Raw genomic sequence first — 72089 nt, forward strand, 5'->3', positions numbered from 1 at the left:
CATGATCATTAGTATCATTACTATCATCATTGGCATGAGTATTATCATCATCATCATCATTATCATCATCATCGTTTTCATTATCATCATCATCATCATTATCATTATCATCGTTTTCATTATCATCATCATAATAATTATGATCATTATTATAAACAACATTATCATGATCATTATTAACATTGTCATTGTTGTCATTATTATCATCAATTCTATTATCGTTATCACCATCATCAACATCATTATCATTATCATCATTTACATTTTCGTCATTATTATTACTATCATTATCATTATTGCTATTATTACTATTATTCCTATTGTCGTTCAAGTTATCGCTTCTATTATCACTACAATTGTCGACAGCATTGTTGTCATCATCATTATTTTTGTCATGATTATTATCCTCATCATTATTATCATTCTTAGCGTTATTGTTATTATCATGAACACTATTATCATCTTCAACATCATTATTATATTTATCATTGCTATTATCTTTATTATTAATATCACCATCTTTATTTTTTTTATCATCATCATTATCATGATTTTCATCATCATCATTATAATCATCATTAACATCATCATCATCATCCTCATCATCATCCTAATTATTATAAGCATTATCAACATTCTTCATATCATCTATATTTTCACTATCATTATAAGTATTATCTTTATCATAAACATAAAGAAAATAGCCTAAGCATTAATTTTATTATCAACATCATCATCATCATCATTATTATCATCATCATTACTATAATTATTATCATCATTATAATCATTATTCCTATTGACGTCAACGTTATGGTCATCATTATCATTACCACTCTCACCAGCATTATGATCATCATCTTTATTTTATGATCATTTTTATCCTCATCATTCTCATTATTATTATCTTCATTAAAATTAGCATTGCTATTATTGACAACGTTATCAAGCTTATTATCACTATCGTTTATATTAATATTATTTTTATAATCATTTTTTCCTTATCAGCATTATCATCCTCATCGTAATCTTTATTATCATGATCATTATTATCATTCTTAACAACATTATAATCCTCATTGTCACCATCATTATAGAGATAATTATCGTTATCAACATCTTAATTAATATCGATCTAAGTATGAGCATTATCATTATTATCAGTGTTATACTTATCATCAATATTATCATCAGCAAATGCTTATTAATTTTATTAATATCTATATTTTCTAACGTTTTTCGTATCATTATTATCATAAACATCATTACCTATAGCATAAGAATTATTGTCATCGTCATCATGAATATCAACATTATTATCCTTATCGTTATCATTACAATAATGATTATTTTTTTTTTTCTTAAACAATTATTATCTTTATTATTCACATCATCATTATAATCATTATGAAGATGGGTATACCATATGCATAATCACCATCATTAATATCATTATCATTATCATTATTATCATCATTATCGTCATTACCATTATCCTCATTATTATTATTATTGTAGTCATCAATATCATCACCATGATCATTAGTATTATTACTATCATCATTGGCATGAGTATTATCATCATCATCATTATCATCATCATTATCATCATCATTACTATTATCATTATCATCATTATCATCATCATCATCAACATCATCATCATCATCATCATCATCATTATCATTATCATCATCATTATCACAATCATCATTATTACCATCTTCATAATTATCATCATCATTATCACTATCTTTATCATTATAATCATCATCATCATTATTATCATCATCATTATCATCATCATCATTATCATCATTATCATCACTATCATTATTATCATCATCATCATCATCATCATCATCATCATCATCATCATCATTATCATTATCATCATTATTACCATCTTCATAATTATTATCATCATTATCACTATCTTTATCATCATAATCATCATCATCATTATCATCATAATGATTATCATCGTCATTGTTACTATTATGATCATCATTATTGTCACATTTATTATAAGCATGAGGAGTTTTATTATAATTATTATTACAATTCTTATTATTATAATGATAACTGTTATCATCATTATCATCATCATCATCATCATCATGACCATCATTATCATTAATATTATCATCATCATCATAATTATCAGCATCATCATTATTTTATTTAAAGTTTTCAGTAACTTAATTATCACAAAAATTATAACTTATAGCAAAAGCACTTTAATGATCATCATAATTATTATTATCTTCATCATTATCATGATCATTATCATCATCATCATCTTCCTTTTAGTTGTCATCTATATTTTTACAATAATTTTTGGTATCAGTATTATTACAGGCATTATTACTGATTGCATAAGCATTATCTCAATCATTATTAGAATTAACGTCATTATCATTATCATTATAATCATTATCATTATTATAATCATTAGTATCATCATCATTATCATGATCATAATTTTTATTAATATTTTTACTATCAGCATCATCATCATTTGAACTAAAATTATTAGTATCATCATTATTATAACCATTATTACCGATAGCATAAGCATTTTCTTTATTATCGTTATTATAATCATCATCATTATCATGATTATGATCATCATCATCATCATTATTATCATCATTATCATCATTATCATTATCATCATCATCATAATCATCATCATCATCATCATTATAATCAGAATCATTTACATTCTTATCATCATCTATATTTATTCAATACCTATTAGTATTATTATTATTTTAAACATTATTACCAATAGCATAAGCATTATCATCATTTTCGACATCATCGTAATCATCACCATTATCATTATTATTATATCATGATCATCGTCATCATTATTATTATCATCATTATTATCATTATCATTATCATTCCTATTATCGTCAACATTATCATCCTTATCATTTTACTTATTATTCCCAGCATTATTATCATGATCACTATTATGATAATCATTACTTTTTTCATTAACATAATCATCATTATCATCTTCATCATCATCATTCTATTATTGTCAATGTTGGCGTCCTTATCATTACCATTATTACGAACATCATTATCATTATCATGATTATTATAATTATTATTTTTCTTATAAACATGATCATTTTATTGATATTATGATCATTATGATCAGTATATCATATATATCAGTATATCTTTATCATCATTTCCTTCTTTATCACTATTAACATCATACAGATTATTATTGTTATTAATGTTTCAACTATAATCGATTTTATAATTGGCATTATCATCATTATCATCATTATTATTTTTATCATTATTACTATTATTATTATCATCATCATCATAGTAATCATCATTATCAGGATCATTTTTATTATCTTCAACGTTATCATTATTATTATCATTACTATTATTACCAGTATCATGATCATTATTATTATTATTATTATTATTATTATTATTATTGTTATTATTATTATCCTTATTAACAGCATCATTCTTATCGTGATTATTATCATTTTTATTATTATCATCATCTTTAACATTATTATTATCTTTTATCATCATTATCATCAAAAGGATAATTATTGTTGTTGATATCTTAAATACAGTCGATCTTAAAATTAGCATTATCATTATCTTTACCATCATCAACGTTGTTGTTATTAGCATCCTTATTATCTTTGTCATTATTTTTATCATCACTATCATCATCATTATCATTATCATTACCATTAGCATCCTTATTATTATTAAAATCATTATCATTATTATTATTATTATTATAATCATTATTGTCAGTTTCAGCAACTTATTATTATTACCAGCATTATCATCATTCTTATTATTATCTATATTTTTACGATAGTTATTTGTATGATTATTACTATAGACATTATTACCAATAGCAAACGCATTGTCATTATTATTATTATCATCATCATCATCATTATCATTATCATCATCATTTCTACTATCGTCAACGTTATCAATCTTATTATCATTACCATTATCACCAGCATCATTATTATCATCATCATTATTACAATTAATATTATTCTTGTTAACATCATCATCCTTATTGTTATTATTACCATCCTAATTATTATTATTATCTCTAACATCATTTTTATCTTCATCATCATCATCATAAAAATAATTATTGTTATTGATATCTTAAATACAGCCAGAGAGCGGAGAGTCGTGGAGAAGGGGGAGAGGTTCAGAGCTATATAGCTATAGCTCTATATGTATTCTTGAGGCGTTTTTAGATCGACTGACAGCCGAAATTTGATTTTTGGCTTTTCAGTCACAAAATTTTTAAGTCCGACGGTTGCATTGATAACGGAAAAAAAATTGTTCCCCCCAAATTTTTTTTTCCTACGTTTTCAACAATTCTCTATTAAATGAACATAATCAATTTTTTTTTTTTTTTTTTTTTTTTAATTATATTTTCTTAAGGTTATGAATTAATTATTTAAAAAACTACCCTGAAATTGTTGCGTGCACGTGTACTGTAGCTTACAAAACTGTAATAAAAGAAATAGTATGTAAAACTGTTTTATTTATGAACAAATTAATTTGTATGAAAAATATATGTAACATAAATATACTAAATTAATTGGAGTCAATCACTTTCAAAATCATAGACGCTATCATCTACTGTATGAGGAATGTTATTTTCGTGAGGGGAATCGGTATTGTAATCTTGATAATTGACAACTTCCTCAATCGTATCATCAAACAAGTCGTATTCATGGATTTGATGTCTAATGGTAGAGGCATTCTCGCAACTATCTCTGTTACACATTTTGCATACTCGTGTACAGAGCAAACCTGCTTTTTTACACGTGCATTGCTTCGACTGACAATTTGAACGACAAGCGCAGGAAATCTGTTGAGGAAAAAAAGTATATTGTTTATCTAGACACATATAATGAATAAAGAAATAATACACCATTGCAATGCTTACCTGACGCAAGAGTTCATCGGGAGCAGGCGTTTGCGTGGTCATTACGGGGAATAATATATTTTTTGCGTTTTTCCACCCCCATTGCGTGGGCTCCATCGACTTTTCTAGCCAAGCTTGCACTTGTAAATAAACACGTTTTACATGCTGTTTGAGAGCATCCCTCGTTGGTGGCAGCATTGCTAATGATACGTGTTTCTTGGAAGTGTCAGCCGATTTGCAAAAGAGTCTGCATCTTAATTCATTTACATTGCTACCATGTTTATATGGAGATTCGTACAGATAAAAAATTATTTTTTCTGCCTCCTCTAATAAAACTTCAATAAACTTTTCTCTCAATCCGTCTTCACTTATTGCAAAATCTGTATTCATCTCTTTCTCGAGAAAATCTTCAAATGACTTACAGAAAATGTCGCTGGTTTGTATTAATGAAGTATTTTTTGCAAACACTGCAAACAACTTCTTTTTACCTTCGTGACAAAACGCACTTGTGGTATCCGAACCACTGCATGAGCAAAAAGCACGTACTTTCGTAGATGAGCATTGTCACTGATAGAATACAATACGTCAACCTTTGAACCTGGGACAACTTTGTTGAAATATGCGTTTGTTGTCGATGGGATGAAAGCTATCATGAGCACCTATAAATCAATGTCATTGCCAATGACTGCCACAGGTTTTGTTCTGGAGATTGCCAAATTACGTGCTGTCTGTACTATCAAAACATCGGCATCCTCGACCGCAATCTTCGTTTTTACATGACTCTTCTCGAAAAATTCAGATAAAACAGCTACAAAATTATATTTATTCATGATGTTCGATAAAAATGTCTACTGACTCATAGCTACTAAACTTGTCTCCATGATCTCAACTGCAGCTGCTATTTTTTCTTTGCGCCGATATCTGAAAACAATATAATATAATACTTTTGTTTCAAAACAATCACATGATATGTACCAGAAAAGAAAGTAGCACAACCTTTCGTAGGACTTGGTACTAATAACTTGCGGACAGTAACCGTCGAATACGACCACGAAGTCGTGACTGTATTATTTTACGATGTAATCCAAGTATGTTGAAAAAAGCGTTAAATAATTAGCACTATGCGGCCAAACTACTTTTCAAAGGAGAAATCCACCATCAACGACGTATTGAAATTCTGAAGATGACGGAGTATCAGTTGCTGGTGTCATGATTTTATATAAATCTGATTTGGTACTCTTCCGCATCAGTCCTTCGTCGTTGAATAAACTAAGTGGAAAAGGAGACAGTTCGTAAGAGAAAGCTTCCCGAGTTTTGTCGATGTCATTGAAATCCGAGAAGGCTAGGAGTCTTTGAAAGAGCAAATTCGTATCAACGGCAAATAGTTGAAGGTCATTTAAATGCATGGAATTTTTCATTGCCGATAACGGTTTCACGTTAAACGTTCTTGCTAGAGCTACCTGTGTAATTGTCTTTCTAACCATCTTTACCATGCTTTGCTCACCCTTTACGATCGCCAAGTGACAGTTTATTGTCTTATCTGCTATAAGACCGCTACCCAGGGATTTTAAGTCTGTACATACAGCAAAGGGCTCGTGAGCATCGATCGATGATAAAAGTTTATGAACGTCGAAAAAATCTCTTTCGCGTCTACATTTGTTGAGGTCTGCGTGCTGCTCGCTCGTTGACGTCCGCACTCCACCATATTCCTCCAGATTCTCCATAATTAAAAAAGCCGAAGGCATTGCGGCCAAATGGAGTGTCACTACACTAGGTGTTACCCCTCGGCCGTGGGTCAAGTCGGTCCCGAAAAATCGGTTTAGTGTAGTTTCGATGCTCATATCAGACCACACTCAGACCATGGTTTGTCAGACCTACGGATGGTGAAATAACCGCGGCTGGCGTATGCCTGAAATTCGACGTCGAGCATTTTTACCTCTAGCTCCTCTGAACTTCTAGCTTCTCTAGCTTCCCACCTTACATGAGTCACTTGAAGGAAAGAGAAATGAGAAAGAAATAAGAATAACGTAGCATACAAAGTCGGGAAACGGAAATTTATAGAGCAATAAAATTTTCCCCTTTTTTCTTTTCCCTCTCATATCCACACTCACCTCCGCTGGAAAGTAACCGAAGGAATGAATGCGTGTAACGTAGCCTAGTAAGGAATAAGACTATTATGTACCTTATATTTATAGCATACACATACATGGTGTAACAAATATAGATGTACGTAAGTATAACATTAATATTATATGCAACGATACACCCTAAATGTAAAGACGGAGCCACACTCGCTACTTACCGTAGTAACCAGTCAAGCCCTAATACTAGATTGCATTTAATAATAATTAGGAAAATATGTGTAACGAATTGGATGGCAGGGGCATTTGTATTTTTACAGAACGTTCAAACAAAATAAAAATAAAGAAATAAGAATAAAATAAGAACGAAGGTAGAATTTTTCTCTCTCTCTCGTAGTTGTTCTCTCTTTCCTTAATCAAAAGTAACCTAGGGACCTAGGTGCTTAAGATTAATGGGAGTGAGAACGGGAAAAAGGATAACTATTTTATGTTTTAGGGGTGAATCCACGCTGGTAGGAGGACAACCGGGGGAGATAGAGCAAATCGAAAGAAATCCGGCGATACTAATAGAGAATCTGGGTCCAATTTAATCAGTCGCGTCGACATGGAAAGTAATATGGTACGTAGATTGGAATCAAATGGCCCAACAGACAGAGGCATTTCTACAAGCAAGCCGACAAACAAAATGGAAATGTAGGGTAACTATTTATAGTTTCCTTAGAAGAGGGATGAATGTGAAGAGCAGGTAGAACGGGCTACTAAAAGAGTCTCAGGAGCCTTACAAAAAATGGAAACGGCGTACAGGGCAGTAGTGGGCCAAAAAGTCGATGATAACCAGATCAAAACGGTACAGACACTCCAGGGACAAATAGCAGAGGCAGATAAGGAGAAAATACAGGAGCTAGTGAAGTAAAACCTGACGCACACGACTGACACTACAAGGTACTTAAAAGAACAAATGAGGATTTAAACGTTCGGTAATCACGAGCAGGTTCTCTAAGCTATAAAGAGATTTGAAGATGAAGCAGAAAAGGTAACATAAGAAGGATAAAAAATATACACGGAACTTATAGACGGATACGACAGAGTATCAGGAATAGTAGAAAGATTCGAAAAATTGACCGAAGAACTCGTAGCTAAATTTGAGACAAAGATGGATATCATATATTTAGCGAGTCGAGGCGTGTCACACCTGCCAGAAGCAGCGCTAGATGTGATAGCAGAAGCAGAAATATTAGCAGAACAATTTAGACCGGATAGTACTAGCAAAATTAAAGGGCACATATTGGACACGTCTTTACGCGAAGAATCAACATGCGTTCAGCACCACAGAAGAGGAAAAAATAAACGTATAATGCGATCACACCAAGCACAAGACTTTTAAAGTAATGAAGTCAGGAGTAATAGACCTAGCGGAAGATTGCACAGCCCAAACATCGGAGACGAGATGGGACCCGAGTCAGGTGGAGGGCGAGAACCAGATAATTAAGTTTAAGAGCTCAAATTTGAATCTGAAAGAAATAGCGCGGAAAATAAAAGGGATAAAAGTAGATGAGATATTGGAACAAATAACGATGATAGTAGAGAGGGATGGGTTACAGGAGCTTGTTAAGCAAGAACATGGACCGAAGGATAGGTTGACTACAGGTTCTAAACTGATAGACATAGTACAACGTATACATGAATTAGTGCAGGCAAAAGAGGAAGTTTTTGACTGGAAAGAATACGCATGTTTAGCAGCTGAAATAGCGTTGGGGGCGGCTGCAGGATCGGTCGGGATTTTAAAATGGGGGGCCCCACTTATACTAAACTTATCTAGAATGTTAGTAGGAAGAAGAACCAGAAACAACGTCGCAAGAAATGAAAATCCGGGGAATTCTATGGCACTACAGCCAATACTTATCCAAGTACGGGATGAGTGGCGACAAGAAGATCAACCGACGGGCAGTAACAAACAGTTACCATAAGAAACAAACAAACTTTAGCTAAGTTACAAGTAGAGTTTTAATACCCTAAGCATTGACGATGTCTAGTAAAAAAAAAAAAAAAAAAAAAAAGAATACGTATGTAATAATGATGATAATAAAGTAAAAAAATTAAAAGACTTTGTCATGTTGTGTGGAAGATGCTGCGTTAAATGTAATAAATATAGTATAACACAAAAAAAAGGAAAAAAAAAAAAAGAAAATGAACACACAAAACGTAAGTTGTAAGTAAAATAAAACCGAAAGAAGGAAAACAATATTCATAATGAGGAAAACAAATGTGTATGAAACAACTCAGGAAAAAAAAATGTAAGTAAATAAGTAAATATTAAATTAGGTAATAAGCAATAAATGGTAATTAAATTATCATCAATAAAAGTAAGACCCACAAGGGCATATTTATCAATTTATTATGTGAGAGGAAAGAGCGCAAACACGAACAATATATGTAATAACAAAATTATAAGCTTGCGGAAAACTAATCAAAGCCTGTAAAAGAAAAATTAACGAGGATGTTCATATGAACACCTCATTAATTTTTTTTATATGATTAGTATACATTACAACGCGAACAACATGATACAGACACTAATTAAACAATCATTCCCGAGGTGGTACAGAAAAGAACGTTGTCGAGGGCGAAAACGAAGCGGCCTCGGACGTGTCACGTACAGTATGTATGGAACATACTACGTGGGATGGGCCTCAGCTATTTGTATTAGGAAGAAGCACAAGTGGGGGAAGAAAGAGCATAAAAAGGCTCGCAGCAGTGGCCACAGGGCTCTTGAACGTCGGGACTAGAAGGAGGATAGTCGCGATAAGTCACCCGGGACCGCAAAGCGCCTTCCCTCAAGGAATATAGCAATAAAGTGATTGATTGAGTTTAACTGCTGCGTTATTATTAAGCACCTCGAACCTTTAGAATCCTACGTAACAATTAAGACCAAGAAGTATAATTATTATTGTTTGAATAAAACATTCATAGCACCTATACATACATCAATAAGTATTACAGAGTGGAAATGAAATTGAGGACTAATAAGTAAACACTCATGGTGTATACAGTGCTCAATCCATAGATGGTTACAATTAGACAGATAAGTACAAGTAAGATCACTCCAGAGATTGAAACTTTAAGAAATCATCTAGTATTGGTGTGCATTCTTTCCTGAATTTATATAAATTTGTTTATGTATACGGAATTTAATATATACCTGTTCTTCACTGCAATAACTTCTGAGTGGTTTTCGGCGTAAACTATCTTACTTTATTTTATTCAAACGTTACCGTCTAACGAGATTAAAAGTATATAACGACTCCGACTATATTCAACAGTGTATGTATCTATATACAATGCAAGGAGCAGCCGACGATCGTTGGAGCTCACAGCTACTTATTCCCGCGCTCTCTGTCTCACTATCTCCTATAGCATTGAGGAAAAAATACTTTTAATAATTTTTACCTCGAAATTTTCAGCGAGACCGAACAAAAAAAAATACCAAATCGGTAGGAAATTTTTTTCTCTACACGCTGGTATTTTTATTTTCTTTTGATCTTCTACCATCTACGAGATATTAGCAAAATAAGTTTTAAACGCTGTTTTTACGGCTCCCAAGAAAGTTTTCAATGTTCTAAGTGTTTTTATCGTAAACTACGCATTGAATTACGTATAATATAAAAAGCGACCCTTTGAGCATTAACTTTTTATTACAGGGGATTTTCTATCATTCGGTCTATATCATTATTATGATCATAATAACGATCATCATCATTATCATCATCATCATCATCATCATCATCATCATCATCATCATCATCATCATCATTATTATCAGCAACATCATCATTCTTATTATCATCTATCTTTTACTATAATTGTTGGTATTATTAATATCATAAACATTATTAACAAAAGCATCAGCATTATCATTTTCCTAATCATTATCATCATTATGATCGTTATCTTTATGATCATGATCATGATCATCGTTTTCAAAATTAACATTATTTTTATTATTATCCTAATCATAAAGATTATTATTGTGATACATCTCTTAATTACTATCGATGTTTAAATAAGCATCATCATCATTATCATCATCATCATTAACGTTGTCCTTATTAGCATCCTTATTATAGTTATTATTATTATTATCATTATTATCATCATCATTATTATCATCGTTATCATTATTATCATTATCATTATCATTCTTATAATTATCAACATCATTATCATCATCATAATCATTATCATCATCATTCCTATTATCGTTAACTTTAACTATCTGATTATCATACCGTTATCACCAGCTTCATTATCATCAATACTATCATTATAATTACTAGTATCCTCATCAACATAATCATCCTTATCGTTATCATTATCATCCTAATCATTATAATCATCAGTAACATTATTATCATCTTTATCATCATCATCATCATAAAGATAATCATTTATTTGATATCTTAAATACAATCGATCCTAGAATTAGGTTTATCATCATCATCATTATTAACGTTGTCGTCATTAGTATACTTATCATCATTATTATTGTTTTCATCATCATCCTCATCATCATCATTATTATCATTATTATTATAAGCATCATCATCATTTTTATTGTAATTTTTTTTTTTACTATAGGTATTAGTATCATTATTATTTCAAACATTAATACCAATAGCATAAGCATTATTATTATACCCATCATCATCATCATCATTTTCATTATCATCATCGAGTATCTGATACCCAAATGAACAATACGTACCTGCAGAACAGTTGTTGCACATAAAAGATAAAAGAGTAACACTAGCGTATATAAAATTAAAAAATATATTTAAGCTTTGAGAGCAAATTTTTTTGGAAACTTCGAGAAATATCTATGTCAGTTGCTATCGCAGTCTTAGGGAAGACTAATGGGCCTGCAGTAAAGGGACACCTTTACAATTAACCACTCGACAATTAACATATAGGGGAAAATGGGGCAGGGTGGGCCCTTTCTCGTGATTAACTGATTGTGACGAAGAGTTTTAGTGTTCTACTATTATAAAATATGTAATTTTGAAGATGATCACCTTAACTTTAGTTTGACATACTTTTTAAATTGGATTTTTAACATATTTTTGTTTTAATAAATCGACAACGAGAGCTATCAAAAGGGCCCACTCGTTCCCTATTAGGGGTACGAGGAAGCAGGTGGTTAGGGACGAATGGGCGTGGGCTTAGGTGTTTATAAGAAATAGAAAAAATACATAGAGCGTATATAATTGAGAAAACAGAATGGAAAGTGTGCTAAAATAATACTGGACGTTAATATTTTTCAACAACGTTTCATAAGAAATTTTTTAAATAGCTTGGTCTCTTATACAATTATAATATCATAACATAGCACAACAGCCTCTTAAAAACATGTCCCCATGAGTCAAAGAACGCTTGTTGGATTTAGCACGGTAACTGCGCATTATAATATTTAATTACTTATATATACTAATTATAAACTACCAACAAATTACTCTAATCTACGTAACAGCAACAAAAACATTGAGCCTTAACGTACAGTTTTCACAAACGACAGCTAACAGCATATATATATGCATAATTATATCATGGTTTGCTAGTATATATCAGTGCCCTCCGGTGAATTTGGAAATGCAAAGTGATCAGTGATCCGTTGGGGGCGAAATGTAAGAAAATAAATAAATACAAGTAAAGTGTATTTAAATTTTCTGCGTTGATTTATTGATGCGCAACGTTTCGTTGACAATATGCGTCAGCCTCATCAGGCTACAAAATTAAAATTAAAAACACACAATGAGTGATCTGGAAGGCTCAAACACAAAAATACAATAAATTTTTTTGTAAATTGTTACCGCAGGTACGCGAGAATTCGTAAGTTTGGTTGACTTACTCGTCACCTGTCGTGCTGTCGACTGACAATAAATTACAACCACAAGCCAGCGCTTATATAGGCGGAGCCGCAAAGGTAGACGGTAAAGGGCGATGAACTCGATCGGGACATTTAAACTTTCGTAGTAAAGGAAGGTATGCTCTATTAAAGGAAAGCACATCCTCCTTTCTATTGATGTTGTGTTTGTCGAGTTTTATATAAAGCATTTCGGAAATAATTCTTTTTTTATAATTGGATTCTTTGTCAAGGATTTTAAAGTTATTCCAATCGAATTCATGGTCAAAATTGATTTGGTGTGCACAAACAACGGAATCGGAGTTTTTACTTTTCATATGTTTACTGATGCGGACCTCCGCCGCTCGCTTTGTTTCACCCACATATGACGCAGGACAATTTTTACAATAAAACTTATATACTACATTTGTCTGTTTATGTTTATTCGTTGTATCTTTTCCTAAGCGGACGATATGCTGCAGTTTATTGTTAATAAGAGGGTAAGTGTGAATATTGTAGGGTTTTAACATGGTTGAAATTTTTTCAAAATTATTGTCAATATATGGTATGCCAATTTTGCAGAGAGGGTAGGTGTTTGTAGTGCTTCTGTTATGATTACTATATTTGTGTCTTTTTAATCTGACCTTAATGTTTTTATTAATCAAGTTAAAAGGGTAATTGTTTTTTATCAACAGGTTTTTCACCCTAGCAATATTCACACCGTGAAAACGTGTACTGGCAAGTAAAATCGCCCTATCAACCAAATTGAATACAATATTTCTCTTATAGCTAACTGGATGACCAGAAAAATAATTTAAGATTTGTCCGAAAGAAGTAGGTTTTTCAAACCAGTCAAAATTAAAATAATTAGAATTTCTTATTATCGTCAAGTCTAAAAAGTTGAGTTTCTTGTCAATCTCCATTTCATATGTAAATTGTAGTTTGGGATGATATAAATTAAAAAAATATTTAAGATTTGGTCAATATGGTCAACATTAATAAAAAGTAATACATCATCCACGTAACGAAAATAAAAAGATGGAATAATATTATAGTTATTTTTTAAGATGGAGAGACAATCATTTTCCAGGTCGTCCATTACAAGGTCAGCAAACAAAGGTGAAATAGGAGAACCCATTGGCGTGCCAAAAATTTGTTGATAAAAAATGTTGTCAACAGTAAACAAAGTATTATTGAACAAAAATTCTGTACATTGTCGAATTTCATCAACCGGGATTCGACATTTATTCATTATGGTCACAATACGTCGATCGATGCTCCGTAGTACCAACTCAAGAGGAATATTAGTAAATAGGGAGCTGACATCTAAAGACATTAGTCTATAATTCTATATATAATATATAATCTTTAGATGTCAGCTCCCTATTTACTAATATTCCTCTTGAGTTGGTACTACGGAGCATCGATCGACGTATTGTGACCATAATGAATAAATGTCGAATCCCGGTTGATGAAATTCGACAATGTACAGAATTTTTGATCAACAATACTTTTTTTACTTTTGACAACATTTTTTATCAACAAATTTTCGGCACGCCAATGGGTTTTCCTATTTCACCTGTGTTTGCTGACCTTGTAATGGATGACCTGGAAAATGATTGTCTCTCCATCTTAAAAAATAACTATAATATTATTCCATCTTTTTATTTTCGTTACGTGGATGATGTATTACTTTTTATTAATGTTGACCATATTGACCAAATCTTAAATATTTTTAATTCATATTATCCCAAACTACAATTTACATATGAAATAGAGATTGACAAGAAACTCAACTTTTTAGACTTGACGATAATAAGAAATTCTCATTATTTTAATTTTGACTGGTTTAAAAAACCTACTTCTTCCGGACGAATCTTAAATTATTTTTCTGGTCATCCAGTTAGCTATAAGAGAAATTTTGTATTTAATTTGGTTGATAGGGCGATCTTACTTGCCAGTACACGTTTTCACGGTGTGAATATTGCTAGGGTGAAAAACCTGTTGATAAAAAACAATTACCCTTTTAACTTTATTAATAAAAACATTAAGGTCAGATTAAAAAGACACAAATATAGTAATCATAACAGAAGCACTACAAACACCTACCCTCTCTGCAAAATTGGCATACCATATATTGACAATAATTTTGAAAAAATTTCAACCATGTTAAAACCCTACAATATTCACACTTACCCTTTTATTAACAATATACTGCAGCATATCGTCCGCTTAGGAAAAGATACAACGAATAAACATAAACAGACAAATGTAGTATATAAGTTTTATTGTAAAAATTGTCCTGCGTCATATGTGGGTGAAACAAAGCGAGCGGCGGAGGTCCGCATCAGTGAACATATGAAAAGTAAGAACTCCGATTCCGTTGTTTGTGCACACCAAATCAATTTTGACCATGAATTCGATTGGGATAACTTTAAAATCCTTGACAAAGAATCCAATTATAAAAAAAAAATTATTTCCGAAATGCTTTATATAAAACTCGACAAACACAACATCAATAGAAAGGAGGATGTGCTTTCCTTTAATAGAGCATACCTTTCTTTACTACGAAAGTTTAAATGTCCCGATCGAGTTCATCGCCCTTTACCGTCTACCTTTGCGGCTCCGCCTATATAAGCGCTGGCTTGTGGTTGTAATTTATTGTCAGTCGACAGCACGACAGGTGACGAGTAAGTAAACCAAACTTACGAATTCTCGCGTACCTGCGGTAACAATTTACAAAAAAATTTATTGTATTTTTGTGTTTGAGCCTTCCAGATCACTCATTGTGTGTTTTTAATTTTAATTTTGTAGCCTGATGAGGCTGACGCATATTGTCAGCGAAACGTTGCGCATCAATAAATCAACGCAGAAAATTTAAATCAACTTTACTTGTATTTATTTATTTTCTTACATTTCGCCCCCAACGGATCACTGATCACTTTGCATTTCCATAGATATATCAGTTCCGTGTAATATCCAGAGTCACAACAAACTCCCTCAAATACTTATAAAATATACTTTTGACTCTTAAATTTTGACAATATGTAATTTATAAGTAAAGATGGTATACTCTATTTTATTTTATAAAATGGTACGGAGAAGCTTGTCAAACATGCTCAAATCTAAAAGATGCCTTTTATTAAGTTATTTGAAAAATATCTGCGAACGGTTGGCAGAAAAAGTATGTGATAACAGTGAAAGTGAGCAAATGTCTCTTAGCTACGATTATTCTTTATTTATAATTCTTCACCTTTTTTAAAATGAAGAAGAATCCGTAACCACGGTGAAAGTGTGCAATTTCCGTTTAGGTGCAATAGTTTACGGACATACTATTACTATAAATTTTTTTAGACTACGACTGAACTTAACCTTTGTGACTATGAATGACTTTCACTTTTATCATAGATTGACCAAAATTGTTGTCAAAAGAGAGAATGTATAGAGTAGGTGTAGAAAAAAAATAATATAGAAAATCAAAACATATCTGATACTGAGTCAAATAACATTCTTTTACCAATACAATGTTATAACCTTATGCGTTACGCCTCGTTTAAAGCTTTTTTCGTTCTCAATTCACTTGAAAGCTCATTACAGTGCATTACTTTCATTGTTTTTCAACTTGCTGACATTTTGTAATAGTGTGTTTATGCTGTATCGCTTCATTTAGTTTTTGCTAGCTATGCTGTTTTTTCTAAGTTTTCTCTACGTTAAAACAGGAATAAGAATAAAGGCATCTATAACCTCTGCTTTGTTTGAGGTTGTCTGTATTTTGTGCAAGATACGTGACTATCATGTCAGAGGATGAGAGTAAAGTGTATACAAACCCATTGTTATGTGCCATCCTAGCTGCATGATCTATTAACAAATTATTAGAATCATTGCAGGAGCTTTTTATTATTAACCTGGCGTAAGTGCCAGCAGTCACACTGTACCCTTTACATTTAAGGCATAGTTACACAGACATTCAAGTGGTGGTAGAATAACTATCGCCTACGATAGGAACAACAAAACGCTTAAGAATAAGTACAAGACTTTTGAAAAAAGTGGTAAGTGATATGTTATAGTTATACAAAACTTCAATAGTACCGAAATTTTGCGTTTCTAAAAAATTTATGAAATACATCTTTAGTTGCAAAAATAAGTTTCAAAGATTCTTAGTATCTGCAGCACTTTAGTGTTACATTTAGGGAGCCTCAATTGCTTACTGTGGTAGTCAAATCAGTGACGATCGATGCGATGACACTAGACGAAAACTTCCTTTTATGCTAGTAGTATGCTGGTGATAAAGTTTATTAATTTTCAACTAAGTCCACCTGCTATTATGTGGAGCATACTATACATTTCTATAGTCATCTGTCAAATAATCTAATATTAACGATTTGTTGTAATTTGAATCTTCGGGATCATCAGAAATACGAGCTAGTGGCGTTGAATTAAGGCAAGCCTCAATCTGACACAAGAGGGTGGAAAACTCAACAACGGTTAGAATTCACTCCCCGACTATACGCTTCTAATGGCATTTCACAGACTTCACCACCGCTTCCCAAGTACTACCAAAATGTGGTTGGAAAAAGGATTAAAATGCCAACTAGTACCTAAATTATTCAACCCTTGATTAAATGGTAAATGATTAAGGCTATAATGCCACATTTTTCTGAGCTCTACGTTAGCTCCAATAAAATAAGAACCTTAATCACCGTAAAGATCTGTACAATGCCTAAGTCTGGATACAAACCTATGGAACGCTGCAATAAGTGCCTCAGACGTATAATCTTTAACCAACTCGAGATCAATAGCTTTAGTTCCAAGGCAAATGAGTACTACTATGTATATGAATGTATATAAATTACACGAGAGCTCGACAAGTCACTCATGAGTTGCGTTTGAGTATAGGACATATATCTCTAGCACGTTGTACAATGACTAAGTTCTGATGTTATGACCTGTCTTCCACGAAGAATCTAATAACTTTGGCGAATAGTCAAAAGCGTTAGCTAAACTTCCCCGTACAAGGTAAGTCTATGGTAATACTCTATGAGAATAAACGTAAGATGATCTTTATCTATCATAATAATTGGGTGTTTTACAGCAGGGTCCAGTTGCAATTTATTTATATGACCTCCAACTCTAATTAGAGAGTCACTGAGAACAGGCCTCTAATTATGCAAACGACTGGAGTGAGACTTAGATAAACTTTGGTCTTACGGCAAACCTTCGTTTTTTTTTAACACTTGACAATCAGTAACGAAATAATTATGTTGGTGATAAAAAAGTAAAAAGTGCAGTGCCATATCCAACTCAGGTATCATTAGACAACATGTTAAAAATCATAGACATCAAGATTTATGAAGGGTAAACTAGCCCATAAATGGGGCTTACTATTCGCTTCAACTAAAAAATTTGAATAGGATACAGGTTCTAAGCCTTGCTTGACCGTATGAAGACACTGAAAGGCAAAGCGAAGGCAATACGCCGTAATTTGAAGAAGTTTTTACCATTTCGAACAGTGACGTAATAAAGTCAGATAGAAAGACTCAGACTCACTAACTAGGTTTGAACTGATGATAGCGGTAACAAGTTGGTCAATACACCTTACATCTAACTCAGGATACTCTGGTTATAATTCATGCAAAATCCTTGTCCGTCATACGATAGGTTTTAAGTTAAAAACTGACTAGGAAAAACCCCTTTAAAAGCTATATCCACTGGATTTTGTTTTGAAGTTATATAGTGCCATTTTATGCATGATGTCAACTCATGTATACGAGAACACCTGTTGGCCACAAAAAGAGGCCACTTAGATGGAAGACCATTTAACCAATGTAGCACGTTCTTCAAATCTGACCATAAATGAACATCGACACCTTTCAAGTTTGCAACTTCAACAAAGTGGTTTACCATTGTGGATAAGAGATCAGCTGCACATAGTCCTAACCTGGGTATACCCTAAATTTTTAGTGGGGTGACTCTAATTTTTGCCTGTTTTAGTGAAACATTTACTTTATGTTCATGAACCAAACGTAAATTTACAACAGCAGCATAAGCATTTTTAAAGTCTGCGAACCCATGTACCTTTATAGAATCATAACTATAAAAATGTAAATTTCCCCTGGGTATGTGTATTTGTTTGAGCAATGGTGCCTCTTCTAACCAATGAATCTAGGTCTAAATTACATTGGTAGGTAATGCTTCATCCTAGAAAAGTTGTAATAACCAAAGAGATTAAAATGGAATTTTACCAAAAATGATTGCAGGAGCAACGTGTCCTAAAGGATCAAAGAATCTGGCTAGTTGTGCCAAAATACTGCCTTCCGTCTAAATTTTTGGTGGATCACTTAAAGTTACCTGGAATTGGAACTTATCAGACTGAGGATCCCAGTGCAAACCCAATACTGAGATAGTTTAATTTTTATCATGAAGATGTTTTAAAATATTAACTAAATGTTTAACAGGTACATCGTTCAATACTTTAGACAAATATGTAGACCATTTTCGCAAGGAAAAACCCCCTAAATTGCATAAATTGAGTAACTATTGACACTAGCCTTAGCTTCCTTCAAATTATGACCACCACACAGGCAATCATTCACATAGAAATCCTCACTTATTACCTGTGAAGCCAGAGGATGAGTATCTTAATGATCTTTAAGCTACTTAAGGCGATAGATAAGGCGAACTTGACAAACCATAGGTGATCGTTGTTAGGGCATATGATTTAGTAGGTGAAGACCAATTATCGCACCATAAAATAGTTCGCCATTGTAGCGTGGTGGGACGGTGCAGCCCATTCGGCCGCTACTCCGATTCCACTAATGTTGACTAAAAATGTATCTTGCAAAGAAACTCTCTTTAGTACTTAAAAAAGAAATTTGCATATCAAACGTTTACAGCAGTGCATAGTAACAAGAACAAGGCTAATTATAGTTTTTGTGGTGATGTTAACAATAAATAAAGAACACAAAACTTTTATAAATTTTTTTTTCATTTCTATTAATGCAATCACATTGCTTTTCAAAAAAAGTCGTTTTAATGTATAAAAGTATATAGTATATAGTATATAGTGTTTTAAAATTTTCCGGCTGACATTAGTGGAATTAGTCATATTAGGCTCATAGAATTCAAAAAGTGGCTGGACGAGATTTCTAATAGGTAATGATATACATCCTTAAGTATTTATTTGGATAAAAAATGACCCTATGAAATACCAACAAGTATAAAAGGTTAGAGCATTTTTGTTTTTTCACGATTATATAAAAAGACAGTTTTTTAGTTTTCGTAAAATAGCTAGAAGCTTATTATTAATATATAGAAATAAATATTTTTTTTGTACGCCACATGCAGCCAGTGAATTTCTGACCAGGATTATCAGTATAGGTCAGTATTTTTGTTAATAATGGCGATAACAGTGCCGGAAAAGCCAAAAATTTAATTATTATTATTTTATTCCATTAATCATCACCCTGCAGTCTTAAAATTACTCGTGAATATGTATTGTATTGGCATATAACTACTGTTATTTAAAAAAAATTAAAAAAAAATTTAACCATCGCAAAAATGCATTCGCTCCATATAAAAGTCTCAAATAGTGAGACTAATTTGATCCAGTTCCTGCTATCAAAAAAGACTTTTGCATTGCTTGTTTTTTTTTGTTGTTACGTCTTGTTAACAAATTTGTAACTGGCTTAGTTTTTCTTCCTTTTTTATTCAAAAAAGTTGCATTCTACAAAGTGCAATTCTTCAGGCGTTGTTTTTTGTGAATATTTTTGATTAAATCATCACAGGGATAATTACTTTAGATAATTTTGTAATTTGTATGTTTTTACTGATCTAAAAAAAAAAAGATTGTTGTATAAAGTTTATAACCTGAGATATTTTTCAAAATTGTGTAGTACGCCGTTTGTTGAATCAAAAACAAACATTTGAAATTGACAAGGTAGCTGGTTTCAGCTTTCAACTTTGTAGTTTTGTAAACTTATCTGCAAAATGTTACTTTTAACATTGTCAAATTTGAATGTTTATAAGTCACACTTTTTACAAATCATTGAGACCAACCTAAATTATTCATTTAACTCTTTTTTGTTCAAGCAACTTCAAGTTCGATTGACAAAAATAAATGCTGTATCTTGGTTAATTTCATTCTATTTCAATCATTTTTCGTAAGGGTAGCACAACAACTAACGTTTGCATATTGTTACCAATTTCTTTATACATTTGATATGAATTGTTTAAGAAAAAAAAGGCTCTCACATTTTTGTTAAAAAAAAATTGACATATTCATGTACTAGTTTACTGGAAAACAGATAATATCATTTTTACTTCTAGTGATAAGCTAATGTCATAATATTACAAATGCAGTAAAAATATGCACAGACTGTCTGATAAAAATGTTAAAATCATTATGAAGTGGTATAATTTTCTACAAAGTGATTGTAAGTGGCATACTACTTTTACAACTAGTAGTTCTATTGGTTATTAGCTTGATTTCAAAATCATCCACCTCGTACATGACAACTACATTTTGAGAAGTAGAGAAAATGATGGAAGTGTAAGAGACCCTGACTAAGCACATTTTTGCTGGAAAAGAGTCATTTCCTATCAGTAACATACTTCTTAACAATTTTTTCCCATAGGTAATGCTAAAAAATTTTTATTATTTTTAATTGCTTACAACACATCTATAAACAAATTAATAATAACGTGCATACATTAGTGATTATTATTAGATTATCTTTCTACCTCTACAACAAAAAATGATCACAATCGGATGGAAATCGACAGAGATACAGCATTTCTTATTGTCAATAGAATTTGAAGTTGCTCGATCGAAAAAAAGTTAAAGGAAAAATTTTGGTAGGTCTCAATGATTTGTAAAAAGCATGACTTATAAACATTTAAAGCAGATAATGTTGAAAGTAACATTTTGCAAATAAGTTTGCAAAATTCTTAAGTTGAAGGCTGTATTCAGCTACCCTGCCAATTCAAAAGTTGATGCTTCTTATTCAGTACATAGCGTAATAAATAATTTTAAAAAATATCTTGGGTGAGAAGTATTAGACAACAATATTGTTTTTTTTAATGCAAAGAAAAATACTAGCTATGGAACTGATTAGGAATTGCCCTTGTGATAATTTGGTTCAAAGATATTTGGAAAAAACAACGCCTGAAAAAGTTGCACTTCGTAAAATGTGATTTTTTGAAGAAAAAAGGGAAAAAATTAAACCAGTTACACATACGTAAATTAGACGAAACAAACAAAATCACTTATAAAGAAGTAACTTTGGAAAGCAGGAGCTGGATCAGCTTAATTTCAATATTTGAGACCTTTTCTATGTAAACAAAATGTTTTGAGATATTTAATACAAACAAATGTTTTTTTAACAATTCAACAAAAATTTTTTTTAATTATAGTGGTTACATGAAGACAAAATACACATTTACGCCGAACTTAGACTTTAGGATGATTATTAATGATATGAAAAAAAAAGTTAAGAAAACTTTTGACTTTTTTGGCATTGTATTGCCATAATTCACAACAAATTCTGATTAATTTTGATATTTCTACTCAAAAATTAACAGGTTGAGTATTACCTACTAAAAAAGGTCTTTCTTTCTAAACAGTGTTGATAGGTTTTTAGATTTTTTGCAAGTACTCAAAAACTTTTATTTTTTGCATAAGAACGTAAAAAAAAAAAAAAAAAGATCTGACCTTTTAAAACTGGAACTATTTAATATAGACGTTAATTATTTTAATAGACACTTAACAATATATGTCATCACTTATGAAAAGTTTTTGTCACAAACAATTTTGGTACTTGCACCTATTTGAATATAATAAAACTTTAATATAGAGTAACGTTGAACGAGTAGCAAAGCGTTGAATAATCGTTTCTATAATTGCAACAAACGTTTTTATAGCAGTATAGAACAGTGAGGTTTTTTTTTGGCCTTCGCTACGATGCGCAAAAAAATTAAATCGAATCAAGCTAAAATAAGATGTGAATATTAAGGGCTACAATATTTATCTTTTAACTAGGTTTCAGCTTTTAATATCATATGAAATGCAAGTTATGGAATTCAAAGTAACTGGCCAAAACATACGGTTTTTTATAATTTGCGAAAAACCTACTAAACTAATTAAGATTTTACAAAAATTGTTTTGTTCGTATTCTTATCGAAAGTTTCTGGTATGCAACACTTTTTGCTTTCAGACGCGTTATTCTCTGGTTAATCGAAAAAAAACAGTTTTGACAAATTTTAAAACTTTTTTTGACAACTGTGCTGCAACTTAAAGGTTACCCTTAATAAATATGCTTATACTAACAAAAATTTATTGCAGCACAATACGATATAAATAATGTATAGGCTGGCCAGTACAAGATTTTGCGCTTTCATCGAATCTTCCGACGATTAAAAAAAAAGCGTCCTACTGCCTACGCTGATTACATCTTTGATGTCACCTTAACATCCGTCAAATATGCTCACACACACATTTTTCGTCTATATTAAATACGAAAAATGTGATTGTATCAAAAACATCAAGAAAAAAAATCCTGCTTTACTGCTTTCCTTAATAGGATAGTAATACATACTAGTAAATGTCCGTTCAAGATATTTATCACACATAGGCTTCTTCGAACAGGTATTATGTACATCAGACATATTCGAAGCAGCATAAGAAATATCCAGAAATAGTTGCAGATCGTTTACCTGTACCCTTTTTCAGATGCTGGATTTTAAAGATTCACAATTAAACATTTATTTAACTTTATGAAAAAATCACGTTAAATTTGTATTTATATGATCCGTAGAAATCTCCCAATTTGTGGTACAAAAGAAAGAAATAGTTGCAGATCGTTTACCTGTACCCTTTTTCAGATGCTGGATTTTAAAGATTCACAATTAAACATTTATTTAACTTTATGAAAAAATCACGTTAAATTTGTATTTATATGATCCGTAGAAATCTCCCAATTTGTGGTACAAAAGATAACTTGTACATACACGTATTTAATTCCTAAATTAATTAACCATGTTCTTTTTAAATAAACTTTGAAAAAAGGGACCAAGTATGCGTAAAAGTATGTACATGTGTATATTCACATTAGAAAAACAAGTGCCAGCGTTGCTGCTTATATTCACGCTTCTTTCATCGCTCTAAGCTTTTTTCTCGCTAACTATGTGATAAACATTTATAAATCAGAAAGTCGCTGCCATCACAAAGTAAAACTTGTTAAAGGATAAAACGCAGTAACGATGAATTACTATATTGATGTAGTAGGAAACATTAGTTTTTGATTTTTTTTTAAACTTAAACGAATATAAAAAATTGTTGAAGCATTGATTTATTTATTATTTAGGTAACAGATTAGTAATAAGTAAATAAGTATTCATAAATACTGTTACGTGGGAAAACCGAAAGGTAAGGAGGTGCTTCGCGAGAACGATCAAAACCTTGGAATCTTGAAGACTTTTATTCAAGATACTTATTTATAAGGCAAAGACGCGTGTGTGTTCCCAATTAATTGCCCGATCCCTCCGAGTGTTCTCTTCGTTCTCCTCTCTGTCTGCCCCAATTATTCCCTTCGTTCTGCCTGTCTGTTCCAGTCTTCTCTTCGTTCTCCCGATTTTGAAGCTTGCTAGGCCTTATATTACGTTGTTCCCCTCCCGTTCGTACCCTCTTGATAAGGTAGCTTCGTGGTTACCAGGGGGAGTTAGTATGATATGCCTAGCATATCGTACGTAACACGTCCGAGGCCGCGACGTCGTCGCCCTCGACGACGCTGGCTTTCTGATGTTGACGGTACTGAGACTGTGGATTTGTTGCGAGTGTTCGTGTGTGTGCTGTATTGTATTCTGTTGTTTATGTTGTTTATGTAGCTTAGTATCCTACACTCATTCTTCCATTCTTTTAGAGAACTGCTGTTCCCTTTACATTAATATTTTTGCTCTCACAATCATTCAGTCTCCTCTCATCGTGTGCTGAGTGTATAACAATATTGTTTTTGTATGCGCTTTGCCTCACATTACACTTATATATAAAATTGCCGCGAAGCGGGCTTCTGTTTACGACTACTTTACATTAAGTGTGGTTTTACAATGTGGTTTTTTTTTTTTTTTTTTTTTTTCTTTTTATACTTTCACTTGCGCTTATTTATCAAAAAAGAGAGAAAAAAATAGGTTCGTACGATTTTATCATCAAAAGAAAAAAAATTTTATTGTCCTATGGACTGCGCCCCTCGGTAAGCCGAGCGACTCCCGGCGCTCATTCTCATTTTTTCATTGTTAAAATGGTATTTGTTGTTATTATACTTATAACATTACTATTATGATTATTATTATCATTATCATTATTATTATCATTATTATTATTATTATTATTATTATCGCTATAACTACCAGTTTTTTTTTTTTTTTTGAATAAGATTGATTTTTTTGACTTTTCATACTTAAAAAAAAAATTCTTTCCTAGTTACATAGTTTCATCCTTCGGACTGCACCCTCCGATATAGTCGAGCGACTCCCCGAGGCTCACGAATTCCAATTTTGTATCACGGTCACCGACAATTCTAGTATCCGTCTAGAGGATCTTAGTCACCTTTCTGCTCTGAGTTCTACTGTCGGTGTGGTTTGAATTACTGCCAATTCTCGTGCTTCTTCTTGAACCTTTCGTTTTCCTGTGAACATTCTATAACATATCAGTAGTAGGGCCCCCCCGATGGAGAAGGCACTTAAACATAAGAAAAAGAAGCCCCATGCCGAATTCATTAATCCTGTAATATATAAAGCTGTTAGCTATTAGTAACCAACCCTAATTTCTGTGGTAAAAATTTGTCCTAACACTACTTATACTTCACTGATAGGTATTTATTTAAATGTATTACCGTATGTACCTTACCCTTTCTCTTATGTTTCCCCTTTATTTGGTTAGCGTTGAGCTGCGAGTGTGGCTCTCTCGTCACATATAAAGTATATAATAATAAACGTACATCTTCTAATTCTCTTTCTTTACTTTTTTTGTACAATTATTGTAATTTATTTTAGTGTCTTTGTCAATGTGGGTATTTTTCTCCTAGTTGGAAAAATTCTCCATCGTAAATATGTTTCATTACGTTATCTTTTATTTTGCATCGGCCCTACGTGCGCATATAAGTTGCTTATTGAGTTTGTGAATAGTCGGATATAATATAATGCGCTTCATTTTGCCTGAGGGGTCATACAACATATTCAAGAACACTGTGGAGTCAAATAGTTTGACGATTGGTTGCCTTACATCACTAGTATATTTTTTTGGTTGAGACAAGCTTGAAGGTATGAATTAAAAAAAAAACATTTTCTGGCAGTAAAGTTTTGACCTGTATCGTACATGTTTCTAATACTTTTCACCCATACAGTTTTTTGTACATGTTTCCCTCATACTCCTTTTATCTCTTTTCTTATGTGGTCAGATTTTGGAAAGGATTTATGAGGGTATTTTTTTTGTCAACAACCACTCTTGACGCTGTAGACGTATTTGCTGAGTTAGTTCGCTGCTTTTTCGACATTCTTTTTTTTTTTTTTTTTTTTTTTTTTTACAACAACAAAGCTTTCGTTTTTTCTCTCTCATGTCTAGAGAAAGTGTGCTTTTTAAGATGTTTACGTGGCGACTAAATTCTCAAAGCTGAGCTTCAACTCTACTTGCGTCACAGCGTGATTTTTTTTTTTTTTTTTGTGCCAGTAGAATCTCCGTGTGTAGTCCTTATGGATGCAATTTAATTTTTTTCTTTCTTGCAAAAGCAGGAGCAGCTCGTGTACACTGCTGCGCAATGTCGTTATGTAAGTGACAGCTTATGTGATTGCAAGCGTATTTTATTTTTTTTCAGTTAAGCATGTGGTTGTAGATTCGTATGCCTTCTCTCCAATATCGACGACCCTGTTTGAATGAGGGTGGCCAAGTAACGTTGTCCTTCGATGGCCAAGTTCTCAGAAACACTGCCGTACATTGGGTGTGGTCGATTATTCCTCTTGATCGTCGAGCGGTGATCTGGGTGCATTATTTTTAGTCTTCCTTGTATGAACAATTAAGTACTGGTCCATGTAGTTTTTGCAAAATTATGCTAACTTTGAGGTGGACAGTTTGACGAACGGGCTATTCGCTAATTTAGACATGGTGGATAATTCTACATCCCGTTACGATTATGTGTGGCGTTTCAGGTGTTGTGGTTATCAGTATATCATGATGGTAGGAGTGGGATTGTTTCTAATGGAGAACGATAGCAGGAAGTAAGAATAGGAGGTTTAATCTCTCATACTCGACGTGGGCTCGTGGGCCTTTTTAAAAAATAGTTTTATTTTTTCTGAATTGTTTTATTTATTTTTTTATTATTCCCCCATGCTCCTCTCTACCTAACAATGATTGCTAACATTTTTTTTTTTTTTTTTTCATATATATTTTTTTTTTACAATAATGAAGTCAATTGGGTAATCAAGAATAAAATTATTTTAATTTACAAGTATATGTCAGCTTATACGTCTGTTTTTTCCTTTTTATTTGTCTTTACCATGCGTAATTTGTACATTTGGCCTGTGAGGTAATTCTACTCCTATTGAGTACGTCTACTTACTAGAGAGTGCCACACGCGCTCCTCATTTGCTTTGCTTTTTTTTCATTCACATTACATCAAATTACAACTGATTAATATTTTTAATGCTTTGTTCATGCGTACCTATCCATTATAGTTGTGGTTTTTTTTTTGCTAATCTAAGTCTAACGTATGTTAATATGTAGTCTGCGGCGCGTCCGGGGCCGCGAAAAAAGTTTTACTGTAAACTCAATTAATTCCTCTCATTTTGTCATGTTTTCGCGCTGCATGCGGGGGCCACGAAAATTTTAGAAATCTGAATTTTTGTACGTATTTTTACAATAGTCCGTAACCACAAGGGGGTGGGTTAATTGTCAGAATATCTGTTGGTTGCGCTGTAATCACTTATTTCATATTTTGTTCTCGTATGATTTGTTGCTTGCTCGCGGCTCGCCCGAGGGCCACGAATTCGTGAAAACTAACGCTTGTATATGTATTATTCACGTATGTTTCTGTTTATCCTGTCTTCCTATACAATATACTATGTCGGTATACTAGATTTATTTTTCTTATATCCAGTATTTCTTCTGTCATTATTATTATTAATGTTACTATCATTATTATTAATATTATTAATATTGTTATAACTATCGTCGTTGTATTCTCTTCAGTCAATGGCTTACCGTTGCTTTAAGGTATCTCCAGCGCCTAGTGCCGTATCAAAATGGGGAGACTAAAAATTAATCATTATTTTCTTTAAAATATGGTATAAAATTATCGTAGAGACTGTTGTTAGCCATATTCTACATTTTATCTGTTACTTAGTGAGTTAATATAAAAAAACAAAAAAGTTTTATGGTGCCCTAATTGATGAACTGTTAAGGTACGCTCCTAAGTTCAAGAGTAGTTATACCTATATTTATGTACTCTGCAGAATGCAGACAGCTGAGAGCTGACGTAAACTCGCAACTGTATACTTAGTCTCCGATTATTTAAAGATTTTGTTCGATAACAAGACACTTTTCTTATGTTATCGAAAACTGCGTAGTAATATATACAAGATAGTATGTTTTTTACACCTTATGGGTTATTTATATAAGTGCAGCAGTAGGTTGTAACGCGTAAGCTTGCAAGCTATTTATAATTCTAACATTGAGGCTACTGGAGCCACCTTAAGGATCCGGCGGGGGTGGTGGTTCAGGTGGGGGCCTTAAACGCTTTTCGTTAGGCTTCCACAGGTCAATCCTCATTCCCGGCCTTCCCTCTACATCTTGCATTTTCATGCCAATCATTACTAGAGCTCGTAAATTCATCGGACCTTCCCTCTAATAAATCATGTATATTGAGCTCTCCTTGTTTATTGGACTCGATTAGATTCCTTACATGTTCTTTTTCTTCCTTGTTGCAACCAGCTGTGGCTACGAGTTGCATTATTTTGTCTACCCGTTTCTTTTTTCTCTAGCTCCCCTTCGTTTTTTGTAAAAATTTCAATTTTTTTCTTGTCATCTCTTTTTTCTTTATCAAACAATCTTATCATTGCTTCCCTCAAGCTTTCGACGTCGTCCCCTTCGACGTACTCTGCGCGCTTCCCGGAACAGGCACGTATTTTATTTCGTTACTTGTATTAATGCACTCTGCGACTATTTTACCATTAACATTCCTGGCTATAAAGTTCCCGAACAATATTCCTTCCTCCATTTCTTGGAGGGGTATCCAGCCATTTTCTGAATTATTTTTGCTTTTTTTTATTCGCGCATAAATTATTTGCCTCGATCTCGCAGGTATTTTAAAACACTCTGGCCTTAACAGTGGTATCTCTACGCTATCCAATTTAATCGTATTCTCAGTGGCACTTATCTGGCCACGGTATCGCTTAAAAATATCCCACCCTATGATTCCTTCCGCGTCAATTGGAAAGTCATGGGGGACTACATGTAATGTGCACTCTAATCCGTGCAACTGAGCCTGTACTGTGCCCAACGTTTTGCTTGCTCCGTGAGTCACGTCAATAATAGCTACTCGATACCTACTATTAGCATGTCTGTGCTTAGAAAATGAACCTTTACAATCAAAATTTCTGCTCTTGTATCCGCATAAAAAGTCGCCTTTCCATTCTTTAACTGTGGCCCCTGTAACTGGACCGATAAAGGCATATGCCCTGTTCTCGCGAGTTTTATAGTTATCTTCGGAAGCTGCTCTCTTTCTTCGTCACGCTCTGAAAGCTTGGGTTCATCATTATCTACATGTGTGTCCGGCGCCTTCGTCCGATTACTTTTCTTGTGGGCTCTCCTGCCTTTTCTTGTGTGTTTTCCGCTCCGTTTTATCGGATTGGCATTCTGCTGTGCCGTTTTACTTTCTATTTTTACTTGCACTGAGTAAGTACTCGGACTGTCGTTGTGCGTCTTCTTCTCTACTCTCTCTTTCTCCGTCTTTTGCGGCCTCTCTCTCACACATTCTTCCTCACTGGACACACTTTTCTCTATCTCTTTCTCTAGTTGATGCCCGACGTTTGGGGGGCACGCCGAACATCTTGCGAGATTAAAGCTGCCAGTACGTCCCTTCTATTGTCAGGGCCGTGTGCGTTGTTTTCTCGATGCTGTGGGCCCCAATCCCGTGGCAGCTTTTGCCTTATTAGGTCCCTATTATAGCCGTCCCTACTGTCTTGATTTATATAGTTGTTACCATAACGGTTAAATGATTCTCTGTTGTTGTTATTGTACTGGTCACTGTAGCCGCGGTTGGTGTAATAATTGCTCCCGGTAGGGTTGTAGTTATTATACCTGTTGTTGTAATTATTCCTGTCATAGTAGTTTTTATTTCTATTATTGTAATTGTTATTTCTGTTATTGTAGTTATTATTTCTATAATTGTAATTATTATTCCTGTTATATTGTTCCGCTGGGCCATTATTATAGCCCCTGTTGTAATTATTGTAATTATTGTTATTAAAGTTATTATTTTTACCCCCATAATCATAGGCATTTCTGTTGGTATGGGTATTATTCACAGGTTGGTTATTTCCCTCTTTTCACCGTCTTTTCTCTTCCTCTATGTCTTGCATACGTAAACGACAGTCTCTCGCGTAGTGTCCTGGTCTCTGACAATAACTGCAATTTCCTTTTAACTCTCTTCCGTTGTATCGCGATGTTTTTCTGTCATTGATTACTGCTAGTAATTTTCGGCATTCCTCGACTGAATGCCCGGTTCGGCCGTCGCAATATATACAGCGTTTTACGTTTGCTGCGGTCCCTTGTGCCCCGTTAGTGATTTCTGTTGTGTTATCCTCTTTACTTGCTAGGTTTACTAGTGGCCCTCGCTCGGTTGTTGCCTTATTGTATGCAGGCAGTGCACTTTCTAGTTATGCGTGCCGTAGACTGAGGTCACTTTATATTTTAAATGCCTCTATGATTGCTTCATAGAGAGTCCTCGGATTTAAGCTTGTGATTTTGCACCTGTATGTTGGGTGCAACCCATATGTGAATTGTTTGACTGCTTCTGCCTCCACGCCTTCCTTTAGGACCTGCTTTTGAATCGGCAGTAAGCTTGGATTCGAATTGTGCAGCATCGTGAGCCTGTTATATAATCGTTGTACCCTTTCGCCGTAATTTTCTATCGATTCCCGATTTTGCTGTCTGATTATCTTCAATTGTGCCATTAAGGGTTCCGAATTATTTATACTCCCAAATCTGTTCGAAAGTTCCCGAAGAAATTCCTGGACCGTGCCGAATAAAGCTAATCTAGGCGCGAAATGCTCAGCTGCTTTTCCCTTCAGTCTACTTGCAATGGTTCCAAGGAAAAATAATTCATATTCTGGACCGATCATTTGAGCAGTCATTCTTACCATTCTTTTGAATAGCGGCAGATTTATTGGGTCGCCGTCAAAGAACGGGATGCTATTTGCCATGTGGCTGAGCGTGGGCAGAATGTTTTGTTGTAAATTCTGCAGTCTGCGTGGATGGTTATGATTACTTGTAGCTTGCATATTTTCTGTTTATAGGCCCATGGTTGATGCTATATAGTCCCTATCCCTATGTTCATTAAACTCGGTCCAGTTTGTGTAACTATTAGTCAACGGTGGTTCTGCTATTATAGACACGAAATCCTTTATTTTTCCAGGTTCTTTGTTCATATCCCTTAATCCGTCCCACAGCTGTTGAGCATGTGAGTCTCTCGTCCCGGAGTTTCTTGTGCCTTGATATTCGTAACGGGGTGTAACGTGAATCGGCCGCTCTTGTTTCTCTGGCATGCTCCATTGTGTTGATAACATATTTGTTTTATTTTTTTGAGTTCCACGTATTTCTTTAATTTCTCTTATCTTCCGCCCGAAGACTCGTTCGCCAGAAAGAGGGTCCATTTCTTTATTTATCCGTCCTGTGTTTGCGTTTGTGTTACACAATATTTCCCTTTGAACCCTTATCGTCGGTGACGGATTTCGGCTGGTCTCAGTGTTTGGCTCATGTGGCACGTTCACTTCCTCTGCTCTCTTTAGTTTTGCTTTTATCTTTGAAAATAAACTCATGACTATCGCTTTTGTTTCTTCGTCCAGGGCATCTAGTTTCTCGCACCCTTCGGGTTCGAGCTCTAATTCCAACATTCGTTCCGTCATATATTTCTTTTTTTGTTTACTATTGGGCTCTGGCCTGTACAAGTCTGCCGTCATATTATAACTTGGGCCTTCGCTATCACTCTCTGACTCATGAATATTGTCGGGTAGATGAATCATTTTTCTTCCTCTTTATTTTATTTTTCTTTTTTTTTCTTTTTTATATATGTATTTCTATGTGTCGTATCCCCCTTTTTGGTTCTGATAAGGTGTATTTATTCTTCTAGCAACAGGGTTGCGTTAAATTACCTGTGTCACAGCTCAACAATAATTGGGTGGAAAGAGTAGTAACAGGCGTGATAAGAAAATAAAAAAGCAGCGTTCGTCTTTTATTAGCTCTCTTTTCATTTTGGCCCTTTCTTTGTTTAGTGATTACTAGAAAGAAATATTATTTTGGGAATATCTGCGGTCTGTTTTGTTAATAAGAATTATAATAATGAAATTAGTGGTGTATATGGATGCCAGTTATTATTAATATATTATTATTTTCGGATATTTCCTATAATTGTGGAAGCCTACTTATAAATTCCCTCCGTTTTATGTTTGATATGCCCAAATTTTCCTAATCTGCTGTTTGTTTAAGTCTGTTGTCTCGCACGATTTCTCTTCGGGTTCTAAGAGTGAGAAAAAAAAGCGCCAAACACGGGGAGCGGACGTGATAATAAGTATAAATCCAGAAACAAAAATTTTCTACGACCTTATTTTCGCCTTATAAGTGCCTTTCTTTTTTTCCCGGGGAGTAAGGTATGAAATTAATTTTATTATAAATGGACGTACGTTCTCGTTGATATGCACACCAGTAGAAATAAGATTTTGAAAATCATCTATTTTCAGCGCTCGCCGCTTGTCTCCTTGATCCTTGATCCTGTGATTATCGGCAGTTGGTGTCCCAGTTCTGTTTTTCTGCGGGTTGATGTCACCGTCGCTTGCAGAATATGACTGCTCCTGTCCTTTTTGATCGGCTTCTCGGCTGCTCGATTTTCAATCGTTGTATTCTCGCGGCACTGCACTATGTGTGCTCCTCGGCGTGCAAAAAAAAAATTTGACTCTTACCAAACCCCACACCTAGCACCAAAACTGTTACGTGGGAAAACCGAAAGGTAAGGAGGTGCTTCGCGAGAGCGATCAAAACCTTGGAATCTTGAAGACTTTTATTTAAGATACTTATTTATAAGGCAAAGACGCGTGTGTGTTCCCGATTTATTTCCCGATCACTCCGATTGTTCTCTTCGTTCTTCTCTCTGTCTGCCCGAGTACGCCTTTCGTTCTCCCTGTCTGTCCGAGTCTTCTCTTCGTTCTCCCGATTTTAAAGCTTGCCGGGCCTTATATTACCTCGTTCCCATCCCGTCGTCGGTACCCTCTTGATAAGGTAGCTTCGTGGTTACCAGGGGGAGTTAGTATGATATGCCTAGCATATGGTATGTAACAATACTTTGAATATTATACTCATACTGAAATATACTAATTTCTTAGTTATCGTAAGTACCGTTTACTTGAACACTTAGTTTTTTAAAGTAATTTTTGAATAATGCAACTTATAATAATATTGAATAGTTGAATATACAGTAAATAAGTATTTATTTCAAGGAAAAGTAATGTTGTCCACCATAGAAAGAAGCAATTAGATTTCTAATATCATTATTGTTCTTGGCCCAGCAGATAAGGTCTTTATCTTGTGTGCAGGAAGTGAGAGGTACAAATCTCTGTAGAAACTCTTAATTTTTTTTTCTTATGAAAAACGAGTTACAACAAAAGAAAAAAATTTCAAAATATGTGGTGTGGCATTGTTGTGTGGGACACAGGAGATAGAAATTACGTCATAGGGGTGTAGGGAAAATAAGACGCAAAATCCACTTCTGTCACATTTTTTTACGAGGTCACCGATCTATAATCATTGATTTACTTTCACGCATAACGTGTCTATAAAGGTATACCTTAAAAAGTTTTCAAACTGTTGGTATCAGTTTCGTGTACTTAAATCTCTTGATTTGCTAATTCTGCCTGGCTAAAGGCTTCTTTTAATGTTCCTATCCCTGGACTGTGAGGAATAGAATGTTTTGACAAGAAGCACATTATTTCTTTCTCTCAATTTAAAATTTCACTCACGAAACTTTGTTATATTTTTTAAAATAACTATGAAATTTTATTTACTTTCAAATATTGCTTAAAGATTCAACCTGACTGCCAACGCTCAGTCTGTCAGGAGGAACTACGACGTGTTATCCCCCCACAGGTAAGAAGTTAACTTCGTATTGACATTTCTCAAAAGCCTCGTGTTACATACTACTCCTAAAAATATCATATTTCCTAATTTACAGATAGAGCCCATAGGATTGATGGTGTTACAGCAGAAGCATTTTCTTTTTTATTGCCACGAGCGTAAATATTAGAATCACCGTGCTCAGTCAGAATAAACAGGACACGTAAATAGGTACAAAATATGTATTTTTAGAACACTATAATGGCTTTTTAAACGTTATAACAGTTATTACAAAAAAAGTTATCATCTAGTAGGTATTGATTTGCACTCGAATGCGTTGACTATGAGAGTAGTGGATGTCTACTGCCAACTAATTAAGGACGTTTATTACAGTCAGAGGGTAAATTTACAGAGTGCAGTGAGGAAGGAGCGAGCATGGGGCAGCGCCGGCAACTTTTTTCAATTTTCAATTTCAATATTAATTAACAAAAGTATGGATGTATAAAGATTTTTTTAATTCCAACATGATTGTGAACAACATAACATTTGTATTCAAATATTTGATTAGAACGTTCTTGACAATGAATTTTTTTTACTTATGATGGTTATGATGATGTGAGAGATAGTACTTATTTATTAAAAAACATTATAATTTATGACACTTAAGGGTTACTTAAATTTCATTTAAAAAAGATTTGCTGTGAAGTAGAGTTCGTTTTGCATTGTATGTAATAAATCATACAATTATGTATAAAGTCATTAATGGATGTATGTCTTTTGTGCCTGCAATGAAAGCGCAAATTTTAGTAACGGTAAAAGCATTCGAAAAATACAATGCGTGGACAAGAGTTTTATATTTAGAAATTTTTTGATAACCATAGAACTAAAGGTTCTTTATCGAAAATGAATTCCTATTTAAGACGCGATTAAAACCATTTGCGAGACAATAAAAAAATGTTGTATCTGTGACAGATTCATAAATTTTTGAAATGTTGAGCAGGATAGGGAAAAAAATACTGCAAAACGTGTAAAAGCGTTTATAAGCTTAAGGTGGCTCCTCACTAAATCAAAACACTGGAGTATTAAATGATATTTTAAAAGATGATTCTTGAAGGTGCAAGAAGTCTTTTCCCAAAATTTTAGACCTCGTCACCACTAAAATTGTTGAAAAAAACTAACTGGAAAATAGACTCTGTAACATGGCCTCTTATGGAGGGTCGTCAAATTAGTGGCGCAGGTTGTATGATATCTCAGCAAAGATACTGTAGTTCTTAATAGAAAACTATGTAGCAGATAGAAGAAATCAGAATCTTTCCAACGATATTCAGGTACTTGGACATTACCATGGGTTTTATAGGATATTTTGTGAAAATAGTAGATAACTGTGCAAGTCATGGAACAGATAAAAAGTGTGGGGCGTCTGCTACACCGAAGAGCGGTAGCCCGCGTAGTTTGAATTGGTCAGAAAGTTGTACGTTAAATGAATAGGAGTTGTGGGGAATCGTAATTATAATAAAAATAAATGAGACGCTGAACTAAGAAAATAATTTAATGCGGGGATGACTTATGTACTTTTTTGACTAATAGATAAAATTAATAGAATATGTCACGATAAAGTTAGGACACGGTTGTATTTACTCGTCACTAATAAATAACTTGTAGATTTTTTCTAAAGTTTTTTTTTTTGGTCACCCGTGGCTTATTATTAGGTACTTATCGTCAGCTTAGTATTATTTACATACAAGGGTTATGTTGTCAGATTTGTATACCTACGTCTGCTCGAGTCACTGTATTGTACGATATAGGTCAACGGTGTAGATGTGACTAAACTTTTTTTGAAGGGACTATAGGTACCTATCCATTTTTAGTCAAGAACCTCCACAGCCAATGAAAAGCTGTGTTGCAGTATGCTTACTCTTCTTGTGGGATTTATAGTGAGGAGCCACCATAACACGTTAAGTACTACGCAACTGATTACATTAGATGATAAATTAAGTACTAAAAATAATTGTTTTATTTTTAATGACTTTAAAACGTGACAGGACACAGAATATTATGACATTGCCAATATGTGTGAGTACATACCAATCCTTTGAGTGATACAAGTACGATGCGATGCATTAATAGACGAGGTAAAAAAAGATCTTTACGTGATTTGCTTTCTCTGTGGCGTTAAACAGAATGTTTTTAAGGAGGAGGGATCTCTGAGAAACGTTGTTGAATTAGTCGTATAATTAAAAATCAGAAGATTACCTTTGTTTATTTGTATAGTACAGAGTTTTAAAGACACCTAGAGACAATTACAATACAATTACAATAAAAAATTACATGTTAAAATGTGCATTGTTAAAACAGGTTCAAATATGATACTTTATTTAAAATTTATAAGAAAGTTGTATACCAATTATGTAGAAAAAAAATTGACGATGGTTGTAGATGTAAAAGAAGAATTTCTTGCTTTTTTCATCTCTTGTACTCATAGCTGTGGATAGAACCACCTGGCCCTCTAAATAATTAATCTTACCCTATAAAAAAAATTTTTGATAACTACACATTAACAGTTCACGGGATAGAGTGAATAAAAGACGATGCCGAATATTGCCTTATAATCTCGAACAAACTTACATGTATGGTTATAACAGAGCCAAACTGATCAGTTCAGTACAATCACACAATAGCCCAGACTTATTGCCAATTCATATTTTTTTAAAAATTAGTAAGAATTAAAAAATTGTTTTACTAATCTTTTTAACACTTGCTCACACACTTAGAAAAGCAGTCATTTTTTCAATTGTATCAGGAGTGAATAGTGACCAATACAGTCGTTATACGTAATATTTATTAATAAAAAATAACTATCTGTCACATTGTCACTACTATCATTAATAAAATAAGAGTAATTGCTAAAAGTATCATAATTAAACATCGAAATACAGAAATAACAGTGTTTGAAACATTGTTAAAATCCAGAAATCTTTACATTTCCGTACCCTTGTTTATGGTACCTTTTTTTATCACAGTGTTTCACTAATTTGATATCCTCTGATTTTGGTTTATTTCTGGATCTTATTTTCATGTATTGTCGTGATCAGTCAGATACGCAATTGTTTGCAATCAAAACTTTACCTCATACAAGAGGCCTAGCTAAACATAGGTTTCCCGTATTATTTCTCACAAAGATGCTTTTTTGTTTTTGACTTAAATTATTTAATACCTTAGTCAACAGTATAGGCAGTACAGTGCGACTGCTTGCACCTCCACAAAGTTAATAATAAAATGCGCCTGAAATATTTCTATCGTTATATTAACAGATAGTGTGAGTAGAACGTCACTTAACAACTGGTTTGTGTACACTTTACGCTCATCTTCCGACATCATAGTCACGTAACGTGCACAAAAAACAGACAATCTGAAACAAAGCAGTGGTCATGGATGCCTCTTTTCTTACTGCTTTATTCACGTAGTGACAACTTAACAGCAGAAGCACACTGTTGCAGATTGTAAGCAAGTTAAAAAAAATGCGAGGAACACGCTGTAATAAACATTCAAATTAATTAAGAAGAAAATAAGCATTGAACGAGATGTAACCCGTAAAGTTATTGCAGTGTATCAGGAAGAACATGTTATTTGGATGAGTGTCAGATATGTGCTGATTTTCTATGATATTTTTTACTTTTATGCACCTACTTCTATTTCTCTCTTCTGGCAAAAATTTTGGTCAATCTATGATAAAAGTAAAAGTCATACATGATCAGATACGTTAACGTTAGTCATAGTCTGACAAATTTTATAGTAACAGTATGTCCGTAAACTATTGAACCTAACAGGCAGTTACTCACTTCCACAAAAAAACCAATCATATACCCAGCATGTCGTTCCCAGGTGTATATGGGGACCTTAGCACCAATCTAAGAAGAGGGGTGTGATGTCAAACACTGTTGCACCATACTTCCCAATGCTACTTTTTTTTTTACTGTCTACTTTAAGCATAATCAGCTCACTTTATATGTATGGAAGTTGATACGTATGTACATTATAAAAGTGTCACAGCACACGTGCATCACACAATTTAAGTGCAACCACGTATAAACAAACTCAACAGCCGAATATTGTGGAATTTAATATACCCTTCGCAAAAATAGTGCAACATACTATCTAGCCTCCATTCGTTGGTACCCTGTACCTTGAAAATGACGCGATGGACATACCTGCAGTAAATACCAGATGAATGTTTACCTTACTAAATCAGAATGCAGATCTTCACCCTTTAAACGAGCCATGGCTAAATGTATGTAATCCATTGCTAACCTTAATTAAGCTAGATATGATGTCCCCTACCACACTAATAAATAAAATCGAAGAGAAAAGCCAAAACTGACAAAAATCCTCTGGAAGTCTCTCACTAAATAGATTGCCTTTTGTCATTTAAGTAGGTACGTGCTTTGTCGTTCGATATTATTTACAGCATAACATTGAAAGAACCAACTGATAGGCCAGAAAGTGTGATTCACGAGCAGCATATTGTTCACTTATAAGTGAATATTTGTAGGGGACTTACTGCTCGGTGCACGAACTGTATTACATTATACTAGAGACTGGCTGGTAAACGTGGAAGGGGCTCGCGCACACAAGTAAGGTAGTGTAAACTGCTCCGTCTGAGCTTGTGTTGGTGTGCTCGACCCCCGCCCCTATTAATTCCCAATCTTCGGGGCTCTCTGGCGATCGCTCCGCTGAGTTCGCGCCGGGTTAAGAGTCGGCTTTCGTGGGCCCTCGAGGAAGGTCGGAAAGCTCCCCCGTGGCAGCCAGGCTCTCGTAGTTCAGTTGAAAAGTCGGCCATCGAACACAGAACGAACAAAACTAGATCTTTCCACGCAGACAGCAGTTTGTCAACAGTTTCCGTTCCCCGCTGGATCAAGGAAGCTTGTTAATCAAACTCGTCATCGAGCAGTGAATTCTCTCTCCCACTAGAGTGACTTCAGTAAGATCTTTCAATTGTCCTCTTTGTTTGAGGTAGTATTTTGTTATTTGTTATTAAAAGCTTAGACTCCTCGAACAACGCTTTCAATCGTTGTTTCGTGGCAGCTAGCTGTTTATTAATCTCATTCGCATACGCGTCTCAAATTTCCTCGAGACATTCTCTTGGTGATTGTATGTTATATTTAGACTAATAAACAATTTTGGTTAGTTTAAGTATTGTCGTTGATATTTAGTTTCAATCTCCTTTGCAAAAAAACAAAGGGAAATTTATAATTTTCGAAAGAGAAACATTTCCTGATGTGAGTAGAAGATCCTCAAAGGATAAACAAAAAAACTGGTGATTTCGATTCGTGACTTGGAAAGTTAGAGCCACGAGAAAAAGCCAGAGCAACTTTTCAAAGCTTTTCATGGTAGCAGAGCGTGGTTTTTCATCATCAGAAACAGTTTTCCTTTTAAAAAATATTTTCAGAGAGTGAAATCAAGTGAATTCATGATTTCAAACACAACATCAGCCGCCTGGTGATACGAGAGTGAGGAAGAGGGAACGATCGAGTGTGGAAGGGAGTGTTGACAATAACAACGGTGGTCTCTTCAGTTATCGCCTCAGTTATCGCCGCTTCTTCCTTGTGCGGTTCTTCGAAGGGCAGAGAGGCTTCAATCCCTACCACCTACGCGTTGTCATCACCCGTTCGACTCAACTTGTATACATGCAGGCCAGTTCTTCGGCGTTCGCACGAGGTAGAGGAGTACGGGGACAAAGGTGTGACGGGGACGGTTAGTCGTCTTCTCCTTCTCGCACAACGTAGATACGATATAGTAACATTGGTCGTCTCTCTTCTACTCCCGTAAAGCCGGTTGTAAGCGTAGCGCTCTCGCTGTTTTGTTTACTTCGTTGGCTCATCAACGGTACTTTCTTACTGTATTTAGCTGTCGTCTACTACTTTCATTATGAACGACTTGTTGAAAGCGCAACTGAAGTTATATGGATTTCTATCCAACTTTTACGTAAACACGGTCAGCAAAACTCCAGTAGAAAATCGGAATGCTACGTATTATAAGGCTCGTCTGGATTTGCTCAAGTCGTATTGGACAAAATTCGAATCGAATAACGAAAAGCTGATGACGATAGAAGACGAAAACCCAAATATTCCTTACTTTGAAGAGGAAATTTATATAACAGGAGAGACTGAATACATCAGCGCATTAAGTCGTATTTGCGATTTAATTTACCAACTCGAGCCGCCCGCGACGGCCACCGGTCCGAACCCTATCGTTCAAAATTTTACGGCCGCTGCGCCTAATCTTATGCTTCCTGCTAATTCGCTTCCAACTTTCTCTGGAAATCAAGCTGAGTGGGAGAGTTTTAAGCAGCGTTTTTGCTCCCTTATTAAAGATAAGGCCAGTATATCTCGCATAGAGAAGTTACAACACTTACCTACCGCAGTACAGGGTCCGGCCGCTCAACGATTAAAGGGACTTGACGTGACCGAGACCAACTTCGACGTCGCGTGGGGAAAGCTCTTACGCCGGTACGATAATCCACGTATCCGTCTCTCTTCCACGCTAGAGAATTTAATGAAACTCCCGGAGGTTAAATCTCGTAATATACAGGATCTTAACGAGATCATAGACCGAACCGAGGAAGCTGTTCGCGCGTTGCGTGATTTGAATTGTCCTATCGATCACTATGACAATTGGATAGTGCATTGCATAGTCCGCAAGCTAGACGTTAACACACGCGAGGCTTGGGAGATATCCCAGGGAGCCACCGAAGGGTTTTCGACTTATGATTCAATTTTGAAATTTTTAGAAAAACGGATTCAAACCTTAGAGCAGGCTTATTCTTCAAACGACAATCAGGGGTCGCAGAATAAGCGGGGTTCGTCGTCTCGTTCTTCTAATCGTGTCACGGCTCATAACACGCAAACGGTTGATTCATCGAGTTCAAAAGCTACGCCGTCGTGTGACCTTTGTCAAGGTAATCATTGGTTGAATCGTTGCCGTCAATTCAACGCAAAAACCCCAGCACAGAGATGTGAATTATGTAAAAGCTTGAAGCTCTGTTTGAATTGTTTGAGGAAGGGGCAATTTTCAAGTAAATGTTCTTCGCCTAACCGTTGTTTTACGTGCAATGCCGCGCACCATTCAAAATTGCACATCGATGGCAGCTCATCGAATAAATCGTCAAGCAACCGCGAAAATAAACCCGGAGATAATAGTCCGAACAATCCCGGTCTTGATGTTAATTTAGACGGTGAAGGTTCTCAGGTAGCTTCGCATAGTGTTTCTGTCGGTGCTTCAGTCTTATTAGCGACTGCTCGCATAAAAATTTCTAATTCATTTGGAAAATCGCTAACGGTTCGTGCTTTGATTGATCCTTGTGCAGAGAGATGTTTCATAACGCAACGTACCGTGCAGCATTTAAGTTTAGATACTGAAAAAACCTCACTTTCAGTGATTGGCGTGGGAACTGAGGCACCTGCCAGATGCAACACGGTTGCGCAGGGTATTTTGCAATCTAGTTCAGATCAGAATTTCGCGATGGGATTTTCCGCTCTAGTCCTGAATGAGCTTACGGGTTGTTTACCTAAGGAGAAAGTTCCTCAAGGGCATTGGCCTCATATTAATGGTCTGACTTTAGCCGATCCCCAATTCGCAGTGCCCGCGAGAGTAGATTGTATTTTAGGAGCCGACGTATATTCCACTTTGATTCTGGATGGCATAAAAAGGGGTCCGATCGGGTCACCACTAGCTCAACAGTCTGTCTTCGGCTGGTTATTGACTGGACCCGTATCGCCTTTGCCTGCGAAAGATACGTCCAAGTTGGTTCGCTCATTTCATGTGGTTGCGGAACCATCGCTTTCACAGCAGCTTGCGACGTTTTGGGAGATTGAAGAGGTGCCTCGCAAGGTTCCTTTAACTCCAGACGAGGACTTTTGCGAGATGCATTTTTCGAGCACGCATTTTCGCGATGAGAACGGGCGTTTTGTGGTCCGTTTGCCATTTGCCAAGCGCCCTAATTTGGTTGGTTCCCGCGACCTAGCTGCAGCCTGTTTGCGTCATTCTGAGCGATGATTGCAGAAGAATCCTCAACTCGCTGCTCGTTATCAAGCATTTATGCTCGAGTACATCGAGTTAGGGCACATGGAGTTAGTTCCTCCTCAGCAAGTTCCGAACCCTTCGTATTACCTGCCCCATCATGCAGTTGTTAAGCCAGACAATCTTGAAAAATTACGTGTCGTTTTCAACGCTTCTCAGAAGGCTAAAAATGGTCTTTCCTTGAATGATGTACTCCTGCCTGGACCGAAATTGCAGGCTAATATTTTAATCGTATTAACACTTTGGCAACGGTTCAAGTTTGTGTTTACAGCAGACGTGATCAAGATGTTTCGACAGATAGGGATTCATCCAGCTGATTCCGATTGGCAAAGAGTTCTGTGGAGGCAGGATGAATCGCAACCAATTCAAGATTATCGGTGTGTCACGGTGACCTACGGCACTGCTTCAGCCCCATATCTCTCGCTTCGGGTCATGAAGCAGCTTTCGCTCGATGGTGCCCATGAATATCCTGAGGCAACTGTCATCCTTCAACAGATGCTGTATGTTGATGACATTTTTGCCGGCGCAGACTCTGTGGACGATGCTCTTCGTAAGCGAGATCAGCTGGTGGCGTTACTCGGAACGGCTGGTATGGCACTCAGCAAGTGGGCGGCTAACGAGAATCAATTATTGTCAGGCTTACAATCCACTGCTTACAAGACGGAGGTAACGGTAAAAACCACCGAGGTAATCTCAACTTTGGGTCTTAAATGGTTGCCAGGCGAGGATACCTTTACTTTTTCAGTTCACACTGCATCTCAAGCTCTACAAGTCACTAAGCGTTCGATTTTATCTGAAATAGCCAGATTATTTGACCCACTTGGCTGGCTGGCACCTATAATTATTGTAGCTAAAGTTTTAATGCAAGACTTATGGCTTGATAACCTCGATTGGGACACGCCAGTGCCGGAATCTTTACAGGATAGGTGGCTGCAGTTCAGGGCTGAGCTTCCAAATATCTCTCTCATTCGGATCCCAAGGTGGCTTAACACAACTGAGAAGGAAGAGTGGCATCTCCATGGGTTTGCTGACGCATCGCAGAGAGCATACGCAGCTGCTCTTTACTCTGTCGTACCAGGTCGTCAGCCTATGCTTCTGTTGGCGAAGACTAAGGTCGCACCAACGAAGGTTCAGTCACTGCCGAGGTTGGAGCTCTGCGCTGCTACCCTGCTGGCACGACTTATCAATCATCTGCTTGAATCGCCGCTAAAACCGCCAGTTAACATCCACGCCTGGTCAGACTCTAGGGTTGTCTTGGAATGGCTAAAGAGTCATCCATCAAAGTGGCAGACCTTCGTGGCCAACCGGACTAGCGAAATAAAAACTCGGTTGCCAACTGCGACTTGGAGGCACGTGAGGTCCGCCGATAATGCAGCAGACTGCGCGACTAGAGGCCTCACACCATCCGTACTCGCCGATTATCAGTTGTGGTGGCATGGACCAGCTTGGCTGCCACTGCCAGAGTCTGCTTGGCCGACTTCAGGCCCTTTTAAACCCCAGATAGATGAAGAGGTTCACGTTCTTGCAGCCACGGAAGTGAAAATCGACGATGACAGAACAACTTCTGGATGTAACTGCTTACCATCCCTTCAGCAGTTCTCAAATTTTAGCAAGATAATTCGTATTTTAGCTTACTGCTGTGCTTGGCGTTTTAAAGCCACTGCAAAAACCGAAGACTCAAATCGAATCTTGTCTCAAAGAGACTGGGCCATGGCTCGTATCTACTGTTTCAGAGCCATTCAACTCCAACATTTCAAAGAAGAGCACGCTCAGTTACTCTCTGGGAAGCCGCTCTCCAAGCGAAGCCTGCTCGCACGTCTCAGCCCGTTTGTATGCAGTCAAGGTCTCATTTGGGTTGGAGGACGTTTACACCTCTCAGCACTTCCTTACAACGAGAAGCACCCTGTGATTCTACCTGGTGCGTGTATCTTCGTGAAACGACTAGTAGAAGAGACCCATGAATTGACACTCCACGGCGGCACCCAACTCATGCTGTCGCACTTGTACCGATCCCTGTGGATAACAAGAGGATCTGCTGTGGCCACAGGAGTTTATCGACGCTGCGTACGATGTGCTCGTTCAACGTTCCACGCCTGACCCAGCAGATGGGACCGTTGCCGATTACACGCACAACGCCTTCTCGTGCCTTCACGGTTACTGGGTTGGACTATACCGGTCCGTTTCCTGTGCTGTTCTCAAGAGGCAGAGGAGCAAAAACGACGAAGGGCTACATCGCTATATTTATTTGTCTTGTTACTCGAGCAGTACATATTGAAGTGGTGTCTGACCTTTCCACCGATTGTTTCATTGCAGCTTTTACTCGTTTCACAGCTCGTCGAGGTGTGTGCCACACCATTTATTCAGACAACGCCACCACGTTCACAAAAGCAGCGAAGGAGCTAAAAGCTCTGTTCAACTTGGCGTCGCCTTTCTTCGACTGCATTGCCTCTACACTGGCTAGTCGTGGCACCGAGTGGTCCTTTATCCCTCCACGAGCTCCTCACTTTGGTGGTCTGTGGGAGGCTGCCGTTCGGAGCTTTAAACATCATTTCCGTAGAGTGATTGGAGAGCTCAAGCTCACCTTCGAAGAGCTTACTACATTGGCCACTAAGATTGAGGCCTGCCTGAATTCTAGGCCACTCTGTCCACTCAGCACCGATGCCAACGAAGCAGTTGCACTGACGCCGTCGCACTTCCTGGTGGGCTCCTCATTGCTCGCCCATCCCGAGCCCTACGATGATACCAAACAACCAGCATCCTTCAACAGTCGGTGGAGGTTGCTCAGCCTTCTGCGGGATTCATTCTGGGCCCGCTGGATGCTTCATCATCTACAACGTCGCAACAAATGGCTAAACCCAAGGCCTAATTTGCGGCAAGGTGACGTAGTACTGCTGACTGATGAACTCTCGCCCCCGACCCAGTGGCGACTTGGTCTGGTGACTGAGACCCATCCAGGTGATGACGGACTCGTACGGGTTGTCACGGTGAAAACTGCGAATTCGTCATTCAAGCGCCCCATCGTGAAGTTGATTAAACTCCCTACCGAGCCGGAATTGGAGCAGCTACATTTTTTTTATTCATTCTAATTAATGTTAATTTAGTTTTGAAAATTTATGATTCAATTTATTTTCTTTGAAACCAAATGCCTGTTATTCAATTATACAGAATTTTGATATTGTTGTAAAACTACCTAAGAAGCGTTGGTAGTCTAGGGACAGTTTCTATTAGCTTATTAGGCTTTCCTATTCTTTAGTAGTGTATAATTGTTTTGTTGACGCAAGTGCGTCAAAGTGGGCGGAATGTTCACTTATAAGTGAATATTTGTAGGGGACTTACTGCTTGGTGCACGAACTGTATTACATTATACTAGAGACTGGCTGGTAAACGTGGAAGGGGCTCGCGCACACAAGTAAGGTAGTGTAAACTGCTCCGTCTGAGCTTGTGTTGGTGTGCTCGACCCCCGCCCCTATTAATTCCCAATCTTCGGGGCTCTCTGGCGATCGCTCCGCTGAGTTCGCGCCGGGTTAAGAGTCGGCTTTCGTGGGCCCTCGAGGAAGGTCGGAAAGCTCCCCCGTGGCAGCCAGGCTCTCGTAGTTCAGTTGAAAAGTCGGCCATCGAACACAGAACGAACAAAACTAGATCTTTCCACGCAGACAGCAGTTTGTCAACAGTTTCCGTTCCCCGCTGGATCAAGGAAGCTTGTTAATCAAACTCGTCATCGAGCAGTGAATTCTCTCTCCCACTAGAGTGACTTCAGTAAGATCTTTCAATTGTCCTCTTTGTTTGAGGTAGTATTTTGTTATTTGTTATTAAAAGCTTAGACTCCTCGAACAACGCTTTCAATCGTTGTTTCGTGGCAGCTAGCTGTTTATTAATCTCATTCGCATACGCGTCTCAAATTTCCTCGAGACATTCTCTTGGTGATTGTATGTTATATTTAGACTAATAAACAATTTTGGTTAGTTTAAGTATTGTCGTTGATATTTAGTTTCAATCTCCTTTGCAAAAAAACAAAGGGAAATTTATAATTTTCGAAAGAGAAACATTTCCTGATGTGAGTAGAAGATCCTCAAAGGATAAACAAAAAAACTGGTGATTTCGATTCGTGACTTGGAAAGTTAGAGCCACGAGAAAAAGCCAGAGCAACTTTTCAAAGCTTTTCAATATACTTCCTACTTACTTTTTACTTTTGTGAAAGAGGACGTGAAAAAATGATAACAGCAAGATAAGCAAGTATACAAGTAACGAGAAACGTTACTTCCCCTTTATTGATACAATAAAAACGAGACGAGGGAGAAGTAGATTACGTGTATTTCTCACAACGAGTCAAAGCAAGAATCTCCAACACCCAACTAATCCTATCAGACCATAAGTCATGAGAAAGTTCCAAATTTTTCTCACTGAAGCCTCCATGGTGACAGCAGTCGCAGTGATAAATGTGTGTAGAAAAAACAGCCCGCACTCGTAGCACAAGCAGTTTTTATCAGGCTCCTATATTAAGTGCCTATACTAAATATATAGAGCCTTGCCAATTCACTGCACACGTGGCACCAAACTGTGTTATTTTTCTAGCTAAAATATACGTAAGTTTGCAAAGACTGTAAAAATTATCTTAAAATTACCCAGAAAACGTGAAACACAAATATTCAGTGTATGTGATCGTAGTACTTTTGCTCAACTGTACAAAAATGCCATTAATCTAGGCAACATCAGCGTCTGATGTAAGCTGGCGCGAACTAACACTACTAGCGTCTCTTCTAGACGAACGGAAACCGCAGCTGTTTAAATAATTAATAACTGGAGAAAATTTAAAGATGAACAGCTTAAAAGTCCTTATACAATAGTTTTTATGTATTCAGACTCTTATAAGTAATTATTTGCAAGGTTTATGTACACTAATCTACTCAGTGCTACAGTAAGAGCTGTTGTTATCAAATTCTGCAGATAAAGTTACTTACCTTCGTATAAATGTTCCTAACAGATAAGGAAAACATACTTCGGTTAAATTCTTTGTTCTTGATAACATAAGCACGTTCACTATTTGGAAAATTTTTGCAGAAACAAAATGTTTAGTGTAAAAAGTTAGGTTGTAAATAGAACAAGGATAAGATGATAGAAACATTAAGTATTTTGACACAATTTATTATTTAATTAGTCATGCAAAGTTTTTGATATCTTACAAAGTGATTGATGAGAGAACTAAAATTTCATTTGCTTTGATATCTTATAGATCATGAATAGTCATTATAAAATATAGAAAATAACTGCGCAAGATGGAATTTTTTATGGCACTTGAAGATATCTTAGCCAGCAGAAACCTTTTTACCCACCTCTTTACTTCATCATAACCTCTTCTTTGTTTTTTATTACCATCTTTTGTAATGTTGAAAAGGAGATCTTTGATTAAATAACTTGTGACGAATACGTTTAGTAGGTATAAATCCGTTGTTTATCAACTTTCAAGGTCTCTGCAACACAAAACAAAAGTCATTATTGTATTTAATGTTTTAGTGTAGCATACAACACTTTTTCATTGATTTGAACAATTCTTCTTCAGAGAAGCTAGGTTTTTCTTATTTAATTTTATTTATTAAATTTTTTTTACATACGCTTCCAGTATGTTTTTAATGTTTCACGTTTGAATACTACATATCTACTTATACAAATTTTAAAAAATCGCACTTCAATAAGATTTCTGATTTTCTTTGTACAACTACATTTGAAGTAAAAAGCAAATTAATATGAAGGGTCAGTCTGAGATAAGGATTAAAAAAATTTTATTGGTACAGCCAATTTCAAACTTTTTTGGTAATAAAAACTACTTGTTTTTAAGGTGGTTGCCTCAGCATAAATCTGTTATCAAACATTTATTTTAAACAATGCTGTACTAGATTCACTATTTGTGCCACCATTAGCTTATGCACGAGCACTATAATAATATCCTTCCTAATTCGTTTTATATCTGACTAAATTTTATTAGTAATTGTTATCTCAATATTATTACCTTTTTTTTTGCATTCTATGCTTTGTTACTTTTTGCTAATAATTTTTGTGGTTTTTTTTATTTCTCTTTCTCATTTGCTTTCGTTTCAAAAAAATGTTTCTTGTCTTTTTCGGCTCTTATGCTCTCATTATAATTCGTAGCTTTTTTTATACTTTTTTTGGATCTATGTACTATTTTCAAGGCTTATAACATCTACAATGTTACATGTGAGTTTTATAAAAAAGTGTACCGTGCTTATTAATAGGTTGGGTTACGTTAGACCTTAATGTTTTTGGTTGGATAACAGAATCCATTGGCTTTTGTTGGAACTCTTATGTAGTTTATTGTGTCTATTATAAACGAAAATGAAGTACAAGTATGAACTATTTGTTGGGTCAAAAAAATTATTTTTTTTCAAAAATTTCTCACACACTGTGTCTACAGCCATTGAAAAACAAGATGCGTTTTAATGTCTATAAGTATCTAATTCTTTAATGGCTTAGTTAAAAATTTCAGGAACCTAACAGTTTTTTATTTTTCATAACAAGCACTTTGAATCAATTTAAAGAAGTTTGTTCTAAAACACACTTAAAAAGATATGGAGTAATAAGAAATTATGATAGAAAAGTCTAATACAGTAAGCTTTATTGAGGCTTTCTCAATGCTTGTGATGATAGAGGCCCTTTCAGCGATGTACGTTATTAAAATGACTTAAAAACAGAAATTTAATGATCTTCTTCTGTTCTTTTTTAGTTCTTATAATAAGTATTAATCTTTAGTCACTTTTATTAATTCTAGTACAGATACAAAAATTAACTTAAAATAATATAAACTTGAGTTGCTTATATTATAAAAATTTCTAAATAAAAAGATTTTCATACTACACTGCATTTAAAGTATGGAAAATCTTGATACATAAAAGAGTTACTAGTCCTTATTAGTAACTCCATAATCAATGTATAAATAGATGTACTTGCAACCTCTTATGGTAGTGGAAGATTGTTAACGATCAGGTATGATGGCTACAAGATTGATGATAAAAACATATAGAGACATTTGGTACGAAAAAATTCCACAATGTTTTTTAATGAGTCTCATCTAACGTACTATGGCTGATTTATCAGACTATTCTACGTAGACAACACATTTTATAGGCTACTGACATAGCTTAAGAAAGAAATAAAAATGTAATTTCTTTGACGTAAAATTAATAGTTTCTAGCATACTTACATGCTACATAATGTTTTACTTGATTATCAACTGCTAACTTTATAACATATTACAAAGTGTACTCCGTGTATAGAGTACAAAGGTGCCAACACGCAACTTTGAATTATATTTCACAGATTCTTACTTGTTATCATGATAAGCCATAGTCGTAATAACTTATTTAATATCTCGTTATCATGGGAGTTTAAGATCATTTTGTCTGACAACTTGCCCACACAGAATAGTATAATTAATGAGAATACAAAGAAATAGTTACAGTTACTTAGAAACCTTCTATATAGTACACATTTGTGTTTAGTTATTAGGGATGATAGAAAAAAATTAGATTACAAGTTGATTGATTTTATATAATATTACTGGAAAATTGAGATATTTCATCTATCAAAAAAACTTTCGTTTTTGTGTATATAGAATGTAAGTTATAATTTTTATTTTTATTAGTCTATGAGTTCTTGTCGTTGATTTAGGCACTTACTAGTAAAATAAGAAAGAAAGCTTTAATACTTGAAAAATGGAATCTGACGTTGCTATCCCCAATATTTTAAAGGACTTTTTATAGACAATTGCTAGAGAATGTCTCAACAAAGTCTAAAGAAAAGTAATTTATTCAAATGATTATTGTAAGTTCTAAGATTTTAAATTTCAAAGTCACGTATTATTAATACTAAATTATACGTATCGTTTCATGAATTTCAATATCTAATTCTATGTTTTAACTCATTAGCTAAACCTAATTCCAAATAACAATGTTAATTGAGATAAAATTAATGCATGGATATATATTGTTATGTTGTTAACACATAAACGTATTAAAAGTTTGCCAAAACAGTGGATTCTTACCCAAGCCAGTCATGGTACTTTTTCCTCATAAAATTGAACTTCTGTCATTTGAATCTTATACGAGTTGTTCTATTAGGAAACCGTTAACTGTAATAATTAATAAGATACTATAAAATACTCATAAACCATGCCATTTAAGGTTGTATAGGACACAACTTGTACGGTAGAGTGCACTTTTCAAACAAAATTTTTATTTAGTCTTCTAAATACTTAACGATAACATTACAAATAAATTACTAACATATAGTATGGTTAGATCAAGAAAAAACTATGTTTAAGCAAATCGCTCACTTTCTTATGAGAATATAGCCATTTAAAAAAAAGCTACTTAACGCTTATAAACTTATATAGTTGATTTCGGATTTCGATCAAAAACCTATCATTATCTTGAGAAGTAAATTTTCATTACATTACATTCGTTACATTTATAACTTTTTTTGATTGTAAAATTCTGATCATTTATGTCGAAAATTCACTTGGTAGAGAAATTATCATAAACAATTATGGTTTTATTGTAAACAGTCAAGTTATTCAATTATTTTATTATTCCTAGTCAAAACCTTTTAGTCTCTTGAGAAATTAATTGTGTACAATCGTAACTATTTTTTCATGTAAATTATTAACATGCGCTTAGAAGATTATTTTTTAATGGCTATATTGTTATGAACAATTGAGCAATTTGTTTCAACAAAATTTTTTCCTAATTATAACAGAGTAAATGTTTATAATTTATCAACCATGTTATCGTGAAGTATTTAAAAAACTTAAAAAAAAAATTTTGTTTCAAACGTGCACTCTAGCGTAATAGGTGTCCTATACAACCTACACCTAAAATCAAGGTAAAACTCATGAAAAAAAAGTGTATGGATTTATATAAGCTCAATGTTACAAACAAAACCTTAAAATATCAGATTTACCGTAAATTGTATACATTCAAGCTGTTAGTCCACCATATGTAGCAAGAACGTTCTATTTCATAATAACCGGGTCTTCAAATCAAACTTCACTTGAAAATTTTAGTAAAGGTTTCTTTAAACACAGCTACAGAAGAAGTCGTATAGACACCACGGGAGCAGTTGAAAAAGCTTTAAATCTCTAGTTCTTTATCTTTGCCTTTGCCTGAGTAAACAATGCATGAAAAATCTGTGAACATATTATCTTTCTCTCCCAAGATTTAAAAGTAATTATGGAACGTCTAAGTGTTAGTTTTTTTTTTGTGTAAGTTTCTACAATGTTACTTTTATTATTATTATATGTTTTAAATGAACGTTCCAGAATTGACAGAAAAAAATTATTGCAACATAAACTTTAATATTGACCATTTTTTTCTCATTGTTAACCGTTGAAAATATTTTTACTCTAAACAACAATGATCACATTTACTACAGTTTAGCATATTCACGTATCTAAATCTCGTATTTTATAAATATTCTTACTCATACTACTAGTTACAACCACACCAAAATACCACTGTCTAAGGTAGGTTAAATAGAATATACACACACATACTCGTATACTCATACTTGGTCACTAAATCCCGAACACTAGACCATCCTTATTTATTTATGTCCTCAAAAATTTTATCTTGTTTTAAAGATATTTGTTGTATGTCATAATAATTAAAATTTAAATCTTAATAATTATTTGATGCGTTACAACGTTTTCTTGTATTTTTACGAGTCTTAATTCTCAAAATATTTTGGTCACTTCGTATTTTACTTTAGTCGCGTTCTTGGAACATAACTTTTTTTTTACAGATATCGCTTTTCCGTTACTATTTTTATATTTGATATTATTAACTTAAGCCGTAGTACTTACTATGTAACACTTGTTTTACCGACGTCTGAGGTATCTAGTAAGTTTACACTGACTATAGCTGAATCTTTCTAATCATCTCCATCTCTATATTTGTGAAAATGGCAATCGTGCTCAAGAAATTAATATACATTAACATTTCGTACTGGATACTGTAATTTAAAAATAACTCCTTTCGGCATATTTTTCTTCCTAATAATGAGTTGTAGTACTAGTCCAAATAAAAAGGTGAAGAATATAGATCGTGGAATCAAATATCTGGCTTGTAAATTTATTAAACTGTGTTACAATATTAATATTACTTAGGACTACACTGATGATTACAAGTCTCCCTCCTGAAGTCAGTTGCAATTCAACCAAAGTTGTGAATGCTACTATATTAGACATCATTCAAACAATGATACGGATCACTAGCTTTGTACATATATTATAGTACTAGTCACAGCGATTCTTTCACTGGCTTTCTTATTTAATATGAGCTCGAGATTTTCTATAGTATTTTATAAAGTGGTACTTATGTTTCGCAATTTTTTGTCAAAATTCAAGCTGATTTATCGTAAGAGTAGAGTAAGTAATTAAGCAGAGGCTGTAATAAAGTTTTACCTCTAGCCCTACGTGCTAAAAAGCTTATGTATTGCTCAATGACTTTGAAATTGAGACTCAATGAGTGCTCGTTATGCTACACTACAATATTCCTAACCAAAATTAGTATATAATTAGGCCACTGTAATGAACTATTGGCTAAATAAGTCACAAGAGGATCTTTGTCAGTTAAAACTGTAAGCAATACCACAGACACAAAGCTTGTTCTTAAATCCATAGAAAATGTATTTAGAACTCTATATCAATACAGTAGAATTTTGTTAACTTGAATCTCTCTAACAGAAGATTCTTTCTATCTCAAAATAAATTTTTGGCCCTTAAAATGTTTGTTAACTCAAAAAAATCGTTTGTTAAACAATACTCTCGTTAACTTCAATTCGTTTTGCCGAGAAAAATCTCTTTATTTGTAATATTCTGTCCAAAAGCCTTGATGATTATTAGCAACAAACTGCAAATCCCTGGAAATTAGAATATAATAACATACATAATTTGATGGTATGAGTATTAGTATGGTTACGTACAAAAAAATCGTTAGTACTAATCAGTTGATCGTCGTGATAGTGAGTCCTCAGAAAAAATAAGAATGTTTAAGTATTCCTCAAAAGTAAAAGTTATTGGAGCTATAAAGTGTAACATGAAAAGTGTGTAAAATCTCGTCTGTCGCGAGAACGGCTGAAAGTGCTCACTCACAAAAGTGCCCAACGCGCCATAAGAAGTTTTCACTTCAATAATATAAATAACGGTTTTTATAATGGTATTAGTTGTCACTTGATAAAGATCCATGCTAGGAGGATTAAATAAAAAGGACTCATTATAAATAATTCGATCTTCACTTTATCCGTTTTTAGGAAACGTTGCGGCCGTTTCCGTCTTGTTGTGCACACGTCTCAAGCAGAAACTGTAATACTGAAATGACCGTTATGTTTCTCTTAAAAGAATAAAGTAAATATAATTTTTTTAATAATAGCCCTGTTCATTTAATGAACCAAAAATAACATTATTATTAATAATGTGACATCTCATGTCATACATTTCATATTTATAACTTCAAAACACAGAGTATCACTTTCAAAATATAAAAAGCAGGAGCTCAATGATCTCAAACCATCGGGTGGTATACCTGATTCTGCAATTGCGTGACATATGACTTACTTATTTTGAAGCAAGCTACCGTTGCAAAACTTAAACTACGCGTGCAGCCTTAATTTATTTTTTAAAACGTTTATTTAACGAAATCAATTCCCACAATAACACCAAATTCCGTGATCGATCAACAACTAAAACATTCTTTAGAGCAGATGTATACTATAAATATTATACACAATTTTGACAGCAACTTGTACTTAATGTAAAATCAAAGAGATCAGCAGTGGTCACCATCAATTACTGTAGGATTATTGCACCACGACTGTGCGTGTGTCAGTCAAGGGTAATAAGGTTAAGCGCTGGTTGGTCGTTCAGATCCCCAACTTGAAGTGTCCTTCTCAAACGCAAGGGCATAAAAACTCCTTGCAAGTAACAACATTCACCTTTTTTTTTTCATCATGTGCTCCAAAGTAACTATAAAAATTTGAGAGTAAGTTCTGTTGCGCCTTTTTAGCGTATGTAAGTTGTAGTTTAGTGATTAAGCTAAATGTTAGAAGCGTGCATTTCAAGCAGAAATAAGACTTAGTTCAGTTACTAAGCTGTGTGAGAAAATGTCGAGCAAACCAGGACACTGTAAACTTACTTATAAAGCAGTAGCCTTATTATTGTCATCACCACGAGTGCTTTCGTGTAGGATTAAAAACATCGTTGCGTTCAACCTTGTAAGATCTTGAAACTGCGTGCACGCAAGCAGCGGCTAACCAACGATAATGAAAGTAGCTTAAGATAAGAAAACTATAAATTGTATTACATTGTAAATGCAAATCTGAAAATTTATTATTCATACTATTTGTAAAATAAACTATTTCTGGCTTTTCTTATTTATTTAATCATCAGATAAAACATATATTAGTTGTTCAAAAACAATCTAATTGAAAAACATGACAACTAATAAATTATATAAAACATTTTAAGGAGGCTTGGGCGTTTGGTGTCGTATCTATTGAGGGGCCCTGTGGGGTACTTGTCATACAAATGATTCTTTGTAATATTTTTTTTATAATCATTTTGATTATACACATGTGTGAACAAAATAGCAATAATACGCGGAAAAGTCATTGGGAAAATCGATATTAAGAAATTTATTAGTTTTCCCGAGGTACCTTGTGTAAAGATGACGGCCCTGCCACGATAAAGCTGACAACACTGTACTCTCTTGCTCTCATCTGCTATTATATACCTATACTTGTATTAGACTTAAGTTTTCATGCTTGTATGTTTATGAATGTACAGCGCATGCGCACTTACAGTACCTGAACAAAACAATTCTCATGTTCGATGTTTTCCTCGCTATTTTCTCAAAATTTAACGTGTTGATCCTATTCTTTTTTTTAAATAAAAGATTCTTTATACTTTCAAGTACATGTACCAATTTAATGTGTGGGCCCACAGCTTTTTATTGCGGTACGGTGGTCTATTGAATTTCGGGTTCCGTAAGGTTGCGTGTTAAAATGACGAATTTTCACAAGCGATTTTCTCGAAAATAAATGTGTTGACCTACCTATTTTGTTTTCCTAAAAAAATCTAGCAAACTTTATCTATATAATCTCTGAATTTCAGACCTAGCCAGCATTTAATTCAAAATCGCCCAAGCCTCCTTAAGTTCTCATAATTCTAATTGACTGACACATAATTACTACGTTAATAAACACATTGAATATCCAGAAAAAATAAAATAGACACTGTATGACAAAGACCTTAACAAGTTCGTCAAAAAAAAAGATGGATGAGAAACGCTACTACCGTAAGACATAAGACACAAACAATGAGTCAACGCCAGCTCAGCGTAGACCATTCCATACATATCGCTTGGTGGAACCTAACACCACAACACCGAGTCAACGATTTCGAAGAAAAGAATACTGTAAGTAAAAGTAAATGAGGCCTTCGAGTTCACACCTGGTTCCTGATAAAGAAAAATTGAATTTATTTGTTTGTACCACGAATCTACAAGTTCCGACTTTTATTTATAGAAGTTTCGACGTAACAATTTTAAAGGTTATAATAATTAGTTCACTTAGTATGTTTATAGTCATCATAATATGTATGATAACAATGGTGGTAAAATATGGAATGATAATAACGATGATAGAATTAACGATAACAATAACAATACCACAATAATAAATAATGGTGTGCATAATTGTCGGAATAATGTTAATAATATCATGAAAATAATACAAGAAATTAATATGATAATGGCAGTAGAGGTATTAATATTTAAAGTTAGTCTTGTAATTAATAGGGCAATAATAATCGAACCAATCATATAATAATAATGACAACAATAATAATGATAATAATAATAATACAAATAATTATAATAATAGAAATAATAAAAAAATAATAGATGTAATAACAATATAAAAATAATACTAATAATAATAATAATAATAATAATAATAAAACTACTAAAGATAATAATAACAGTGCAGTTAAGGAAGCCAGAGTTCACCTGGAAAAAATCTGTGGGCTCTTAAACGACTTCAAAGGCCACTGCTACAAGACTGTGAGAGAGATATCATTGTCGAGGACATATCTGCCAGCTCGCGTAATAAGACAGACTTCAAAAAAAGAGATGAAGACGATGGCGCTACCGAGGATCGGAGCGTATAAAAAAAGCAAGAACGACGACAGCAACAAACTGTAGAGAAAAGTCGTGAACTAAAGACAGCAGGCACTAGCAAAACGCAAGGAGCAAGTGGCTGCTAGAGAAAAGCCGGGAGGTAGCACACTAATTCCGAACAAAAGTAAGCCAGTAAAGTAAATAAAGAAGCGGACAAAAGCAAAGAAAAAAAACGAGGCCATCTTCCTAAAACCAGCACAAAGGTTGGCTGTATTCTAGTAGAGCCCAAAAAAAGCACCAATGACAAGAAAAGTTAACGTGGGCTATCTCACTGGCTATCGGTACCGCAGGAAAGGTACAATCAAGGAAACCTAGAGTTACCTTGGAGGTACTAGACTTTGAGGCAGTCGCCAATGAAGAGAAAGTTATAGCAAACATCCGAGAGGCTGCTGAAACCAGAGAAGACCTAGGCAAAATTAAAGTGGCTATGCTACCGCCAAATCGATGGCAGGAAAGGATGGTGCTGGCCTAAATGGACGAGGCTGGTGCTTTGTTCCCTTTGAGAAAAGAGACAATAGCAGTAGAATGGATCTAGTGCCAAATAAGGCCCAGAATCATTGTCTAGTGATGCTAGAGGGGCCTGGGATAGGCGCACACAAGATACGACTGTAGAGGCCCAGACCGAACAGGCTTCTGCTACAGATGCAGAAAAGACAGATACAGAGCTACAAACTGCAAGGCAAAACCGCGATGTGTCCTATGCAATGAATTCACGCGTCAATAAATGAGCGCCAATCATGTGCCTAGATCTGAAGCATGAAGGACCCTTGGACAGGTTACGAATAAAAAAAAGAAACCAGGCATAATGCCTTGAGTTCTCCAAGCAAACATGAATGCGGCAATTGACGTAAATGCCCTTCTGCTAAAAATACCATGTTAAAAAAGGGTAGATGTAGCGCTCATGAGCAAGCAGTACAGAAACTATGAGCTATCTAAGTGCTCAGAAACACAACAAATATGTCGAACATTTGAGTTCCTAGACCAGATAAAATCTGCGAAGACGCAGCGAAACGTAAAGACATTTTGTTTGGTTGAAAAGTGTAGGCATGACGTATGTCTACTGCTACGTTTTACTAAACATTTGTTTGAGGAATACAAGAGAAAAATAAATCACCTTAAAAATACCATTAGGGAAAGCATAAAAGGTGACCTTCCAGTCACTGGATACTTTAATGCAAGAGCAGTAGAATAGGAAATGCTAACAACAACCTCTCTAAGCTGAGCAGTTCTAAATAGGGCGAAAAGGCTTGGACTGGTCATTGTTACCAAAGAAAGGATCATGACTTTCCGAAGGCTGGGATTTGGTAAATCAATACCAGACATTACACTGGCTTTAGAGAGCCTTGCACTGAGGATAAAGAAATTGTAGGTAATTAAGGAGGAAAAGGGTAGCAATCACCAAAATCTCGTCATCAAATTCACCAATACAACAAACAGAACAGGCATAGCTTGCAAAATAGGATGAAATTTTAAGAAGCTAGACACACAACGACTAGCAAAAAAAGTTAAAAAGGGCATCGCTGCTATTCATAGCGGTGAACGGAATGCAAACACAGTAGAAGCAGTACAGAAGCTCACTGAGGCAACCATGCAACTTCTAAAAACTACATGCGTGGATTTTATGCCCAAATAAAAAGATGAAACGGCAAATGCTAAACTTATTGGTGGAACAAGGAAATTGCGAAATTGAGGTGCCATGACTTTTCAAAGGCTAACATTTGGCAAATAAATACGAGACATTACACTGGCTTGAGATGACCTTGTGCCAAAAGTTAAGGAATAGCAGGTAATTAAGGATGAAGATGGCATCAATAACCAATATATCGTCTTTTAAATGACCGATACAATAGACAGAAGAGGCATAGCACGCAAAACAGGATGAAATATTAAAAAGCTGGAAAAAGTTGACAATGGCATCGCTGCTATTAAAAGCGATGATTGGAATTTGTACGCAGTAGAAGGAGTACAGAAGTTCACCAAGGCAACCATGCAACTCCTAAAAACCGCATGCGAGACTTCCATGCCTAGAAAAAACAGAAACGGCAAACGCTTAACTTACTGGTGGAACAAGGAAATTGCAAAATCGAGGTGCAAATGTTTTAAAGACAGACGCCTCTATCAAAAAACTAGAAACAGACTAGAGGCTTGACAAAGGTATTTAGAGTATAAACTTACAAGAAAAACAATGCGAGCTGCTATTGAGAACAGCAAAAAGCAGTGCTGGCAGGCTCTGTGCCAGGAAGAAAATAACGACCCCTGTGGCAGAGCATACTAGATAGTAATGGAAAAACTAGGAAGACTGGCACCAACTGCAAACAAAGATGGTGATACTATGAGGCATATTGTGGATACGCTATTCTCGACGCATCCAGACCTTGGGGATCAAACAGACTTGGAGCTCATATAAGATATACCTTTTTTTACCCAGAAGGAAGTAGAACAAGCAGCTAGATCGCTTGAAACCAGAAAAGATCCTGGACCAGATAGTATCCCAGCAGAATTCATTAAGACAGTGGTGGCAAAACACCTACAGCTGCACTTTACTGTACGCAATGAATGTTTGCGGAAGGAGATGTTTCCAACCACCTGGAAAAACGTACTGTCGGTACTAATCGATAAGGGAAAGAGGGAGCCCAACTCCCCGTCATCTTTCAGGCCATTATACATGCTAGACACGTCTGGAAAGTTATACGAGAAGTTTCTTAAGGCCCGTCTTCTACAGGCCATACAAAACGTGGGAGACTTATCCAACAAGTAGTATGGATTAAGGAAGGAAGGTCTACTGTAGAAGCATTAAAAAAAGTAGTCGAAGCAGTTCAGAGCACTCGAGACATATGCCATGGCACAAAACCCCTCGTTCGTGTGCCAATCTTGAAGGTAAAGAACGCTTTTAACTCAAAAAGATGGAAGGACATGCTTCACGCTTTGAAATATACATTAGAAACAACAGACTATTACTTGAAAGTATTAAAAGATTATCTTAAGGACTGCTTCTTAACCTACATGACAAGAGAAGATGAAACAAAGAAGAAAATAACTGCAGGGGCATTCCAGGGGTCCATACTTGTACCTTAACTCTGGAACGTGTCATACGACGGACTGCTCTGCTGGGAAATGCGAGAGGGGACGTTCTTAGTGAGATACGTGGACGATGCTGCTGTAGTAATCGCTACACTTGCGATAGACTTTGTCTAGATACGACTTAACTAGGTTATGTGGAGAGTGGCTTTAGCTATGAAAAATCACGGACTCGAAGTTGCAGCAAGGAACACAGAGATAGTGTTATTAACAAAAAAAGAGATTAATACCATCATCCCACTTAAAGTGCAACTAGAAGAAGTAATGACAAAGGATGTCGTAAAATACCTAGGGTAACACTGGATAGAAAGCTTACGTTTTAAACCTACCTTAGGCAAGCGGCAGACAAGGTGACGGCAAGAGTAGCGGCATTGAGCCGAATTATGCTGAACGTCAGAGGTCCAAAGCCTGCAAATCGCAGGCTTCTTATGTCTACGGCTTAAGCTATTATTCTGTACGTGGCTAAGGTATAAGGAAATGAGATGAAGGTCGAAAAAAAAAAGTAAAATTCACCAAAATTTAAAGAATAGGAGCCTTAAGGATAGCCTGCATCTATTGCACAGTCTTAGAGTCTGCGATAATTGCAATAGCACGCGTAGTCCCCATCGACCTCCTTGCAAGGGAAAAACGATTAAAGCACTTTATGGAGCTAGTCCTAGGGAGAATAATGGCCAAAAAAACGCCCGAAAAATCATATAGAAACGCTGGCAACATAGATGGCAAGGGGAAACTAGAGGTAGATGGTCGCTACGCCTAATAAAAGATGTCAAGGAATGGACTGAGCAAAAACAAGGGAAAGTAGACAACTATCATACCCAATTCCTCCTAAATCACGGGTATTTCCGCTCGTACCTTGATAACATTCAAAAATTACTGACAGCTGTTTGCAAGTACTGCGACCACGACAGAGATGACGCAAAACATTTGTTTTTTGACTGCAACAAGTGGCAAGCTAAACAAAACGTGCTGCAGGAAAAGATAAAAACCTGTAATCCCAAATAATACTAAGACTCCCTACTTATAAATAATATAATAATGATAATTAAAATGGTAATCATACAAATAATAATTGTAACGATGGCAAGGATAATAATAATGACATCAACAATGAAAATCAGGACGAAAATGACGGATTCAATAACTGTAATTATTACGTTGACGAAATGACACAAATAACTACGATAAAAATGAAGATAAAAGTAATATTTATAATGTAAAGGATCACTTTTTTTATTGTAACTATGAAGATAATTATTTTTATCATGGCAATGGTAATGATGATTCTACTTACGATAATAATAATAATTACAAGTAAAAAAGATAATTATGGTAGTGCTGATAATAGTAAAGACGAATTCATAATAATTATTAAATTTTTGGAGATGATAACAGATATATCCAAAACAGTAATAATAATAACGAAAATATGGAGAGTACTAAAAATAATAATAGTTATAATAATTATAATAATATTAGTAATAATAATCATAACAATAAGAAGAAAAAATTATGTTAATAATCTTAATAATAGTATTAATCGTGTCAATTTTTCTTATGATCAAAATAAAAAAAGGAGTAATAGACATAATGTTTAAAAATAAGTAAATAACGATAATAATAAAAAAAATAATAAGAGAAATAATAATAATAATAGTAGTAATACTCCGGGTTATTATTATATTGATTAAAATGTTGACAATAATGATAAAAATAATTATTATTATTTTAAACATTATTTTAATAAACTTAAAAGTAACACTAATAATTATAACAATGACAATGTTAATCATAATCGTAAAAATAATCATTAAAAAAATGTTTATAATGGTTAGCGTACATTAAATAAGAGAAACACTATAACATTTGTCATTATTTCAATTACAGAAAATCGTGTGCTTATTATGATTTCTAACATTTAATAAGTCAGTCACATATTTAATCATTATATTGTCATAACTATATTACTATTTAATATCTTATGGACTTTTTAGATGTTACAAGTTAAAATGAGTCAATAATTCTTAAAATTAAAAAAGGACTATTATGATGATGATGATGTTATACAAAATAACAATAATAATTATAATTATAATACTACTAACACTAACGCACATAATTATATTTCGATAATAATTTTAATAATTGTGGTAATAATAACAATAACTATGACGATGATATTGATGACAGTTGCCATAATAATGCCTAGAAGTTAAATCATAATGATAATTAAAAAACACGATAATCATAACAAAATTAATATTGGAAACAATATTAATGGTCATGGTGTTAATGATAACGTTAATGACAATAATGATAGTAATTATAATTTTAATACTAACGATAATCATGAGGACGATAATAAAAATGGTAATAATAATAAAAATAATAAAATGATAATAACATCAACGGTAACGATAAAGAGATCAGTAACGATAACGATCAGAAGAATGTAAATAAACATAATGATAAAAGTACTAATGATGATTGTGGTCATAATGATGATGAAAAAAATAATTTAGGATTATTATTTTAATTATTTTAGTGATATTATAAATATTTATATAAATGTTTATAATGTTAAAGAGAATAAGAATGATTATAATAGTAACATTTATGATGATCATAATGACGATGATAACACAGTTTATGTTGATGTTAATAATAATGGTGTTTCAGATAGTAATAGTAATGAGTATACAAATCATAATGATAAGGATGGGGTTACTATATAGGTAACTATATTATTAATTATAATAATGATGATATTTATATTAAAAAGAAATATAATGACGATTACTACAGTTGTTATTATAAAAATAGTAGTAAGAGTAATAATAAAGATGATACTATTTAGAATACGATGGTAAAAATTTTGTTGATAGTAAGACAAGCATGATATTTATAAGATCTTAAATGATAATAATATAAATAATACTTCACACATAAATAGTTAAAATTATTATAATAACATTATTTATTATAGTTATAATGACGACGATAGTAATAATAACGACAATAAAAAAGGTGTTGATATTGATAATGAGTACAATAATTATTATTGTGGTAGTAAAGACCATGATAATGTTGATGAAAAAGACAGTTATGATTATCATTATTATTATCATAACAAAAGTATAATCATAATAGCAATAATGCTTATACGAATGACAGTAAGGAAAGCAGGTTATAATATTTACTATAACGATAATAATACAGAAATTAATAATATTAGTATCATGTTAAGTATAATTCTAAAGCAATAATGATAAAAGTGGTCATGATAACAATAAGGCTCTTAACAATAATAGTCATAAAAATAATCATATCGACAATAAAAATAACACTTATCAGAATAATGATAATAAATAATCACAGTTATACTTATATAAATTATAGTAATGATAATAAATACAATACTTAAAATGACAATAAAGATGGAAATGATGATGACTCTAGAAGTAATAGTAAATATAAAAAATAATTATGAGGATAACAATAATAACTTTTATAATTGTGATGATTCTTATTATAAATATAATGTTAATAATAATAGAAATGATAATAATAGTAATAAACTCAAAATAATTACAAAGTTGACAACGATTATAATGAATTTGTGGCTAATGTTAATAAAAAAAAAATTAAAATGACACTGACAAAAATGATAGTTCTGATAATGGTGTCAATAATAAAGATGAAAATGTTAATGTTAATGTAAATGATAATGATAGAAATAATAACATTCCTTATAATGAGAATCAGAATGATAAGGTTGATATAAATGATGATAATAGAAATAATAACAATCTTTATAATGATGTAAATAATACTAAAAATGTTTTCTTCAATGACATTTTTTAAATAGTTGTGGTGATAGAAGTTATAATAAGAAGTGTTATAATGACTTTAATGTTATTACAAATAATGTTAACAGTTGCGAAAAAATTGTAAAAGATAATAATAATATTTGTTATAATAATAATAATAATAATAATAATAGTTTAATTGATGATAAGAAATATTTTTATTAACATTTTATTATTATTAAAAATGATAATTATGATGCTGATGATGAAAATGACGATAGCAATGTTAAGAATTATGTTAATAATAATAATGATGATGATGATAATATTAACGATAAAAAAAAAAAAAGATAAGGATAATTATAAATTTCTAAATATAAGTTTTAATAAGAATAATATGAATAGTGACAATAATGATAATAATAATGATAACAGTGGTTACAATAATGATGGTGGTGATGATTATTGTTATTAGGATGATAATGGGTTTATTAGTTGTGGTTACAGTTATAATGATACTGAGAATGATAACATTGGTACCACTGATAATGATAACAATGTTTATGATAGTAATGATTATGATATATATAGTAATGATCAAGATGATATTTATTATGATAGTAATGATTATAATGATGGTGATATTAATAACGATAATTGTTTTAATGATAAAGTGATAACATTGTAACGACGATACTAGTAGTGATAATGATCATCATGTAAATATTGATTATTACGATGATGATTACTGTAATAATATTAGAAGTTTCTATTATTATAATGATGACAATGATGATAATCATTTCAATTATAGTTATTATAAATAATTATGGTAATGTTGATAAAGTTGATGATGTTGAAGATTATGACAATAGAAATGAGAATTATGACGACAATAAAGACGTTGATTATAATCATTATAATAATAATCTTTTTGACACTTTTTCGTAATAATCGTAACACAAAGTGATTTTTTATTTGTTTTTTAAAGCATTTTTATATAACTTATATCTTCTCTATTACTTTGCCTTATTTTTTATCATTAGTTCTGATGTCAGCTCTTACGTACTTTTCATTCTGGTAGAATTCATCGAAAATTATTTTTTTTTATTTTTATCTATACGTAACTGTTTTAATTTAGTCTGTTTTTCTGAATTTTCTTGTCATAGCTAGTTATATGTATGTATCGTCTTAATAATGCATTTGCATTTATTTTGAATAGCCTATACATGTTTAAAGTAATACAAAGAGATTCTTAATTTAAACATTTTCGTAATTTCTAGAAATATTTAAGCTGCTTTACATGCAATGATCCAATAATTTTTATGAAAATTTTTTTTTTAGTGATTTAATAGGTCTTAGTGAAATACAAACACTAAAGTTTGTTAAGTTGACGAGAGTTTCTGTGTAGAGCAAGAGCTTTGCTAACAATAGAAAGAACGGGAGGACGAAGACCAAAAGAGGAAAAATAGGCAATGAAAGCTCAAGGTAAAGATTATCAAGAAAATTAGAACTTAATTAGGAAGCATATTCTTTTTGGTTAGAAAAGAGCCCCCACTGCAAGTCCAAATGGCACTACTATTTCTTAGCAAGGCACAACTTTCACTACCATGGCTTGAGATAAGAGGTCCCCCTCCAACTCGTTAAGTGTATAAATTGTTTGCCCTTCTCTAATTCAATGCAGGTGTTAGACGGCACCTCTTGAAAATTATCACTCAAGATGCGAAGACAACAAAAAAAAAAAAAAAAAAAAATTTTATGATAATGGTTCATGAGAGAAGAGAGTAAGGAAAAAGTGTAGGCCAGAGATTGAAAGTGAAACGTTTAAGAACAACGAGAAAAAAGAGACAGGCATCAGCTTAAAGGTAAGCGTGCTTGTAACTATGACAATGCTGTTATAGGAGTCGTGGGTTTGATTTCCAGTGTATGCAGATTTTTTTTAAAACTGTTTTTATCATGAAAATTTCTGATGTATCCCTAGCTATTATGGTGCGAGTTCTTACCAGCTTAACTCACACTATGCCCATAGATTAGGTATTATATCAGTAAACAGGTTAAAAATGGCTGCAGCAAATACATCCCCACATAAAGGTGGTGAGCAGGTGGCCCCAGCGAATAGGCCTAAGAGCTGTCGTGGTAATCCGAAAAAAAAAAAAAAAAAAATAAAAAAAAAATAAGCGAAGTAAAAAAGGACGTGAAAATTTATAACACTACATGGTAGTCGCTAATAAAAGAATGCTTTTGACATTCAGAAAAATTGCTAGCCAAGGAGAGAGATTTTCAAGAAAGAAGCTTATAACGTAATTTAAAAAAATCTGTAGTTTTGTTCGGATCAAACAAATAACTGTTGAAGACGTTTTGTTGAAAGTTATATCTTAAGAGTTTTTGTTTTTAAATTTTAGTAAATTCCTTTTAATTCTAATAACTCGTAACTGTTACAAATAAATTTGGTTTTTAAAATTTCTTTATAGTGGCCATAGCGTATTAGTAACGTTGCTGCATATATCTAGAACAGTCTATACATTTTAATTGTAAAATAAAAAGATTTCCGATGTTTACAGATCCAAAATTTCTTAAATATTAATAATGCTGCTAATTACGTAGTCTAATAATCTTTGATTACATTCTATTATTTGTAATTTGATTATATTCTTAGTAAAATGTACTACTATGATTTCTACATCTTGACAGCAATTTATAATGTTGACCATAAGGTAATAGGGGTCATTTGTAATCAATTGGCTTACGTCATGGAAAAGGTTACAACCGAAAACATTGTTTTCTCTATAATGTAGTCAATAGTCATTGATTAAATTTTTTTTTATTGTGATTTTTGGCATAAAATTTTTATTTTTTGATTTTTCTCTAGTTGTTATATCTGCTTTAATGTTACACGCAAATAATTAAGCTGTGCAACGTCTTTTTTCATTGCATAAAATATTTAACATACCTTAGTGTCTACTTAACATAACAATTGCACTTACGTTCAAGCTCAAAACATGTGTTGGTAGGTCTTCATGTTTATTTTTGAGATGATTGATTTAAACATTATTATCTTTATCATAGTTTGTGCGTTAACTACCTTTATATTTTGCATAATCTATACTGTAGTGCGTATCTTCAATTCGTTTAATCAAACTTTAAATTTTGTTGTTTAAGATCCATGATGATTTATTGTGGGTAATTTAAATAACCTTGTCAAAGTTATCGCTTATACCATCGTAACCTTCCTGAATTTTTTTGCAAATGTTGTTAATTTTGTATTTCTCTGAAATAGTAGATACACGTCATTTTATAGCTCCATTTTTAATCTTTAAGAACAACTAAGTAATTTTTTCATTGATACAACGCATGTTATGTTTTAGTTTTTAAATTTCAAAGTTTTTCATTAGAATAAGTATTCTATAGTATTGTTGAAAATCAAGGTCTTATAACCATGCTTAACGATTAAATATATGAGCCTGAAATAGCCTCCTCAAACAAATAACTTATCACCACATGGCAAATCATTATTACTCTAGTCTTTTAATAGTTAGATGACGATGTTCGAAGCTTATTTAGGAATTATTAAAACTTCATCCTGATTGATTATATTTTTCTTAAGTAATTTCTGTCTATCAGATTTATACTCTAAAAAAAATCTTATAGTCTTGGTTATATCTAATGGTAATTACAATTTTTGATGACTTTTCATTTCTTGGGGTAATAAAATCAGAGCCTTTCCAGTCACAGCCATAAAATTTGACTTTATGCTCTTAAACACCATAATAATATACAAATGTTATGTACAAAAATATTTTTTTAGAGCCTCATAGACTGTCAATAAAATATAATTATTTTGAACTCTCAACCATTTTTATGTATATTTATTTTTTTTAATGCTATTGAGTCTAACTAATAGATCTTTAGGATGTGTTTCCAAATTTAAAACTGCCTGGGTTTCTGCATTATCGTTGCAAATACCTAATAATTTTTTTCCATGAATTTTTGCCCTAAATATGACGTGCTTGCCTAACAAAATTAAAAAATCCAATTTTCTAAGATTTCAGCATGTTCTGTAAGATTGTGTCAGTTGCTTAGCGGTACGTTTTGAGCAAAATATAATCGCTTGTATTAAATCAATGTTGATGATTAAATATTTTTTGTTTTTTAATACCCGAGCTCACAATTAATTAAGCTTTTTTTTTTATAGAGATAGCTACGTAATAAAGATATACAACAAATTATTTACAACATCTCCTCGAACAACATTTTTTGTCTATAGCTGTGAGGATATTATGAGTGTCATAATCGAAAAAAATTAGACTGCTTATTTTAATCATAAGATTTGTTAGTATACAAATAAAAATTTTTGTTAAATTTACTTGTGAAAAGGGCTTTGCTTCTAATGATATCTCTAATACAAGAATTAATAGCTCTGGATTGATACCGGGAGCTTTACCCAGATAAACGATGAATCACAAATTTCTCTTAAAAATTTTTAAAAAAACAAGGTTTTTTGGATGCAATTTCATAATTTTTGAGAAAAACTTTTAGTTTAGTAATACATCTTTTACCTCTGTAAAGTCCCTAGATAAATTGAGTCAACTACTTACTATAAACAAATTTTACTGTGGGAGTGTCACCAATGTCATAAAAGTACAAAACGACTTCCATATAAAAATTTAAAGTAGTTAAAAACTAGGGCAAAGCTTAGCTGTCACGCCAACCCTCTTGGCCGCAGCATGGCAGCTAAGCTGGCTTACAGTGGGTTGGTAATACTGTGCTAACAGTGTTGCAGCCTGGCCTGACTTAGCATTACAAACCCCTCTAGGGTTAGGCTAGGTTGCTTCAATTAGCTTATGCTGTTCAGATTATTAAACCATTTTTTTTTCTAGTTTTACTGTTTCCCTACTTTTCAATTAAGTGCAAAGCTACAGCATACGTAGTGCCATCTGAGATTAAACACCTTTATATAAAGCATGAAAGAAAAATTAAGTCCAGATCACGTATGTAAAACTTCTTCAAATAATTGTTTTCAATTAATGCCTTAGTGTTTTTCGTTTATTTTATTAATAAGCCATTGTTTTGAGAAAAAATTAAAAAAAGTAAACTATGAAAATTGATGAATAATGCTAACTAAGGGGATGATTACATAGATCACGCAATCAGGAGTGCCGAATACCCTAATCCCATGAGAATAAGAGAGGTCTCTTCTGTACTATTCTGTGTGCCATCTGTAACTTTTGTGGACTTAAGTGGTCCTGGCTTGCGGATTGTGACCTTCACGTTGCTGTACCTTGATTCTTGGAAATACCATGAATGATAAATTATAGAATGACTAAGATTTTTTCTTCCAAAATAATCACAAATAGTAGTAGACAGAACATGCTATGTAAAAGTATCTTTGGCGCAAGATATTTAAGAGTATCTTTGGTGAGATTAAACCTTCTTATGTACACATAATCATTTATACCTAAGATCAAAGCCTTGAATAAGCACTTATTTAGCTCATTTTTTATAATAATAATTACTTTATAAGGTACGATACAGGAGGGTCTAGGATTGCCAAAGAGCTAAGACTCATTCTTTTAGTTGATGACAGTCAAGATAAATAACTAACTAACTGAGAATTATTATTTTTATTTGTGTTTCCCTACTGTATTTGATGTCCAGTAAAATAGTTTATTTAATCTATAAGTGGAACATTTTTATTTGCCTTTTGTTTAATCCTGAATGAAAAAAATTATTAAAATGAGATACATAGCAATCAATGTTAAGTGTATTAAATTCTAAACAGATAAAAAATACAAGTCATCACTTAGATATTTAAGAAGTATCATTAGGTATAGAGTCACATAGATCATAATTAATCACTAAACATGAGGTTGTTACATGAAATGTCAAATTATTTAATGTTTTCTTTTTTTTTTTTTTTATAGTGTATTAGGCATTAGCACGAAAATAACCAAAAGGGGTGAAGCTCTTCTTATACATACACGTTACAACATTATTTTGTAATATTAGTAGGGCTTATTACGATTCCCCTAATAGCCAAACGGCCCACGGTAAGCAAAAATGCCGTTTTTTGTGTCGAAATAAAATAGTGGCCGCTGTGATAGGCTGATCAAGATAATTCTTCATAAAGCATAAAGCTCAAACATCCCAGAATATAGAAAAAGTGGTCAGAAGTGGAAAAAAAAGAATTTATAGGTTAAAAACTACCCCTAAACGCACCCTGAATCACTATATCCTCATAATATTATAATCATTTAATCAGACAAACACACATTTTTCATAAAAAACTATAAACCTACAGATTTTTTGGGTTGCTGATAATGAATATGACGTCAGAATTTCAAAATTCGAAATGGTGGATTCAATATGGTGGCCAAAAACGTTCAAACGCTTTAAAAATTTTAGAAAATGTGGCTATAGGGTTTTTTAGGTTGCTTAACACGAATCTGGTATCAAAATCACGAAATTCACAATGGTAGATCCAATATGGCAGCCGACAAAGTCAAAATGCCTTAAAAATGTAAGAAAATTTGGATACAGGAGTTTTTTAGGTAGCTTAACACAAATCTTGTATCAAAATTACATAACTCAAATTGTCAGATTTAATATGGTGGCCAGCAAAATGATACTTGTTAAAAACTTACAAGCTCTCGACTGTAGAATTTTTTTAGGTTGCTGAACACGTATCAGGCATAAGAATTGTATTATGATCATAAAATTTAAAATGGTGGACTTAATATGGCGTTTAAAAAAGTTGACAACTGTTCAAAACCAACAGAATATCAGCCCTAGTGGCTTCTTAGGTTGCTGAACATGAATTTGGCATCAGAACTGCGTAATAATTACAAAGTTTGAAATGGCAGATCCAATATGGCAGCCAAAACAGTTTAAATTTGTTAAAAAGTAAGAAATCTAGCCGTATGGATTTTTGTAAATTCTACAACACCAAATCAGCATTAGAATAACTAAATTCTTATTTGCCGAGCCAACATAGCGGTGAAAAACGTTAAGACAAAGGTTTTTTTTGTTACTGATCAGAAACTAAACATAACAGTTACAACATAGATAACGTCAGATACCGTATGATGGTGAAAAAAAATATTCATATATTTTAAATGTAAAGAAATCTGTCATTAAGAGTCTATGTAGTTGCCAAACACGCATCTAGGATATCGTTAATGAATTTAAAGAATTGAGGACTGGCTAATAAGATTAATGCGTTTAAAAAGTTTATTTCACGTCTATTGCACTCGATGAATATTATTTGAATCCTCCTTATTTCATGTATAAAGATCTTTTCACACCAAAAACAAAAGGATTTAGGCATAGTTACACTTTTTTCTCTGGTGATCCCACCTAGTATTATCAGGTAATATCTTAGATGATTTATCATGTTAAAATCTCCCCTGAGATATTATTCTAAGATTTAAGAGTTCAAAAACCGGCACTTTTTCTAAAACATGTTGAAAAAAGAAGAAAAAATAAGAAAAGAATAGTTGTGACTAAAAGTAGCTTTTAAGAATCTTAACAGAGTCATATTACAGACACTCGACTCCATGAGGTAACTAGATGTTGACAAAAGCAGAAAAATTTTCAGTACGAATATGAGTTTTTTTAATGATATATAGTATGTGTACATGGAGTTTAAAATATCTGAGTCCAACCATTTGTAAAATTTCAAAAATAAAAAACAATTTTCAAATTTGAATTAGATACATAGCTGATATCATGTGATCGAAATAAAATGTATGCACTTCTAAGAGTAATCAAGAATCTAACAAAACTGATACTATTAGAGAAATAAGCTCTGCTTTATCGTAAGTTAGCAAAATCCTTTTAAAAATATTACTCAAAAACAACTTGAAGTCTTTTATTACCAACTAAAAATGTACATACAGCATGATATGTAACGGTGGCATTTCCCAGGAACAGCGTGTAGAGCAATTTTTTCTGAACCGAACCCCGTTTGAATGAATTTTTTAGGGCAAATAGCTTTTAAATGAGAGGCGATTGAAAATACGTTCCAAACTACCCCTAAATGGGGTTGGAAGGGTATGGCGCGCGCACATGAACTCGCGACGTTGCCACATTGTCATTGAGCTTATTTGGTAAGTATACATAGATAACTTCATGTGCGCACGCACGAGCGTCTGCTACACTATACTGCTGTTAAATTGAAGGTTGGATGTTACAAGGTAAACATTGTCTGCTCCTTATGCTGTCATGTTTTGAAGCCATGCCACAGATGTAACTGCATGAATAAACATTAAAATCATGTAATACAAGAGTATAATGAGATAAATGTATCACCTACAATTAATAAATAAGTGTCGAACTATACTGCAGCCGCTCAGTCTAAGTTCGATTGGCTTGCACGGGAAAATAGCGTACCCTAAAAATAGTTTCTTTATGTTTACAGGTGTTTTAAAATCCCCCCCAAATTGATTTTGTTGGCCTTTTCATCATCTCTTCAGACTCACTCAGTGTACTAAAAGATAAAAAAAATTACTCCCCAATCAAAACCAAACACACATCACACCTCATCCTTGGAATAAAAAATCGAATTTACCTCAACACTATTAATT

At 33.8% G+C, this 72089-nt stretch overlaps 3 protein-coding genes across 3 annotated transcripts; all 3 read left to right on the plus strand.

Annotated features, from left to right (window-relative positions):
- The first annotated feature begins 40229 nt into the window (after positions 1–40229).
- LOC149374644 (uncharacterized) lies at positions 40230–42356 on the plus strand. The gene has a single exon (XM_089592392.1). It carries the CDS (start codon positions 40230–40232, stop codon positions 42354–42356), a length of 2127 nt encoding a protein of 708 aa, XP_089448518.1.
- A 42-nt stretch (positions 42357–42398) lies between these two features.
- LOC149374645 (uncharacterized) lies at positions 42399–44477 on the plus strand. The gene has a single exon (XM_089592393.1). It carries the CDS (start codon positions 42399–42401, stop codon positions 44475–44477), a length of 2079 nt encoding a protein of 692 aa, XP_089448519.1.
- Positions 44478–44485: 8 nt separating this feature from the next.
- Positions 44486–45466, plus strand: LOC149374646 (uncharacterized). The gene has a single exon (XM_089592394.1). It carries the CDS (start codon positions 44486–44488, stop codon positions 45464–45466), a length of 981 nt encoding a protein of 326 aa, XP_089448520.1.
- Positions 45467–72089: the final 26623 nt, after the last annotated feature.

Source organism: Copidosoma floridanum, unplaced genomic scaffold, assembly GCF_036245765.1.
Source record: "Copidosoma floridanum isolate Cflo_tuat_1 unplaced genomic scaffold, Cflo_Japanese_pri ptg000016l, whole genome shotgun sequence".
NCBI classification, from domain to species: domain Eukaryota; kingdom Metazoa; phylum Arthropoda; class Insecta; order Hymenoptera; family Encyrtidae; genus Copidosoma; species Copidosoma floridanum.

Excerpts from the sequence above, each read along its gene's own strand:
- LOC149374644 (XM_089592392.1), top strand. The coding sequence starts at position 40,230 with ATGAACGACTTGTTGAAAGCGCAACTGAAGTTATATGGATTTCTATCC.
- LOC149374645 (XM_089592393.1), top strand. The coding sequence starts at position 42,399 with ATGCTCGAGTACATCGAGTTAGGGCACATGGAGTTAGTTCCTCCTCAG.
- LOC149374646 (XM_089592394.1), top strand. The coding sequence starts at position 44,486 with ATGGGACCGTTGCCGATTACACGCACAACGCCTTCTCGTGCCTTCACG.